The sequence below is a fragment of the Cajanus cajan genome, chromosome 6 (genome assembly GCF_000230855.2).
Source record: "Cajanus cajan strain Asha chromosome 6, NIPB_CcT2T_4, whole genome shotgun sequence".
Taxonomy (NCBI): Eukaryota; Viridiplantae; Streptophyta; class Magnoliopsida; order Fabales; family Fabaceae; genus Cajanus; species Cajanus cajan.
In genome coordinates this window covers 38,165,314-38,237,231 of record NC_138522.1, presented here as the reverse complement: position 1 = coordinate 38,237,231, position 71,918 = coordinate 38,165,314, and the positions used below count along the sequence as shown (strand labels likewise).

At 32.7% G+C, this 71,918-nt stretch overlaps 6 protein-coding genes and 1 pseudogene across 7 annotated transcripts; 5 read left to right on the top strand and 2 right to left on the bottom strand.

Moving 5' to 3' along the window:
- The first annotated feature begins 7,889 nt into the window (after window positions 1-7,889).
- Window positions 7,890-10,675, top strand: LOC145958684 (wall-associated receptor kinase 2-like; annotated as a pseudogene). The gene is made up of 4 exons (XR_014434361.1): window positions 7,890-7,899; window positions 8,019-8,246; window positions 8,950-9,118; window positions 9,472-10,675. The product of XR_014434361.1 is annotated as a wall-associated receptor kinase 2-like (transcript).
- A 14,393-nt stretch (window positions 10,676-25,068) lies between these two features.
- Window positions 25,069-27,624, top strand: LOC145958683 (uncharacterized). Its single transcript, XM_083076196.1, has 4 exons — window positions 25,069-25,291; window positions 25,384-25,455; window positions 25,511-25,821; window positions 27,562-27,624. Exons 1-4 carry the CDS (start codon window positions 25,069-25,071, stop codon window positions 27,622-27,624), a joined length of 669 nt encoding a protein of 222 aa, XP_082932322.1.
- A 112-nt stretch (window positions 27,625-27,736) lies between these two features.
- On the top strand, window positions 27,737-29,755 carry LOC109813221 (wall-associated receptor kinase 2). The gene is made up of 3 exons (XM_083076195.1): window positions 27,737-28,286; window positions 28,663-28,830; window positions 29,187-29,755. The coding sequence occupies exons 1-3, from the start codon at window positions 27,737-27,739 to the stop codon at window positions 29,753-29,755; spliced, it is 1,287 nt and encodes a 428-aa protein (XP_082932321.1).
- Window positions 29,756-35,713: 5,958 nt separating this feature from the next.
- On the top strand, window positions 35,714-37,197 carry LOC145958682 (Protein kinase superfamily protein). Its single transcript, XM_083076194.1, has 2 exons — window positions 35,714-35,731; window positions 36,281-37,197. Exons 1-2 carry the CDS (start codon window positions 35,714-35,716, stop codon window positions 37,007-37,009), a joined length of 747 nt encoding a protein of 248 aa, XP_082932320.1. The 3' UTR covers window positions 37,010-37,197.
- Window positions 37,198-43,697: 6,500 nt separating this feature from the next.
- On the bottom strand, window positions 43,698-50,353 carry LOC109795531 (putative methyltransferase PMT24). Its single transcript, XM_020355064.3, has 9 exons — window positions 50,106-50,353; window positions 48,069-49,162; window positions 47,840-47,989; window positions 46,702-46,972; window positions 46,487-46,597; window positions 46,230-46,404; window positions 45,026-45,295; window positions 44,145-44,345; window positions 43,698-44,053 (listed from the first exon to the last, which is right to left on the bottom strand). The coding sequence occupies exons 2-9, from the start codon at window positions 49,125-49,127 to the stop codon at window positions 43,825-43,827; spliced, it is 2,466 nt and encodes an 821-aa protein (XP_020210653.1). The 5' UTR covers window positions 49,128-49,162; window positions 50,106-50,353; the 3' UTR covers window positions 43,698-43,824.
- A 2,479-nt stretch (window positions 50,354-52,832) lies between these two features.
- Window positions 52,833-58,817, top strand: LOC109804690 (STAY-GREEN-like protein). The gene is made up of 5 exons (XM_020366521.3): window positions 52,833-53,188; window positions 54,805-54,981; window positions 55,300-55,458; window positions 55,960-56,106; window positions 56,424-58,817. Exons 1-5 carry the CDS (start codon window positions 53,033-53,035, stop codon window positions 56,526-56,528), a joined length of 744 nt encoding a protein of 247 aa, XP_020222110.1. The 5' UTR covers window positions 52,833-53,032; the 3' UTR covers window positions 56,529-58,817.
- A 931-nt stretch (window positions 58,818-59,748) lies between these two features.
- LOC109815416 (TOM1-like protein 3) lies at window positions 59,749-66,594 on the bottom strand. Its single transcript, XM_020380138.3, has 10 exons — window positions 66,436-66,594; window positions 65,819-65,958; window positions 64,850-64,928; window positions 64,459-64,557; window positions 64,232-64,345; window positions 63,605-63,750; window positions 62,100-62,181; window positions 61,117-61,202; window positions 60,848-61,039; window positions 59,749-60,599 (listed from the first exon to the last, which is right to left on the bottom strand). Exons 2-10 carry the CDS (start codon window positions 65,926-65,928, stop codon window positions 59,960-59,962), a joined length of 1,548 nt encoding a protein of 515 aa, XP_020235727.1. The 5' UTR covers window positions 65,929-65,958; window positions 66,436-66,594; the 3' UTR covers window positions 59,749-59,959.
- Between the last annotated feature and the right edge of the window lie 5,324 nt (window positions 66,595-71,918).

The following is a 71,918-nucleotide window of genomic DNA, read 5'->3' as shown; positions in this document are numbered from 1 at the left end:
AAAAGTGAAGCCAAGGCAAAGGAAAATTGCCAAAGAAATTATTGAGTCTCTCTGTTGCGATACAAGCAAAGTCTAACATGTGTATATGTGTGATAATAACCCACAATAATGTCATGGTTCCCTTCCCATTTGGCATGAGTGAAGAGTGTAGCTTCAACACCTCGTTTGTCCTCACCTGCAACCCAACCCTTTCACCACAAACCCTTTTCCTCAAAGAATATAATTCATCGGTGCGTGTGCTAAACATCTCACTCGATGGCCAACTCAACATTTCATTGCCAATAGCCATAAATTGCCTCCAAAATGAGAGTAGCCAGTCAGTGAATGAAAGCAATCAGCACCGGCGCTTCGAGTTTGACCTGGCGCCTTTTCACTTGTCTTCCAAGAAAAACAAGTTAACTGTGGTGGGAAGTGACGCAGCTGGGTTACTATGGCCTTCGATTGAAAACGCTTTTACTGTAGCATGCGTGTCTTTGTACGATGTGGAGGAGCCAGCATCTAATGAAAGCTCATGCTCCAGCACTTTTTGTTGTGAGACTCTCATACAAAAGACCCTATCCAATTTCGTCTATTTATCTTATACAAATATCTTCAGCAATCTGCTTTTCGACAGCTGCGGTTATGCATTTCTGGTTAAGGACGGAGCTGTTGGCATATACATCATTTTGAAAAACCGTTTTTGCAACAATAACACGTTTGTAACAGCCACGTAAAAGGAAACAACGTGCTTCCGATTTTCACATTGTTTTCCTGATTCTTCTACTTGCTGTGGTTAACATATCATGAATGTGGTCCATTTTTCAACCTATTATTAAATAACTTGCGGATATGGTACCGTGATTCCCGCATGTTTTCTCCAACGTTCAAAGATGCTCTACGATGGATTAGAGTTTTATAAAAATTGAACGCGTATCTCTGTTTGGGTCCTTGAGCCTACTCTCCTCTTCAGTATACTACACCATTGCGTATTGAGAGCAAGGGTTCAGAAACCTGAAGGAGCAAGCGAACAACAATGGCTGGAGGTTGGTACTTTAATTTCCGCAATTATGAGAATGATCTGAACGTGTTTGCTTTTGATTTTTCCATGTTTAGATCTTTAGAATATTAGTTCTTTCATTTGGTATCAGAACATGTTAATCCTCTGCCTTGTTTTGTATCGGGTATTTTCGGTATCTCTTTTCAACCCCATAATTGTTTCTAAAACTGGAGAGCGAGTAGAGGATGATTTTTCTACCGTTTCTGTAATTAAAATGGTGTTTTTCGATGTTCAAAACGTGGAGAAATGGTCAGGTTTTCATTTCGGGTCCACGGGTCATAAATGGTTTGAACTGACCCATCTCAAGGTTGAAGATGAGTGAAACGCAATGTGTTTTCGCGTTTTGTTTATTTGTTTGCTATTGACATGCATATGTTTTATTTTTAAATTGTATCATACTTCTGAGATAAAGCACTTGGTGCAGTGGTTTGTTCACTTGTGGGAAATTTCTTACATTTGTATGATTGATTAGGATAAAATATTATATTATATTTCTTAATTTACCCACAGGAATTAAGAAAGAGAACATAATTTGATAGTTTTATCATAAGGTTACATGAGTCTAATTGAGTATGACTTTAGCCCACAGGTAAGTTTTATGTCACTAGATTCGTTAAAAGAGACATGTTTGCATTGGTAAAACATGACATTTATTTTAGTCTCAAGTTATGATGATGAACATGTTTTTGACATTTGCAGTTTCTCAATCTATGAATATTTCTGATATCAAGTGTGGCATTCCCGAATTAAAGGGTGACAATTATAAGGTTTGGAAGGAGAAAGTTCTTCTTCATTTAGGCTGGATGGACATTGACTATGCTATTAGAAAACCAGCACCACCAGGTATTACTCAGACCAGCACTCCAGATGCAGTTGATCTTCATGAAAAATGGGAGAGGTCAAATCGTCTCTCTATGACGTTCTTAAAGACCAACATTTCTGCTGGAATTCGGGGTTCTGTTGACCATCATGACAATGTCAAGGATTTACTAAAGGCTATTGATGAACAATTTACCACATCTGATAAATCTCTTGCCAGCACCCTTATAATGCAGTTTTCATCCTTAAAGCTCACTGGGATTAAAGGAGTGCGTGATCATATCATGCACATAAGGGATATTGTGGCTCAACTGAAAGCTTTAGAGGTTACCATGTCTGATTCTTTCCTAGTGCACTATATTTTGTGCACCTTGCCTCACCATTATGCCCCCTTTAAAATCTCTTACAACACACATAAGGATAAGTGGTCTATTAATGAATTGTTGACCATGTGTGTTCAAGAAGAGGAAAGGTTAATGATGGAAGAAGGACAGCAAGTGCTCTTAACTGGTTCTTTTAAGAAAAAGAAGAATCAAGATAATAAGAAGGGAAAGATTCCAACTCAACCAATTATTAAGAAAGAATCCAAGTGCTTCTTTTGTAAAAAGAAAGGACACATGAAGAAGGATTGTTTGAAGTTTAAGAATTGGCTAGAAAAGAAAGGTAATTTATTTGCTTTTGTTTGTTATGAATCTAATATGACTAGTACTAATCATAACACATGGTGGATTGATTCTAGATCTACAATCCATGTTTCTAATACCTTACAGGGTATGCAAAACCTAAGGAAACCGATGGGAAGTGAGCAATGCATCTATTCAGGAAGCAAGATGAGTTCACATGTGGAGGCCATTGGGACATGCAATTTAGTTTTGAGCAGTGGTTTTATTTTAAATTTAGAAAAGACTTTTTATGTTCCTAGTTTTAGTAAAAACTTTATTTCAATTTCGTAACTCGCACCTTTGGATTTTTCTTTTAAATTTATGGATTCTGGTTTTACTTTGTTGAATAAATCCAAAGTTATTGGTTTTGGTGAATTACGTGATGGTATTTACTCTATTAATTTGCAAAATAATGACGCTGCTTATAATTCTATGCATGTTTCTTCTGGGTTAAAACGTTGTGTTATGAATGAGGATTCTTCTATGTTGTGGCATCGGAGATTAGGACATATCTCCATTGATAGAATAAAACGATTAGTAAATGATGGAGTACTTAGTACTTTAGATTTTGCTGATTTTAAGACTTGTGTGGATTGCATCAAGGGTAAGCAAACTAACAAGTCCAAGAAGGGTGCCGCGCCAAGAGGAGTTCAAACATACTAGAAATCATTCATACAGATATTTGTTGTCCGGATATGGATGCAGATAGTCCAAGATACTTCATCACCTTTATTGATGATTACTCACGATATATGTACCTTTACTTACTTCGTTCTAAGGATGAAGCCTTGGATGCCTTTAAAGTTTTTAAGGCTGAAGTAGAGCTACAATGCGGAAAGAAAATTAAGATTGTGAGATCAGATAGAGGTGGAGAGTACTATGGTAAATACACAGAGAATGGACAAGCACCTGGTCCATTTGCCAGATTTCTTCAAGAACATGGGATTGTTGCCCAATACACTATGCCTGGTTCTCCAGATCAAAATGGTGTGGCAGAAAGAAGAAATCGAACATTAATGGATATGGTGAGAAGTATGAGGAGTAATGCAAAACTTCCTCAATTCTTGTGGGCTGAAGCACTTAAAACGGCTGTGTATATAGTAAATCGAGTTCCAACCAAGGCTATTTCAAAGACACCTTTTGAGTTATTCAAAGGTTGGAAACCCAGTTTACGACATGTACGCATTTGGGGATGTCCGTCTTAAGTAAGGATTTATAACCCACAAGAGAAGAAACTAGACCCGAGGACTATTAGTCGGTATTTCATTGGATATGCTGAAAAGTCCAAAGGGTATAGATTCTATTGCCCATCTCATAACACTAGAATTGTGGAATCAAGAAATGCAAAGTTTCTTGAAAATGACTTGATTAGTGGGAGTGATTTAATTCAAGATATTAATTTTGAAAAGGATCACTATGAAGTTCAACCCTCTCAATCAAATGACAGACTGTTAGTCAATCACGCTCCTTCAGTTCAAAAATGTGTTAGACAACCAGTGATTCAAGATCCACAAGTTACTGAAGATTATAATGTAGATCAAGTTGTTGACCAAGAGCAACTAGTAAATGTTGAACAACCTATTAAGCAATCGGTTGAACAACAAGTTCCTGACCAAAGTGATGAGACAACATTAAGAAAATCTACTAGAATCAAAAGATCCACAATTTCTAGTGATTATGTAGTGTATTTACAAGAATCAGATTATAACATTGGAGCCGAAAATGATCCTGAAACGTTTTCACAAGCCATGAATTCTAAGGGATCAAATTTGTGGTATAATGCTATGAAAGAAGAGATGAATTTTATGACGTCTAAATCAAGTCTGGGATCTTGTTGAGTTGCCTCATGGTGTAAAATCCATTGGATGTAGATGGGTCTTTAAAACTGTTCCGGCCAAAGGGTGGACTAGGGTTTTTTCCTAGATCGTGCCTTAGAGCCAGAGCATTCAAAAGTGTAATCTGTCCTCTCAACTCTAGGGTTTTGGGTTTTATAGTTTCTTGTTCACGAGCCTTATGGGCCCAGAGAATATAGGGATCTCTTTAGCCGTTCCAATCTGGAAAATACTTGGTGAGTGAAGGTGGGACTTCGCCATTACTGAGTGTCCAATCGGATAATGACCGAGTAAGCCTTTATGGGTGGGAGTCAATCGGTATCTGACTCTGAGAGGGTGAGTCGGCCAAGGTTACAGTCGAGTGAGTCGGCCAAGGTTACAGTCGGATGAGTCGGCCAAGGTTACAGTCGGGTGATCGCAAGAGGGGATATCAGGTCGTGAATTGACCTGGGCAGTGCACGGGTTTATAGTCGGCCTCACACATGTAAGAGATATCAATCGGCCAACGACTGAGACGGTCCACTTGCCTTACAGCCTTGAGCCTATAAGGCAAAAAGGCTTAAGGTGTAGTCCTTATGGTCCGAGATACCAATCGGCCTACGACCGAAACGGTCCACTTGCCTTCCAGCCTTGAACCTATAAGGCGAAAAGGCTTAAGGTGTAGTCTTTGGGCTAAAATGAATCGTCAAAATTCCGGCCAAAATGACCAAGTTATAAACTATCCAGTACTGTATATTTTTCCTTTCCTATTAACTATGCAAGTTTTAGTCAAATCATATCATATTTTTGAAAAATGAATGAAAAACCTTTAAGCTAAAGCATCATGAAAATGAAAACAAGATAAATAGATTCATCTCGTTCGAACTCCGATTCTTATGAAAGTAAAGTTTTAAGAATAGTTTGGAAAAGTACTGAGGCGCCGACTTTCCGGTGCATAAGGCGACAAAAAGGAATAAGTTAAAAAAGATTAAATTTTAAGAGTCATTAACTCTTCCAAATCCCGATTAACGTAGCTATAAAAATATACTAAGTTGAAAAGGAATCTATTTTAAGCAGAAACCAAAAGAAGTCGGTCAAATTCCGATCCCAGCAGTGAATGAAGCAATATTTTAAGACTTGAAGTTATGAACGAGGTGTAGTCGGCCGAATTCCTATCTTTAATGATGAGTAAAAATACTTAAGTTAAAACGTAAAGCATTGAACCAACAAGAAGTCACCTATGTGCTGATTTCACATAATCAGTGAAATATGCTAAGTTAAAAACTCCACAGCCTTAAGCAATATGATCGCCCAAATGCCGATCTCACCTTGGAAGAATAATTAGGTTGAAGATTTATGTTCGGCTAGAGTTGTCGGCTGAATGCTGATTCAAATAAACGCTAGTTTAATGAATTTAAAACGTTTGACACCAGTTTAAGGCGAAAAGGCTTAAGGTGTAATCCTTATGGTCCGAGATACCAATCGTTCTACGACCGCGACGGTCCAAAAACTAAAAAGGACTCACAAGGTAACATTGAAAGACATAAAGCAAGACTTGTTGCCAAAGGATTCACTCAGAGAGAAGGAATTGATTATAGTGAGACATTTTCTCCTGTATCTAAGAAGGATTCTCTACGAATAATCATGGCATTAGTAGCTCATTTTGATTTTGAACTACATCAAATGGATGTGAAAACAGCATTCCTTAATGGTAATCTAGAGGAAGAGGTTTACATGAAACAACCTGAAGGATTTTTCTCTAGTGATGGTGAGCACTTAGTATGTAAGCTTAACAAATCCATCTATGGATTAAAACAAGCCTCACGCCAATGGTATTTAAAATTTCATGAAGTTGTATCTTCATTTGGTTTTGAAGAAAACATCACGGATCAATGTGTATACCAGAAGGTTAGTGGGAGCAAGATTTGCTTTCTTGTTTTATATGTGGATGACATTTTGCTTGCAACTAATGACAAGGGTATGTTGTACGAGGTGAAACAATTTCTCTCAAAGAACTTTGATATGAAGGATATGGGTGAGGCATCTTATGTTATAGGCATTAAGATCCATAGAGAAAGATCTCGAGGTATTTTGGGTTTATCTCAAGAAACCTATATCAACAAGGTTTTAGAGAGGTTTAACATGAAAGATTGTTCACCAAGTGTAGCTCCCATTGTGAAGGGTGACAAACTTGAGTTGAGTCAGTGCCCGAAAAATAATCTTGAGCAGGAACACATGAAAAATATTCCATATGCTTCAGCTGTTGGAAGTCTTATGTATGCTCAGGTTTGTACTAGACCTGACATTGCATTTGCAGTTAGAGTTTTAGGAAGATATCAGAGTAATCCTGGTGTTGACCATTAGAAAGTTGCAAAGAAGGTAATAAGATACCTTCAAGGAACAAAAGATTTCATGCTCATATATAGATGGACTGATAGTTTGGAGGTGATAGGCTACTCTGATTCAGACTTCGCTGGTTGCATTGATACCAGAAAATCTACATCTGGCTATGTTTTTATGCTGGCTTGTGGAGCTGTATCTTGGAGCAGCAGAAAGCAGACCTTGACTGCTACTTCTACTATGGAGGCTGAGTTCGTTTCTTGTTTTGAGGCTACCTCACATGGTGTATGGTTGAAGAGTTTTATATCTGGGCTTAGAGTTGTGGACTCAATTGCTAAGCCATTGAAGTTGTATTGTGATAACTCCGCTGCTGTTTTCATGGCTAAGAATAATAAAAGTGGAAGTTGAAGTTAGCATATCGACATTAAATATCTAGTCATAAGAGAACGTGTTAAGGAAAAGAAAGTTGTCATTGAGCACGTTAGCACTGAGTTAATGATTGCTGATCCTTTAACTAAAGGCATGCCACCAAAGAATTTTAAGGATCATGTAACTCGAATGGGACTTGGTTCCATGATGTGACAATCATTGTAATTACTTGTTAAAAACTCTTATTTAGTTTGATGTTTTCTCATTTATCTTGTGCACATACCTATTTGCTTTGAGAAAAATCATTAATTGCGACCTGGAATAAACGTATGGTTTATTCATTAGAGCTAAGAGATTAGAATGAGAGACTTAATATATTGTGATACATGGGAGATAATACTCATTATCAAGAGGACCTATCACCATGATTCATATATTTGGTTTCCTATTTGATTGATAATTGGATAAATGGACCAAGTGGGAGAATGTTGGCATATACGTCATTTTGAAAAACCGTTTTTGCAACAGTAACACGTTTGCAACAGCCACGTAAAAGGAAACAACGTGCTTTCGATTTTCACGTTGTTTTCCTGATTCTTCTACTTGCTGTGGTTAACATATCATGAATATGGTCCATTTTTCAACCCATTATCAAATAACTTGCGGATATGGTACCGTGATTCCCGCACGTTTTCTCCAACGTTCAAAGACGCTCTACGATGGATTAAAGTTCTATAAAAATTGAACGTGTATCTCTGTTTGGGTCCCTGAGCCTACTCTCCTCTTCAGTATACTACACCATCGCGTATTGAGAGCAAGGGTTCAGAAACCTGAAGGAACAAGCGAACAACAATGACTGAAGGTTGGTCCTTTAATTTTTGCAATTATGAGAATGGTCTGAACGTGTTTGCTTTTGATTTTGCCATGTTTAGATCTTTAGAATATTAGTTCTTTTAGGAGCCTAAAGTTTCTCTAGCAAAGACCTTGTTGACCTCCCTAAAAGCAAAACCATTTTTCCTGTGGTTACGGATTGGGCAGTGGGGAACCGCACGTGCCAACATGCTAAGAAGTACGACAATCATTCAACTTTTTCATGTCGGTCAGACAATAGTTATTGTTACGATGTAAAACCAGGCCCCGCTTACCGTTGTAATTGCTCTAATGGTTTTCGGGGAAACCCTTACCTCCATGGTGATGCTGGTTGCCAAGGTATGTATCGTATATGTTCATCATTTACATTTCAAATTTGTTTATTTTTATTTCAATAGTTAATAATCATAAAATGAAAAATTTTAAAAACTCGGTAATGCAAAAGAAAGTTAAATAAACAAAAAAATATTGCTTTTTTTTTTCCTTCATTATTAAGATTTCATAGATATATTTACCTCTCATGCTAAGTCAAGTCGAGAAATCAAAATTTGGTTTACAGATAAGATAAATTAATTAGTGGGAGCATTTATGTAAAAAAAATAAAATTCATTTAGTGTTATGATGAGAATAACTACAAGAAGTCATTTGGAAATAATGGTGATCAAATTAATATAATATTAATTAATTTTTTAATTATATTTTATTTATTAGAAAAATTTATTTTTTTGTTCTTTGAAGAGTTGTTATACAAATAATATATCTATTTATAAATAGATATAGATTCTAATCCTATTTATTTTAATTTTATAATATATATATATATATATTATTTATATATTAAGTTTATACAGTAACAATTAGATGTCTAACCCAAATTTTAAAATTGGTTTGATCTTTTTATGAAATTCAACCTATAATATTTTAAATATTAGTTTTTACTTTACAAAAATATCCTTGTAAAATAAGCTCAAACTTTATTTCTTTAAAGCTCCCTGTTCATTGTCAAAAAACAAATTATAACTATCTAGTTATGATCTTTTAGACATTGACGAATGCAAGGAATCATCCCACGACTGTTTTGAGGGGGCTAGATGCGAAAACTTACCTCCTAGGAACTACACTTGTCGCTGTCCAGATGGACATAAAGGAGATGGCAGAAAAAAGTGGAACAAAATGCACTCGCAAAAGCAATATAATCATCATTGCTTTGAGTGAGTATATTATTATCCATCTACTAAAATTACAAAAAAAAAAATCTATTCTCGCATCATTCAAATATAACATATAAATATAATCTTGAAAATCAACTTTACTATCATGATATAGGTAATTACTGTTGAAAGAAATCTGATTTCTAAAGAACAAGTATAAATTGCTTCTTGAATTTAAATTCATATCTTCAAGGTGATTTTCGTATGATTCAAGTTGCATTAGAACATAGGTCCTTTAAATTAAGCTTGTGAGGCATTTTGATTTTGATCATGCGACCAACAACTTAAAGTCAACGCATACATTAATAAAAAACAGAGAGAAAATAATTTTGTTTCCACTTGTTTATGTCTAGGTGTGAGTGTGAGCATCTTAACACTTATCGGGGGAACCTTTTATGTGTATTGGACATCAAAGAAAATAAAGCTCATGAAACTTAAAGAACATTTTGTTCAACAAAATGGTGGCCTATTCTTGCAACAAGAATTAGCTAGGTATAGTGGGCCAACTGAAATGATTAAAATCTTAACCATGGAAGAACTAAAGGAGGCCACCAACAATTTTGATGAAGGCACAGTCCTAGGCCAAGGTGGCCAAGGAACAATTTACAAAGGAATATTACCTGACAATAGAATTGTGGCAATAAAAGTGTCCAAAATTAGCAATTCAAACCAAATTGAGCAATTCATCAATGAGGTGATCTTGCTTTCTCGAATCAACCATAGGAATGTGGTGAAGCTCTTGGGATGTTGTTTAGAGGAAAAAGTTCCCTTGCTCGTTTATGAATTCATCCCCAACGGTACTGTTTATGAGCATCTTCACGATCAAAGCCAATCTTTAAGACTTACATGGAAAACACGATTGCAAATAGCAACAGGAAGTGATGGGGCCCTAGCATACTTGCATTCTGCTACCACTACACCAATCATACATAGAGATGTGAAAACTGCAAACATTTTACTTGATCACAATCTCACTGCAAAAGTTGTTGATTTTGGAGCTTCAAGGATTATTCCTCTAGATCAAACTCAACTTACCACATTGGTGCAGGGAACACTGGGTTATCTTGACCCAGAATACTTCCATACAAGTCAATTAACAGGGAAAAGTGATGTATATAGTTTCAGAGTAGTTCTAGTTGAACTACTAACAGGTAAGAAAGCACTCTCTTTTGATAGGCCAGAGACTCATAACAACCTTGCAATGCACTTCCATTCTTCAATCAATGAGGGTGGATTGCTAAACATTGTTGATAGCCAAATAATAGATGAGACAAATGTTGAGCAACTAATGGATGTTGCCAACATTGCAAAACATTGTTTAAGGTTGAAGGGGAGGAAAGGCCCACCATGAAAGAAGTTGCGACGGAACTTGAGGCAATAAGCATTGTGGAAAAGCACCGATGGGAAAAAGTCAACTTGTCTTTGGAGGAGACCGAAAATCTTCTCAAAGCAACACCATCATATTCTTTCAGTGAGGTTGATGGTGCTGAAAAAAGAAGTTTACAATCTGGATCTGATAGTTTTAGTCAAATTTCCTTATCCTTAAATGGGAGATGATTTGTTGATATTAGTTAATTGTAATGTTATCATAATTCACATGTTTGTTGTTATTTAAGACTAGATGCTAATTATAATGATTATGTAGTGTGTTTTATATTCCCCTATTGCATTGTACCATAATATGACATTATAATTGTCATGAAATTTTGTGTGCTATGAGATATACCTTTTTATCATTACTAGTTAATTAATTTATGTAGGATTTAGTGAGTGTCATTTTAATACTTCTATATAAATTTATACTTTACCGTTGAACAATGATCACATTTAAGAAAGTTAGAATCAAAGTCCCATGTATACTACTACAACTCTAATCTATTATGTCGGCCTAGTCATTTTAGGAAATTTTATTTTTAAAAAAGAAAGGGGTATATATTTATTAATGAAAGAGGAGTAAATATAATTTTGCTAGACATGAAAAGGAATATTAAACTATAAATTACATCAAATAATGTTTGGAGAAAATATTATGATATAATAAAATAAACAACAATAAATAATTTTTTTATACAATTAAAATTTTAAAAATTTTAAATACATAAATTATATTGTAATTAAAAATTTTAATAAATAAATATATTTAAATATTAAAATTAAAAAAACTAAGGAAATATAATTCAGAAATAGAAATAAAATAATAAGGGTAGATTAAAATGAATAAGTGATTAAGGAGAATAAGTATACATTTCTTTTTAAGTAGTCGTTTGGAGTTTTTATACACAAATCAAGAAATAGAATAAAAATTTTCTGTTTTCTATGAAATTGTTTTGAAATTTTATATTATACTTTTCTTTACTCTATAATAAGTACATATTGTTTATAAATGTATAAACTAGTTAAGAGTTAAGTAATAAATAAGGATATAATTGAAAAAAGAAAGTAATTAATATTGTCTTAAATTTTTTAAAATAAAAAATAAATTAAAAAAAATCTCTCCTAAAAACTGGATAATTAAAAAAGAAACAGATAGGTCTACAGACAAAATAGAAAGTAAGAAAAATTATTTGAGATAATTAAGAAAAAGGAAAAGAAAAACTAGTTATGAGAATAATACATGAAAATGCACATGTAAATGAGAATAAAAGACAAAACATTAAGGAAGTCATAAACTTTATTTTATTATGTATATTCTAATTTAAAATATAATAGTATTCTATATAAAAAATTAAAAATAAAAAAATTGTAAGGAAAAGAATACTTGTGACCAGTTTCAGTTCTTATTAAAATATTTTGAGGCATCAAAATATTTAAATACATATACTCCAAATTATTTATAATACAAAAAAAAATTATATACTTTTTTAAACGAAAAAGGAAAAAATTAGGGGCCATGGCTTGGTCTGTCCCATACCCATTTAGGCTCCACCACTGATTATGACTATGGAAAAAGGTTGGAATATATATTCCTTTCCTATTGAAAAATCTGTTAGATTGTCCAATTTAATAAATAAATATGAACCGTAGATTGAAATCAACGTTCGAGATCTTGCCAAGTCATGGATGACTTCCAAGTCAAGCGTGAAGGTGATATGGAATGGAATATGGTTGGACAGCTCTGAATTAGACGTTTGGAAAATTATATTAAAAAATATTGTTGGACACTTCAACAATCTAATAGACACTTATGAAAGGGAAAAATAAAAAAATAAAAAAAAATAAAAAATTTTAAATAAATTTTTAGTCTAGAGATTTTTTATTTGAATCTCTTTATTTTTTTTAAAAAAAAAAATTTCTTGTAAAAAAAAGTATTTCATTTTCATACTTATTGTCAAAATGACCATTAAATAAAACAAAAAATTATAAGAATGAAAATAGAAAAATAAAAAAAATTATAAAGACTAAAATAAAAAATGACTAAAATGAAAACAACAAAAAAACTTAAGAAGATCAAAATAAAAAATGATTATAATTAAAAGGATTGTAGCAACCTCGGTCGCGACGGGACGGCGAAAAATAAATTGAAAAGGAGGAGTCGCCACCAATGTTATTTTTTACGGAAAAACATTGGAAAAACCATAAAATAGAAAATAGTCTGCGAAAACCAATTTTTTGAGTTCGGGAGTCGATTACATATGAGGAAGGTATTAGCACCTCACAACGTTCGTCCTAAGACGATTACCTTTAATTAACTAAACTAATTATTTATAATTTATAAAAATATTTATCTCACTAAAATAATCAAATATATTTTATTTAACTAATTTAAATTATGCATTGAAAAAAAGGTTAAAATTATTATTGTTATATAAAAAGGAGGATAATATTTTTTTTATTTTTTGGCTCGACAAGATTTAGTTCTTGCTCCTACGTATCTTCATGTGTAATGAAGAATCAGAGTTACGTAGTTCTTTGTAGAAAATATTTGTATGTTGATATTTTTTAATTAGATTTTATTTTTGTTAAATATAAGATTCTTGAACTGTCTCAGCTCATTCATCTTAAAAATATAAAATTAACTAAGGTGTACACCAAAGTCAATTCAATAAAATTTTAATTATAATTATTGCTAGCGATGTTATGATGTTAAAAATTCTTAGTCGGACATTTTTGTTTTTGGAGGAAAAATTTAAAGATAAGCTGTCACAACTTGTACTTTAAATTCAAAGGTTAAAAAGATGTCACATCTAATTAACCATTCCTCCAATAAAATTTTTAATACAATAATTTCATATATTTATATTAAATATTTTAAAACTATATTATGATATTTAATCAAATTTTGAATTTAAATAAGGACTAAAGATATTACTAATATAAAAATAATAAAATAAAAAAAAAAAGAAAAAGAAATGAGTTTAATATACTCACAATTCTTCGCTACAGAAGTGGGTCTCCTTCTCTAGGTTCCCTCTGGTCCAAGGTGGAGATGTGTGTGGGAAGGGTATCCTTTGGGAAGGCCAAGGGGGGAGAGATGTGTGTGTTGGTGCCTTTGGGAAGGGGAAGGGCGCTATTTATAGACTTTCTGGAGGGACCGGTACGGCCCGTTCTGAATCCGGAACGGCCCGTTCCGGGGCTGCAATTTTACTCACAACGGCCAACTTCGGAACGGGCTGTTCCAATTTCGGAACGGCCCGTTCTGGACTAAAATTTTTAGGTATTTTGGTAGTTTGAGAACGGCCCGTTCTGGACTAAAAAATATAGGTCTTTTTGAAGGTTGGAACGGCCCGTTCCAGTTTGGGAACGGGCCGTTCCAATTTTTGGGAACAGCCCGTTTTGGGCAAGAAATATTAGGCTTTTTGGAAGGCTAGAACGGCCCGTTCCAGTTTTGGAACGGCCCGTTCCGGGCTAGAATTTATAGGTGTTTTTCGAAGGTTGGAACGGCCCGTTCTGAATTCAGAACGGCCCGTTCCGGGCTAGAAATTTTAGGGCTTTTTTGAAAGGTTGGAACGGCCCGTTCCAGCTTTTGGAACGGCCCGTTCTGGGATATAAATTTTAAGACTTTTTGGAAAGTTAGAACGGCCCGTTCCAGATTGAGAACGGCCCGTTCTGGGCTAGAAATTTTATAAAAAATAGTAAATTACCCTCCATAAAAGTATAAACAATGAGGTGTTACATTTGACTTACGTATTTTTGTCTTTTTTATTCTTTTTTGAATATACCTTTTTTCTATTTTTTTTTAAACAAAAATTGACATTTCCCGGACGAAATTGGGTTACTACAGTTGCCCCTCTTTACTTAATTTTACTAGATAATATAAACAACTCTTGTTTCCATATTATCATAGTAAAATATAAGTAAAGAAAACACAAATTTCGTCCTTGAGCTTGAAACATTAAGGAACATGAGCACGAGGGACACGAAACATTAAAAAACATGAGCGCGAGAGCTCGAAACATTAAAAGACATGGGTGCGGGGGCTCAAAACATTAAAAAGGTGAGCGCGAGAGCTCAAAACATTGAAAAAAGTGAGCGCGAGGGCTCGAAAGATTGATAGAGTGAGCATGAAGGCGCGAAACATTAAACAACATGGGTGCGGGGGCTCAAAACATTAAAAAGGTGAGCGCGAGGGCTCGAAAGATTGATAGAGTGAGCATAGAGGCTTGAAAATTAAAAGAATGAGCACGAGACTCAAAAGATCGATAGAGTGAGCATAGAGGTTTGAAAATTAAAAGAGTGAGCACGGGGGCTCGAAAGATTGATATGTGAGCATAGAGGCTTGAAAATTAAAAGAGTGAGCATAGAAGCTTGAAAATTAATAGAGGCATGAAACATTAAAAGAGTGAGCACGGGGACTCGAAAGATTGATAGAGGCTTGAAAATTAAAAGAGTGAGCGCTGGGGCTCGAAAGATTGATAGAGGCTTGAAGATTAAAAGAGTGAGCACGGGGCTCGAAAGATTGATAGAGGCTTGAAAATTAAAAGAGTGAGCACAGGGGCTCAAAATTAAAAGAGTGAACATAGAGCCTTGAAAATTAAAAGAGTGGACATAGAGGCTTGAAAAGTAAAAGAGTGAGCATAGAGGCTTGAAAATTAATAGAGGCATGAAACATTAAAAGAGTGAGCACAGGGGCTCGACAGATTGATAGAGGCTTGAAAATTAAAAGAGTGAGCGCGGCGGCTCGAAAGATTGATAGAGGCTTGAAAATTAAAAGAGTGAGCACATGGAGGCTTCAAAGATTGATAGAGACTTGAAAATTAAAAGAGTGAGCACATGGACTCGAAAATTAAAAGAGTGGACATAGAGGCTTGAAAATTAAAAGAGTGGACATAGAGGCTTGAAAATTAAAAGAGTGAACATAGAGGCTTGAAAAGTAAAAGAGTGGTCATAGAGGCTTGAAAAATTAAAAGAGTGGACATAGAGGCTTGAAAATTAATAGAGGCATGAAACATTAAAAGAGTGAGCACATGGAGGCTTGAAAGATTTATAGAGGCTTGAAATTAAAAGAGTGAGCACATGGACTCGAAAATTAAAAGAGTGGACATAGAGGCTTGAAAATTAAAAGAGTGGACATAGAGGCTTGAAAATTAAAAGAGTGAACATAGAGGCTTGAAAAGTAAAAGAGTGGTCATAGAGGCTTGAAAAATTAAAAGAGTGGACATAGAGGCTTGAAAATTAAAAGAGTGAACATAGAGGCTTGAAAAGTAAAAGAGTGAACATAGAGGCTTGAAAATTAAAAGAGTGAACATAGAGACTTGAAAATTAAAAGAGTGAACATAGAGGCTTGAAAATTAAAAGAGTGGACACAGAGGCTTGAAAATTAAAACAGTGAGCAAAGAGGCTTGAAAATTAATAGAGGCATGAAACATTAAAAGAGTGAGCACGGGGGCTCGAAAGATTGATAGAGGCTTGAAAATTAAAAGAGTGAGCACGGGGGCTCGAAAGATTGATAACATGGGCGTAGGGACCCAAAATATTAAAAATATGGGCGCGGGGACCCGAAACATAAAAGTGTGAATTTTGATGGAAACAATGTTAATACCAAGTAGATATTAAACTTCATTGAATGTGTTATGCAAGTACATTACTTGATTACATGTGCATGATAAGTACCAAACTTTGGTACAACTATTGTGGATGCTAAGCATGTATTGTACTTGAATGCATGAGTTAGGGATGATCCAAACTTTTGGTGATGCAAATGACAAGTATGCATTGGGCTTGAATGAATGTGTTAAACAAAGTATTAGACATTAATGTGAACAATGTGGGTGTTGGACAAGTATTGGATTTGAATGGATGTATCAAACTATGATGTAATGAATGTCAAACATGTGCCAAACTCAAACGTAGATGATATAGATGTCGGACAAGTGCGAGACTTTATATGCAAATGATGAATTTGAATGCATGTATTAGGAAAGTACCAAACTTTGATGCAAACAAAGTGGATGCCAAGTGAGAATTTGAATGCACGAACACTTCAAACATATTAATACAAATGATGTAATGCTTGATTCGGTGTTAGGATGTTTATGAGGTGTCATTGACAAATTTCATTTTGTTTCTTTTTTCTTTTCAAAGAAAATCATAAAATGATTATTTTCTTTAGAAAAAGCAAATCTATGCAAAGCCCTTTCACCCTTTTTTTTATCCTTTTCAAATTCATGAAATTCTGTTATTTCCTATTTTGTCAATCGTCGAAAAATGATCTCACAATTTATCTTTTCAAACTTATCCCACCTAGAATCAAGTGAGACTCATTTGGCCTAACTTATCAATTAAGTGATTATCACCATCTTGTTATTCCCTTTGAAACATCATTTAATCAACATGCATAACAATGACACATGATTTTTTTTGGAAGACTATTCAAAAAGGATATTTGAACGTGACTTTATTTTGATATAGATAAAATAGAGCAAACTACCCCAAGATATGACAAAAATTGAGAACCTGGTGGGAATAAGAGATTGAGCAATTGCCCCAGTTTGATGTCAAATTAATGGAGTGAAAGGTGGAAGAATGTAGACTAACTTGGACTTGAACAAGTGAGGCAAATGATTTACATCACTTTAGACTCGAGTGGATAGAATCAAACAGTGACACATATGGGAAGGATAAACTGTATTTAGAATGGCGGAATATGGATGATACAGGCATTGACTTGATTAAACTTGAGACACATGATTTATATGGTTGAAATGAAAATGTGATGATAGTTGAGAACTTGTCCCGGTATAAAAGGAGTACTTTGAGTTGCCCTAGTTTATGAAGAAATAGGGAACAAAGTTGGATTAGACAATTATTCCAATTGAAAGTTAAGGTGATGAGATGGCAATGAGATGCTTTGCCCCAGTGTGAAGTGGTTGTCCCAATTTAGTCTTGAAAAGCAGGGGTAGAATAAGAGACAATGATGAATGTGATTGCTTTGTTTTTTGACTCAGGGAAACGACATTGATATATGAATTGATGGAGGAATCAGACATGAAACAAATGTCTCATTTAATTGGGTAGGGGGAATCAAAGGAAGGCATGAATTGTGATTTGTTCCCAATCTAATCTTTTGAATGATTCTCATAATTATTGAGCATAGTAATCAATGAACATTGATGAATAGAAGATTTTGCACTACATGTTTGTTTCTCTCCATGATGTAATGGATGTGCAAGTCTTATGAGCATTTGTTTTTTTGTGTTTTTTTTAGCAATCGTGTTAACGATGATAGATGAGTTCAATTGTTTTGTCTTAAGACTAAACTTAAAAAAAGGAGCAACCAATTTTTGATCTGTATGGACTTTATCAGATTGTAACACTGGTCGGTGAGATGGATATGAAAGAAAAGATACAAAGGCCCAAATGTGTGTTTGGAGGTTATTCGAAACAAGGATCTTTGCTATAGTGTTGGCTTCAATGCTTTTTCGGTTTCTTTTCTTCGCCCCTCTTTTTTTTTTTTCACCACAGCTTTTGCCTAGGTTTTTCTTTTGGAGTTTGCAGCCTACCAGGTTGCTCTAACTTTTGCCTAGGCCGCCTTTTTGAGGTTTTCAGCCTAGCGAGCTCTTGTTTCTTTTATTTATTTTCATTTTTTTTAGACCTTAACTTTTGACTAGACTGCTCTTTTCGAGTTTTTAACCTAGCAGGTCACTCTAAATTTTGCCTAAGTTGCCTTTTCAGGTTTTCAGCATAGCGAGCTTTTTACTTTTGTTATTATTTTGCATAGAAAAACTCTAAACCCTAAACCCTAAACCCTAAACCCTAAACCCTAAACCCTAAACGTTCAATAGATCTTCCCGTCCACTTCCCTTTATGATCTTTTTGAGGTGGTAAGATCTTCTTCAATACCAAATCTCTTTCTTGAAACTCTTGTGGGTGGACCTTTCTGGCAAAAGCTCCCTTGATCCTTTTTTTGATATAATTGACCATGACACAAGGCATTCAATCCCTTCTCTTCAATTAGGTTCACCTGAGCATAGCGAGCCTGAACCCATTATGCTTCCCCCAAGTTTGGTTTCGGCCAATACTCTTAGAGAAGGTATCTCAAACTCAATGGGAATGACTGCTTCCACACCATAAACCAGAGAACACAGAGTTGCCCCAGTAGAAGTGCAAAAAAAAAATGTGATATCCATGTAAAGCAATAAAGATCATTTCATGTTAATCCCTGTAGGCGACCACCATCTTCTGAATAATCTTCTTTATATTCTTATTTTCCGCTTCTACTGCCCCATTCATCTTAGGACAATATGGTGAGGGATTGTGATGTTGAATTTTGAATTCTTCACACAACTCTTTCATCATCTTGTTACTCAGATTGATCTTATTATCAATAACAAAATGAATTGATAGACCAGAATAACAAATTAAATCTCTTTTGATGAACTTGACCACCACATTGCTTGTCACACTAGCATAAGAAGCTACCTCAAGGATAAAACAATGGCCTTTTTGATGCCTTTGGTTCATTTCTCTTCTTTTTTCATCTTCATTATTTTGATGGTATCATAAACAAGCTGAATTAAATTGTGTTGCCCCTATTTTGAGGGTGAGTCTTGTTTGAGGTGATTGAAGAAAATTTTCACTTTTAGGCTCAAATTTGGGTGACAAGTGATGGTCATACATCATTTCAAATCTTGACTACTTATTTTTTAAAGGTTAATCCTAAGACAAAACTTAATGAACTCCATGTTAGTCTTTTTCTTTTTTCTTTTTTTCTTTTTTTGTTTGTCATAACTTTTGCTTAGACTGCCCTTTTGAGTTTTCAGTCTAACGGACTTTACATTTTTCACTCTTTTTTTTGCTCATAAGACTTGTCTCCATTAAATGTGGTAGTTGGTGAGCCAGATACTCATAAAAATGATAAATTTGTCCCGATAAGAAATCTTCAAATTTTGCCAAACTTGCTAATTGAGAATCATCTAATAGACTTGACTTTTTATGAGGACAAATTCTTTATTTTTGAAAGAATAATGAGGAAACTATGAGATGTAATGGGACAAAGACAATTTATGACAATGAAGATAACAACACAACTTGTTATGCAAGTTAATGAAATAAATACTTCAAAAGGTTAACAATGGTTTTAAAATCATGTCAATTGACAAGTTAAATTGTCAAAGAACTCATCTTCTCGGTTGAGAATTAAATGTAAGTGAGACCAATAATTTCATGTTATTCTCCATTTTTCTTTGTTTCTTGTTTTTTTTTTCTTTTGAGACATTGCATAAATTTGTTGCTTGGCATCTTCTTTAAAATAAAATAATCAAATTAGAAGAGTATATTTTTTTTGTAAATAATTAGACCTTTATTTTACTATGAAATGCATGTATAAAAGAATAATATTGGAGTGAAGAATTTGAAATGAAAAAAATATTTTTTTTGTTTTTTTGTTTTTTTGTTTTTTTTGGTTTTTAGAGAAACAAATGCATTTGATTCGCGATGATGAAGTGAGAATTAATGCAATTATGGAGAATGATAAGAAAAGACGATGGATATGTTGATGAATATACCTAACATGATTACTTAATCTAAATAACGCTTATGCGTGAATGTCATGAGAGATTATGAAAATATTGAATGTTATGGGATGCATTTTAGACTAAATGCTCAAATGGAATAATGATCTTACTTTGAATTATGCAAGAGAGAACTTTATTTATTTTCTTTAAGAAACAAGTGTCAATGATGATGACAATTGCAATTTTTTAAAGTTATATGAATGATTTTATAGGATATTATTTTTTATGCAAAGATGTAAAATGCATATTATGAATGAATTATGAAATGTAGATGAATGCATGCATGAATAGTTTTTTTATGAGTGTTATATTGAAAGGCTTGAGATATGATAAAAGTTAAAAAAATGTATGATGTGTATTATGAAATGGAATAAATTTTTTTTTTTTTTTTGCGTCATTTGAACGTAAAGGTAGAATATTGCTCCTGTGATACTTAATAAGGGCATCCTTAAGTTGAAAACTCTATGGACTACTAACACGTGTTCCTCTCAAAAGGGTGGGACTATAGTTCTAAAATAGGTTCCTAGAGCCAATAACCCTTCTTAGGATATTAGTCACAATAATAGGTAAACTATTAGAGGTGATAATACCCTTGAAAGGATCAAACTCTAAGTGAGGCCTTCATAATAACCAAACAAGATGTTCATCAAGAAGGTTACTACTACTCAACCTCTTACTACCCTAAGTTGCACTCAAGTCCGGGCATAGGACCCCACTCATAAACGTGTGTGAAATTGTGTAAGTGAAGTGTGTGAAGGGAGCAATCCTACACTATCCAATCTACAAAACACAACACATATGATATAGAAAATAAAATTCTTCTATCCTAAAGTTCAAATTCCACAACACATATTTATATAATTCATGCATATAAGACAAACAACAAATAAGGAACATAAACAAAAAATAAAATAAAATAAAAAGTGAGATAAACATTTAAAAAAAATTATTAATTAGTTTAACTAATTATTATAGGCTTGACTCTCAAAAATAGTCCCCAGCAGAGTCGCCATCTGTAGCAACCTCGGTCGCGACGGGACGGCGAAAAATAAATTGAAAAGGAGGAGTCGCCACCAATGTTATTTTTTACGGAAAAACATTGGAAAAACCATAAAATAGAAAATAGTCTGCGAAAACCAATTTTTTGAGTTCGGGAGTCGATTACATATGAGGAAGGTATTAGCACCTCACAACGTTCGTCCTAAGACGATTACCTTTAATTAACTAAACTAATTATTTATAATTTATAAAAATATTTATCTCACTAAAATAATCAAATATATTTTATTTAACTAATTTAAATTATGCATTGAAAAAAAGGTTAAAATTATTATTGTTATATAAAAAGGAGGATAATATTTTTTTTATTTTTTGGCTCGACAAGATTTAGTTCTTGCTCCTACGTATCTTCATGTGTAATGAAGAATCAGAGTCACGTAGTTCTTTGTAGAAAATATTTGTATGTTGATATTTTTTAATTAGATTTTATTTTTGTTAAATATAAGATTCTTGAACTGTCTCAGCTCATTCATCTTAAAAATATAAAATTAACTAAGGTGTACACCAAAGTCAATTCAATAAAATTTTAATTATAATTATTGCTAGCGATGTTATGATGTTAAAAATTCTTAGTCGGACATTTTTGTTTTTGGAGGAAAAATTTAAAGATAAGCTGTCACAACTTGTACTTTAAATTCAAAGGTTAAAAAGATGTCACATCTAATTAACCATTCCTCCAATAAAATTTTTAATACAATAATTTCATATATTTATATTAAATATTTTAAAACTATATTATGATATTTAATCAAATTTTGAATTTAAATAAGGACTAAAGATATTACTAATATAAAAATAATAAAATAAAAAAAAAGAAAAAGAAATGAGTTTAATATACTCACAATTCTTCGCTACAGAAGTGGGTCTCCTTCTCTAGGTTCCCTCTGGTCCAAGGTGGAGATGTGTGTGGGAAGGGTATCCTTTGGGAAGGCCAAGGGGGGAGAGATGTGTGTGTTGGTGCCTTTGGGAAGGGGAAGGGCGCTATTTATAGACTTTCTGGAGGGACCGGTACGGCCCGTTCTGAATCCGGAACGGCCCGTTCCGGGGCTGCAATTTTACTCACAACGGCCAACTTCGGAACGGGCTGTTCCAATTTCGGAACGGCCCGTTCTGGACTAAATTTTTTAGGTATTTTGGTAGTTTGAGAACGGCCCGTTCTGGACTAAAAAATATAGGTCTTTTTGAAGGTTGGAACGGCCCGTTCCAGTTTGGGAACGGGCCGTTCCAATTTTTGGGAACAGCCCGTTTTGGGCAAGAAATATTAGGCTTTTTGGAAGGCTAGAACGGCTCGTTCCAGTTTTGGAACGGCCCGTTCCGGGCTAGAATTTATAGGTGTTTTTCGAAGGTTGGAACGGCCCGTTCTGAATTCAGAACGGCCCGTTCCGGGCTAGAAATTTTAGGGCTTTTTTGAAAGGTTGGAACGGCCCGTTCCAGCTTTTGGAACGGCCCGTTCCAGCTTCTGGAACGGCCCGTTCTGGGATATAAATTTTAAGACTTTTTGGAAAGTTAGAACGGCCCGTTCCAGATTGAGAACGGCCCGTTCTGGGCTAGAAATTTTATAAAAAATAGTAAATTACCCTCCATAAAAGTATAAACAATGAGGTGTTACATTTGACTTACGTATTTTTGTCTTTTTTATTCTTTTTTGAATATACCTTTTTTCTATTTTTTTTTAAACAAAAATTGACATTTCCCGGACGAAATTGGGTTACTACAAGGATTAAAATGAAATGAACCTTATTTTATATTGATTAAATATTTATTTGATTCTAACTTATAAAATTTAAATCATTAAATACAATAACACATAATGAAAAAAAAAACTATAATAAATGCATTGATGACTAAATTTTTTCCTTTCTAAAAATTAAATGTAGAACTTCATAAAAGTCATGGTGTCCAAAATACAATTCATAAAAGTTATATAATGACAATCACTCTTACAAATGTATAAAAAGTAAATATAATAAATAAGAAAGAAAAAAAACTAAACATTAAATGAAGTAAAGATAGCAAAATAAATTGTAATATGTGAGCACGAAATAATAAAGAAATCAAGATAAAAAATGGAAAAAATTACATTATAGCATTCTTTCTACATCACTTCCATATATTTTTACAAATTACATTAAACACAAAACAAATCTCATTTTATTATTTCATGCCACTACTCATTAATTGACATCCTTGACATATTTGTTTTTTTTTTTTGTTTTTATTGCTTTTCATTTATTATATTTCTTTCATAACTTACAAATTATATGCATGAGAGCAAATCTTCTCTCTCAATATGTTGTGGTTTAGGGACGAACCAAGCAGAAGTTAGTGAGCTTGTAACAATTTGGACACTCCAAAATAAGAGGGACCTAGAGATTTATACATGTGTGAGAATAAGAAGTTGAGAATGACTTAAAGAAATTAACTAGTGTTTCTTATGATAACAAATATTTATCTTAGATGCAGTCAGTCATCCCAAAAAGGGTTACACATGGAGGATTCTGATCAACGAGAAATTATGTGTTGTATAAGTGTTGTAGAGTGAAATTATTGAAATGTCAAATAACTTTATTGACAACTTTTATGAAATTTTATCTTATATAAGTGTAAATTAAAATTAAAATTTTATAAATTTAACTTAGATAGAAATTTAGTCCATTTAAAATAAGATTATTTTAATTGTAACCCTCTTAATTCAAATTATTTTAATTTTAATTTTCTTGATTTTAGTTATTTTCATTTCAGTCCTCCCAAATTTTGGTTATTTTTATTTGTCTTTTTCTATTTTGGTCTCTATAATTTTTTCACTTTTCTATTTTTTGTCCTTGTAATTTTATTGCCTTTTTTTACGTTAAATTTTAACAGTTAATTTGAAAATAAGAAATAAAAAATGAAACAAATTTTTTTTACAAAAACAAAAATTTTTAAAAATTAAAAGACTGATCAAAAACTCCTTTTTTTTTAGGTGGACTAAAGAGTTATTTAAGACAAAATCAAAATATAAATATAATATAGTTTGTAATGTGGTAGAAAAAGAGAAATTGAAAGAAATAATGAGTATATAATAGAGGAGTTTATAAACATATTAAGTGTTGAAATATAATTTCTCAATATAATTGAATGGTGACCGCCGAATTCAAAAGACTTCACTTTTTTTTTAAGAAGAAAAAAAAAAGAGGAATCCGATTAAAACGTCATGTGATTAATAAGTCAATTGACTAAGGCTTTTATTATTTATATATATATCACTATATACTAAGTACATTTTTATTATTATTAAATATATTTTTATAAATTCTTTCTTTTATTTTATATTCAGTATATTCCCTCTCATCTCTATTATAAGAAGAAAACAAAATTATGAAAGGAGTATAGTGTTGTAAAGGAGTGAAATTATGAAATAAACGGATTCATAATCTCTAATCTCTTACACTGCTCCTAGTTTAGGTCTCTGTTCTCTCATCTCTCTTGTTTATTATTGGATTCATGATTTTTATTTTTACTGATTAAGAGGTTTGGGCTTGCTGGTGGATGGTGACAGGTTATTATGACATATTTTCTTGTTATAGCCAACTCGACATTTCATTGCCAATAGCCATAGATTGCCAAAATCAGAGTAGCCAATCAGTGAATAGAAGCAATCAGAACCAGAGAGCTTCATGTTTGACCTGGCGCCTTTTCACTTGTCTTCCAAGAAAAACAAGTTAACTTATTTATTAGGTAGAATTATACACTTTTTACTATTTTTTACTCTAGAATAATATCTGAATGCGTTCCAACTTTGACGGAGAATATCCAGTTTAACTGGATACGAGTACGGGTACAAGTTAAACTTGATATGTTAAACCGGATATGGATATATACATACCCGTCCTGTATCTATCCCCGATTGAATTATGTTAAAAAATTTTAATATTTTATTATGTGTAATTATTTATTATAATGTTCTCCTTTGCCTTAGACCCATTGTCAGTGGTGGCAGATAATGGAACTTGGGAGGGATCTACATGGGTGTGGCAGGTTAAGTGGAGAAGAGAACCTTTTGTCCATGAAGGTAGGAGTGTGAATATCTTGTTGGATATGCTTAAGGGCTTGCAAGTTATCTCGTCAAGGCAAGATTATTGGAGATGGATTTATGACAAGGACGGTGTATTCTCGGTGAAAAGTGCGTACCTTTGGCTACAAAGATCGGTAGGTGGAGAACTCAGAAACTCTTCGGATTTTCAACTAGTTATAAAAAGACTTTGGAAATGTAAGGCTCCGATCAAGTGTTTGGTCTTTTGTTGGCAAGTGCTATTGAATGCGTTCCCGTGCAAATCATTGTTACAAGTACGTGGTGTGGAGTTGGAAAATAATCTCTGTTCTTTTTGCTCTCTGTTTGTAGAAAATCCTCTTCATCTCTTTCTAATGTGTCCGATGGCTTTCAACACTTGGTTAGCTGTTGCTAAGTGGTTGGAGGTTACGGTGGTGTTCCCCAATTCTATAACTTCTCATTATTTATATTGGACGAATCTTGGCATATATGAAAAACATTCTCAATTATTGCGAGTAGTCTGGGTTTCTGTCATTTGGTCCCTATGGCTTCATCGAAATGTTATTATCTTTCAGCAAGGTACTATAGATGCCAAGGAAGTGTTGGATAATATTAAATTGCGTTCATGGAAGTGGATAAATTGTTCTATCCCTGTTTGTTCTGTTAGTTACTCAACTTGGTATAATAACCCAACATTGTATTTCTTATAGTTTCTATTTTAGATTTTAGACTAATCTTGTATCTCTATCTCTTGTAACGGGTTGGAGTACCCCTTGTACTCCTTTTAATATTAATCTCTTTTGCTTATCAAAAAAAAATTTATAGTTGTTTAATTATTAAAAAATCTCTTGATTAAAATATGAGTTAGAGAAATAATTTCATTATAATTATAATATAATAAAAAATAATTTAAAAATATTGTGTATTTTTTTTATAAAAAAATAATAAATAATTTTTTATAGGTACAGGTACGGATATATTTGATATCTAATGGAGACGGAAATTACATAGTCGATGGGTACAAGTACGGGTACAGGGATGGATTTGAGTCGCAGAAACAGGGACGAGTATCATGAAACTGGTACCTTACCCGCCCCGTTGCCATCCCTACTCTAAAACTTAATTTAGATATTCTTAATTTATTTTTACTGACCGTCATTTTTATACTTTTATATAAATTTATACTTTACCGTTGAACAATGATCACATTTAAGAAAGTTAGAATTAATCAAAGTCCCATGTATACTACTACAACTCTAATCCGTTATGTCGGCCTAGTCATTTTAGGAAATTTTATTTTTAAAAAAGAAAAGGGTATATATTTATTAAGGAAAGAGGAGTAAATATAATTTTGCTAGATATGAAAAGGAATATTAAACTATAAATTACATCAAATAATGTTTGGAGAAAATATTATGATATAATAAAATAAACAACAATAAATAATTTTTTTATACAATTAAAATTTTAAAAATTTTAAATACATAAATTATATTGTAATTAAAATTTTTAATAAATAAATATATTTAAATATTAAAATTAAAAAAAACTATGGAAATATAATTCAGAAATAGAAATAAAATAATAAGGCTAGATTAAAATGAATAAGTGATTAACGATCGAGAATAAGTATACATTTCTTTTTAAGCAGTCGTTTGGAGTTTTTATACACAAATCAAGAAATAGAATAAAAATTTCTTGTTTTCTTTGAAATAGTTTTGAAACTTTCTATTATACTTTTCTAATTACTCTATAATAAGTACATATTGTTTGTAAATGTATAAACTAGTTAAAAGTTAGGTAATAAGGATGTAATTGAAAAAAAAAAATTAATATTGTCTTAAATTTTGAAAATAAATAAATAAAAAGATCTCTCCTAAAAAACCAAATAATTAAAAAAGAAACAGATAGATCAACAGACAAAAAGAAAAAAAGAAAAAAAGATTATTTAAGATGATTAAGAGAAAAAAAAACTAATTATGAGAATAATACATGAAAATGCTCATTTAAATGAGAATAAAAGACAAAACATTAAAAAAGTCATAAACTTATTTTTATTATGTATATTCAATTTAAAATATACTAGTATTCTATATAAAAAAAATTAAAAATTAAAAATTCTAAAGAAAAGAATACTTGTGACCCGTTGCAGTTCTTATTAAAATATTTTGAGGCATCAAAATATTTAAATACATATACTCCAAATTATTTATAATACAAAAAAAAATACATACTTTTTTAAAAGAAAAAGGAAAAAAATTAGTGGCCATGGCTTGGCCTGTCCCATACCCATTTAGGCTCCACCACTGATTATGACTATGGAAAAAGGTTGGAATAAATAATCCTTTCCTATTGAAAAATCTGTCAGAGTGTCTAATTTAATAAATAAATATGAACTGTAGATTGAAATGAACGTTAGAGAACTTGCTACGTGGGTTATTGAAGTGAAGTGGATTGAGGGATAGTTTGAATTGTCATGGATGACTTCCAAGTCAAGTGTGGAGGTGATATGGAATGGAATACAAACTCACAAATATGGTCGGACAACTAGACGGTTGGAAAATTAAATACAAAAATATGGTTGGACACTTTAATAATCTAATACACACTTTTGAATTTGTCCTCACTTGCAACCAAACCCTTTCACCACAAACCCTTTTCCTCAAAAACTATAATTCATTGGTGCGTGTGCTAAACATCTCACTCGATGGCCAACTCGACATTTCATTGCCAATAGCCATAAATTGCAATGAAATTAGCCAGTCAGTGAATGAAAGCAATCAGCACCGGCGCTTCGAGTTTGACCTGGCGCCTTTTCACTTGTCTTCCAAGAAAAACAAGCTAACTGTGGTGGGAAGTGACGCCGCTGGGTTACTATGGCCTTCGATTGAAAACTCTTTTACTGTAGCATGCGTGTCTTTGTACGACGATGTGGTGGATGAGCCAGCATCTAATGAAAGCTCATGCTCCGGCACTTTTTGTTGTGAGACTCTCATACAAAACACCCTATCCAATTTCGTCTATTTATCTTCTACAAATATCTTCAGCAATCGGCCTTCCGACACCTGCGGTTATGCATTTCTGGTTAAGGACGGAGCCTACAGTTTCTCTAGCAAAGACCTTGTCGGTAATTAATTTTTTAATTATATTTTATTTATTAGATAAATCTTTTTTTTTTCTTTGACGAGTTGTTATGTAAATAATATTATTTTTTTTGTAGTGAATATATCTATGTATAAATAGATATAGATTCTAATCCTATTTATTTTAATTTTATAATATATATATTATTTATATAATAAGTTTATACAGTAACGAATAGATGTCTAACCCAAATTTAATTGGTTTGATCTTTTTATGAAATTCAACCTATTATATTTTAAATATTAGTTTTTTTTTTACTTTACAAAAATATCCTTGTAAAATGTGCTCAAACTTTATTTCTTTAAAGCTCCCTATTCATTGTCAAAAAAACAAATTATAACTATCTAGTTATCTTTCAGACATTGACGAATGCAAGGAACTATCCCATGACTGTTTTGAGGGGGCTACATGCAAAAACTTTCCTCCTGGGAACTACACTTGTCGCTGTCCACATGGGCATAGAGGAGATGGCAGAAAAAGTGGAGCAAAATGCACTCGCAAAAGCAATATAATCATAATTGCTTTGAGTGAGTATATTATTATCCATCTACTAAAATTACAAAAAAAAAAAAATCTATTCTCGACTCATTCATAACATATAAATATAATCTTGAAAATCAACTTTACTATCGTGATATAGATAAATATTGTTGAAAGAAATCTCATTTCCAAAGAACAAGTATGAATTGCTTCTTGAATTTAAATTCATTTCTTCAAGATGATTTTCATATGATTCAAGTTGCATTAGAACATATATATGTCCTTTAATAAGTTAAGCTTGCCAGGCATTTTGATTTTAATCATGTGACCAACAACCTAAAGTCAACGCATACATTAATAAAAAACAGAGAGAATAATTTTGTTTCCACTTGTTTATGTCTAGGTGTGAGTGTGAGCATCTTAACCCTTATCGGGGGAACCTTTTATGTGTATTGGACATCAAAGAAAAGCAAGCTCATGAAACTTAAAGAACATTTTTTTCAAAAAAATGGTGGTCTGCTCTTGCAACAAGAATTAGTTAGGTATAGTGGGTCAGCTGAAATGACTAAAATCTTTACCATGGAGGAACTAAAGGAGGCCACCAACAATTTCGATGAAGGCACAGTCCTAGGCCAAGGTGGCCAAGGAACAGTTTACAAAGGAATATTACCTGACAATAGAATTGTGGCAATAAAAATGTCCAAAATTAGCAATCCAAACCAAATTGAGCAATTCATCAATGAGGTGATCTTGCTTTCTCGAATCAACCATAGGAATGTGGTGAAGATCTTGGGATGTTGTTTAGAGGCAGAAGTTCCCTTGCTCGTTTATGAATTCATCCCCAACGGTACTGTTTATGAGCATCTTCACAATCAAAGCCAATCTTTAAGACTTACATGGAAAACACGATTGCAAATAGCAACAGGAAGTGCTGGGGCCCTAGCATACTTGCATTCTGCTACCACTGCATGATGAGGACATGGGCAAGGATTTAGGAGCACTCAAAGGACTTGGAGGACCAATGACTAGGGCGAGGACTAAAAAGGCCAAAGATGCTTTGCAACAAGTTACGGCCCTCATTCTTGAAGAAATGCCTAAAGATGAAAACAAGGCCAAGATGGTGAATTGTATCAAGGATTATGAAGCCTAATTACTCTATGGTGTTCTTAGTAATTGTAATTAGTAAATAAAGGCCTAAAACTCTTGTTAAAGTGGCTGCCAACTCTTTTTGGGCTGCACCACTTATTGGGCTAGTTTTTTAAGCAAGTTATTTTTATCAAATAAGGCCCAAAACCTTTGGGATGAGTCAGCCATGAGGCATACCAGAGGGGTGCACGAATTTAGCATGTGTTTTATTTAATGTTTTAGTGGTCATAATTGTTAGGCTTAGTGGAAGTTCAATAATTGCCCACTAAAGTGTTTTTTTTATAATATTTTGTCATTAGTGGTCATAATTCAGGCTTAGTGGAGTCCATTATTTGTCCACTAATGTAAGTGAAGGTTGTTGATTGTAAGCTATATAAGCTGCCCATGGGGATGAACAAAATCATATCAGAATTTGAGTTTTAATTACTGAGAGTAATTCTCTAATTGTTCTTGAGTGATTCAAGAGTTTGGGCATATCAAAGGATAAACCACAATTCTTTGTGTGAAGCCTTTTCCTTGGAAGAGTGATTCTTCCTTCATTCATTTTTTTTACTGTATCCTTTTACCTTCATTTCTAGCATTCTAATTCCAGAAAATTAAGTTCCAGATTTTTGAACCCAAAAGATCCTTCTTCATTCCTTGTGCAAATTAGGAATCCTATCATTTGGTATCAAGAGCTCCGGTTTTTTTGGGTCATCCACATCATTTGCTGGAATTTCTTTGGGTAACATCTTTCCTTATTATTTCTCATTACCATTGATATTACCTTAGTGTTCTTTCTTTATTTCTGAACCATTGCAAAAATTAGGCCTGAATAGTATTAAAAAAAAAAATTCGTGAATATATAAAAAAAAAAAAAAAAGTTGTGGCTGAATGGTTCATGCGTTTAGAACACTTAAGACTCAAAATTTAAGGTAATATTTCGGTTGGGTTGAAGGGTGTTACTAACTTATCTAAAATTCCAGTTTTTGATTCCTAAGTTTCCTTGTTTTCTTTTTGAATTTTAGGTGACTGTTTTGCATTCCTTTCTTTTTTTTTAAGCCTACCCTGAACCTTGCTTTTAACACAAAATATCAAATTTGTGGTTTTTTCTTTGTGTTGTCTATTTTTGAATTGCTTTAAAAAATAAAAAAAAAAAAAAAAAAAAAGAGTGATCTTTTTACGAGTGTAAACACGTGAGAAGAGTGGTGAGGTCCTATTTTCTTTGTGTTTGTTAGTACTCTTGTTTTTTTTTGAAGATGGCAGATGGAGATCATTTGGATGGAACACAAAGACTCTTGTTCGACGCTATTAATGCTCAAATGCAAAGATTATTGAGAGAAAACAATGAGGAGTTGTATGGAAGAATTGAACGATTAGAGAATTATGAACATCATGAAGAAGAAAGGAGAGGAAGAATTGGTGGTGCTCCTAGGCAAAACAGAATTGAAGGTATTAAACTTAATGTTCCTCCATTTAAGGGGAAGAGTGATCCGGAAGCCTATGTGGAATGGGAACTCAAAATAGAACATATTTTCACTTGTAACAATTATGATGAAGAGCAAAAGGTGAAACTTGCAGCAGCTGAGTTCTCAGACTATGCACTTGTGTGGTGGAATAAGTTGAAAAGAGAAAGGTTGAGAAATGAAGAGCCTTTGGTGGAGACTTGGGCTGAAATGAAAAAGCTCATGAGGAAACGTTATGTGCCAGCTAGCTATGCTAGAGATGTGAAATTTAAACTTCAAAAATTGTCACAAGGCACCAAGGGAGTTGAAGAGTATTACAAAGAATTGGACTTGCTCATGATGCAAGCCAATGTTGAAGAAGATCCGGAACTAACCATGGCTCGTTTTATTAATGGTTTGAATAATGATATTCGTGATGTTGTTGAATTGCAGGAATTTGTTGATATAGAAGATTTGCTGCACAAATCCATTCAAGTGGAACAACAACTCAAAAGAAAAAGTGTGACCAAGAAGAGTTCTTCTAATTATAATTCCTTTAGTTGGAAGGACAAAAATAAGAAGGAGGTGACTGCCACTTCAAGCAATCCAGCATCTACTTCTCATGTAAAATCATCCTCTAAGACCTTAGAACAGCCTCAAAAGAAGAGTAAAGACATAAAATGTTTTAAGTGTCAAGGCATGGGTCATTATGCCTATGAGTGTCCTACCAAAAGGACCATGGTTCTCAAGGAGAATGGGGATTACACTAGCCAATCTGATGTTAGTGAAGAAGAGGAAGGTGACATTGAGGAGGAGGAGGAGGCCCTTGAGGGAGATTTATTGATGATAAGGAGAATGATGGGTAGTCAAATGAGTCCTTTAGAAATAAGCCAAAGGGAGAATATTTTCCACACAAGGTGTTCCATCAATGGAAAGGTTTGCATGGTGATTATTGATGGAGGGAGTTGCGCTAATGTGGCTAGTGCTAGATTAGTGTCAAAGCTAAATTTAGACACTAAACCACATCCTAGACCATATAAACTTCAGTGGCTTAGTGAGGATGGAGAGGTGCAAGTGAGGCAGCAAGTAGAAGTGGAGATTTCCATTGGAAAATACAAAGATAAGGTGCTATGTGATGTAGTTCCAATGGAGGCCAGCCACATACTTTTAGGAAGGCCTTGGCAATTTGACACTAAAGCCATCCATGATGGCTATTCCAATAAGATTTCTTTTGTGCACCAAAATAAAAAGATTGTCCTCAAGCCTTTGAGTCCTAAAGAGGTGTGTGAGGATCAATTGAGGATGAGAGAAAAGATTTCTTTGGAGAGAAAAGAAAGTGATCTTGAGAAAAAGAGTGAACAAAAATTTAAAAAAAAGAAAAGGAGTGAAACACTTGAGAGAAGAGAGAGTCTTTTGGCAACAAAGAGTGAGGTGAAGAGGTTGTTCCTTGCTAAACAGCCCCTTTATCTAATGTATTGCAAAAATCAGATTTTAAACACTAACACTTTTGATGAATTGGAAATACCTTCTAGTGTTAAATCTCTTTTGCAGGAATTTCGTGATGTTTTTCCATCAAGCATACCAAGTGGACTACCACCTTTGAGGGGAATTGAACACCAAATTGATCTCATTCCAGGAGCTTCTTTACCCAATAAGCCAGCTTATAGAAGCAATCCACAAGAAACGCAAGAAATACAAAAGCAAGTGGATGAACTCATGGCCAAAGGATGGGTAAGAAATAGCACGAGTCCTTATGCTGTTCCAGTAATTTTGGTCCCTAAAAAAGATGGTACATGGAGAATGTGTTCTGATTGTAGGGCTCTAAATAACATCACCATAAAATATAGGCACCCAATTCCTAGACTTGATGATTTGCTTGATGAATTGCATGGTGCAAGTTTTTTCTCTAAAATTGATTTCAAAAGTGGGTATAATCAAATTAGAATTAGAGAGGGTGATGAATGGAAAACTGCTTTTAAAACAAAATATGGTTTGTATGAGTGGTTGGTTATGCCTTTTGGCTTAACTAATGCACCCAGTACTTTCATGAGATTGATGAACCATGTTTTGAGGGAATTTATTGGCAAATTTGTTGTAGTATATTTTGATGATATTCTTGTCTATAGCACTTCTCTTGAATTGCATGTGGAACATTTGAAATCTGTTTTGAATGTGCTTAAGGAAGAACATTTGTTTGCCAATCTTGAAAAATGTGTGTTTTGTACTGATCATGTTGTATTCCTTGGTTTTGTTGTAAGTTCTAAAGGAGTACAAGTAGATGAGGAAAAGGTTAAGGCCATCCAAGAATGGCCCACACCTAATTCCGTGAGTGAAGTGAGAAGTTTCCATGGTTTGGCAAGTTTTTATAGGAGGTTTGTTAAGGACTTTAGCACCTTGGCAGCACCTCTTAATGAAGTAGTAAAGAAACATGTGGGTTTTAAGTGGGGAGAGAAACAAGAGGAAGCCTTTGTTGCTCTTAAGCAAAGGTTAACCAATGCGCCTATTCTTGCTTTACCAAACTTTGCTAAATCTTTTGAAATTGAATGTGATGCTTCCAATGTTGGTATTGGGGCTGTGTTGTTACAAGAAGGCCATCCAATTGCTTATTTTAGTGAAAAATTACGTGGGGCTGCCCTTAACTTTTCCACTTATGATAAGGAATTGTATGCCTTGGTAAGAGCTTTGAAAACATGGCAACACTATCTTTTTCCCAAAGAATTTGTAATACATAGTGATCATGAGTCCCTAAGGTATTTGAAGGGACAAGGCAAGCTTAACAAGAGGCATGCCAAGTGGGTGGAGTTTTTGGAACAATTTCCCTATGTCATAAAACATAAAAGGGGCAAAGGGAACATTGTGGCTGATGCTTTATCAAGGAGACATACATTACTTTCCACTCTTGAAACTAAATTGCTTGGATTTGAATCTTTGAAAGAAATGTATGCTTCTGATGAAACTTTTGGTGAAATATATGCTGCATGTGAGAAATTATCTCAAAATGGGTATTTTAAGCACAATGGGTTTTTATTTAAAGAAAACAAATTGTGTGTGCCTGCATGTTCCATTAGAGAATTGCTTGTTAATGAATCACATGGTGGTGGTTTGATGGGGCACTTTGGGATTAAAAAGACTTTGGAAATTTTACAAGAACATTTCTTTTGGCCTCATATGAAACGTGATGTGCAAAAATTTTGTGAACATTGTGTTGTGTGCAAAATGGCTAAATCTAAATCATTACCGCAAGGATTGTATACTCCTTTGCCAACTCCTGAATATCCTTGGATTGACATATCTATGGACTTTGTGTTAGGACTGCCTAGAACAAAGAATGGCAAAGATTCTATTTTTGTGGTTGTTGACAGGTTCTCAAAAATGGCACATTTCATACCTTGCAAAAAGGTAGATGATGCGTGTCATGTGGCTGATTTGTTTTTCAAAGAAGTTGTGAGACTTCATGGTGTGCCAAGGAGTATTGTAAGTGATAGGGATGCTAAATTCCTTAGTCATTTTTGGAGGACTTTGTGGGGAAAGATAGGTACTAAATTATTATTTTCAACAACTTGTCACCCACAAACTGATGGACAAACTGAGGTAGTCAATAGAACTTTGGGAACCTTGCTTAGGACTGTTTTAAAAAAAAATATTAAGTATTGGGAAGCAAGTTTGCCTCACGTTGAATTTGCATATAATAGGGCTGTCCATAGCACCACAAATTGTTCACCTTTTGAGGTTGTGTATGGTTTTAACCCATTGACTCCTCTTGATTTATTGCCTATGCCTAACATTTCTGTTTTTAAACATAAAGAAGGGCAGGCCAAAGCAGACTATGTGAAGAAGTTACACGAACGTGTGAAGGCTCAAATTGAGAAGAAAAATGAGAGCTACGCAAAACATGCTAACAAAGGGCGAAAGAAAGTTGTGTTTCAACCTGGTGATTGGGTTTGGGTACACATGAGAAAGGAAAGATTTCCGGAACAAAGGAAATCAAAGCTTTTGCCAAGAGGGGATGGTCCATTTCAAGTACTTGAAAGAATAAATGACAATGCTTACAAGATTGAATTGCCCGGTGAGTACAATGTTAGTTCCACTTTTAATGTTTCTGATTTATCTCTCTTTGATGTAGAAGATGGAGACTTTGATTTGAGGACAAATTCTTCTCAAGAGGGAGGGAATGATGAGGACATGGGCAAGGATTTAGGAGCACTCAAAGGACTTGGAGGACCAATGACTAGGGCGAGGACTAAAAAGGCCAAAGATGCTTTGCAACAAGTTACGGCCCTCATTCTTGAAGAAATGCCTAAAGATGAAAACAAGGCCAAGATGGTGAATTGTATCAAGGATTATGAAGCCTAATTACTCTATGGTGTTCTTAGTAATTGTAATTAGTAAATAAAGGCCTAAAACTCTTGTTAAAGTGGCTGCCAACTCTTTTTGGGCTGCACCACTTATTGGGCTAGTTTTTTAAGCAAGTTATTTTTATCAAATAAGGCCCAAAACCTTTGGGATGAGTCAGCCATGAGGCATACCAGAGGGGTGCACGAATTTAGCATGTGTTTTATTTAATGTTTTAGTGGTCATAATTGTTAGGCTTAGTGGAAGTTCAATAATTGCCCACTAAAGTGTTTTTTTTATAATATTTTGTCATTAGTGGTCATAATTCAGGCTTAGTGGAGTCCATTATTTGTCCACTAATGTAAGTGAAGGTTGTTGATTGTAAGCTATATAAGTTGCCCATGGGGATGAACAAAATCATATCAGAATTTGAGTTTTAATTACTGAGAGTAATTCTCTAATTGTTCTTGAGTGATTCAAGAGTTTGGGCATATCAAAGGATAAACCACAATTCTTTGTGTGAAGCCTTTTCCTTGGAAGAGTGATTCTTCCTTCATTCATTTTTTTTACTGTATCCTTTTACCTTCATTTCTAGCATTCTAATTCCAGAAAATTAAGTTCCAGATTTTTGAACCCAAAAGATCCTTCTTCATTCCTTGTGCAAATTAGGAATCCTATCACTGCACCAATCATACATAGAGATGTGAAAACTGCAAACATTTTACTTGATCACAATCTCACTGCAAAAGTAGCTGATTTTGGAGCTTCAAGGATTATTCCTCTAGATCAAGTTCAACTTACCACATTGGTGCAAGGAACACTGGGGTATCTTGACCCAGAATACTTCCATACAAGCCAATTAACAGAGAAAAGTGATGTCTATAGTTTTGGAGTAGTTCTAGTTGAACTACTAACAGGTAAGAAAGCACTCTCTTTTGATAGGCCAGAGACTCATAGAAACCTTGCAGTGCACTTCCATTCTTCCATGAATGAGGGTGGATTGCTCAACATTGTTGATAACCAAATAATAGATGAGGCAAATGTTGAGCAACTAATGGATTTTGCCAATATTGCAAAACATTGTTTACGGTTGAAGGGGGAGGAAAGGCCCACCATGAAAGAAGTTGCAACGGAACTTGAGGCAATAAGCATTGTGGAAAAGCACCGATGGGAAAAAGTCAACTTCTCTTCAGAGGAAACTGAAAATCTTCTCAAAGCAACACCATCATATTCTTTTAGTGTTGTAGATGATGCTGACAAAAGAAGCTTGCATTCTGGATCTGAAAGTTTAAGTCGGATTTCCTTGCCCTTAAATGGGAGATGATTTGTTGATATTAATTAATTGTAATATTATCATAATTCACAAGTTTGTTGTTACTCAAGACTAGATGCTAATCTATCTTCAAAATAATGGTAGTGTAGTGTGTTGTATATTCCCTTATTGCATTGTACCATAATGTGACATCATGTTTGTGATGAAGTTTTGTATGCTATGTGAGAAGCTTTTTATCATTACTAGTTAATTAATTTATCTAGGATTTAATTTGTGGGGAGATGATGAATAGTTTCTCAAGTTATATTGGTTTTGCAGTTAATGTTCATGTGGAAAGTGTGTTTTATTCGACTTGGTTGGTAATCTTAGAAGATAGGGTTTGTCAAAAGTTTGCTTGTCTACCTTTTTAGATTCTAAGAGGCTTGTTCATGAAAATCAAAATTATTTCAATCTGTATAGGACTGTTAGGGGGATATTTTTTCTAAAGCCTAAATTCAGAAAATGTTGTCCCCCTTGTTCTTCTAACAAGGGTGCCACAATTTCTAATGATGAACTTCCTGATATTCTCCTCAATTTCCTTTCTATGCAACTTATTTCTACTTTTTAGTATAGATCTCTTCAGGAGTTACTATATATTAGTATTTTTTTTTACACAACAATAAATTTATCTACATTGTGATATCAATTTTTTTATATATTAATTCACATATAATTCAATTACTTTAACAATAGGACAAAGTAAAAAAACCGAAAAGCAGACACATTATCAACTAGCAAAGGAAAGCACTTAAGCTTTTAGTCACAATAAACATTCATCTTTTATGTCACTCCAAGTTCTTTTATAGAGTGTTCCTTGCAGCACATGTGTTGAAGACAAATACTTTGGGCCTTTTGGCAAGAATAAATTAAAAAAATTAATTTTTTTTGAAATAAATGATTTAAAAAATAATTATCAAAATAAATTATTTTGGCAACATATGAACACTCAAAATACGTCACAAGGTTCGATGTTTTGTATGTAAGGGTAAAAAAAATGAAGAAAACGTCAATACAAGTGGCGTTTTATGCATGCAGAAAACACAGAACCCAACCGGAAAACGTCACATGCATTGGCGTTTTCCACGCAAGCAAAACGAAATCGAAAAACATGAAAAACGTCACACATATTGACTTCTTTAGTGGGCATTTGGTGAACCGAGAAAAGTCATTTATATTGATGTTTTTCTTGCAACTGTAGTGAACCAGAAAATATCATACACATTGATGTTTTTGAAGCAACAAAATGCGTCACAGTTGGTGATGTTTTGCAGCATGCCCAATTGTCAAGTATCCCTTGTTTATGGGTTAGCTTACTCCTAACCCAAACCACCATAATGATGTACCATTTGAAATGAAAATAGAAGGAAATAAAAGAAAATAATTATTTTTTTAGTTTTAATGGAAATAAAATGGAAAAAAAATTAATGAACATCATATTTTACTTCTTTACAATTTGAAAAGTAAGGAAACAAAAATAAAAGAGAGGGGTCAATTGACGGTGGGTGTCAATTTTTTTTACATATGTTTAGGGTTTAGGGTTTAGTGTTTAGGGTTTAGGGTTTAGGATTTAGGATTTTTAGGGTTTAGGGTTGTCTACTTTTTTATTTTCACTCTTTACCAAAAAAAGACATCGTACGTGTGACGTTTTCCATGTTTTCCAGTTTCGCTTTTGTTGCATAGAAAATGTCAATACATGTGACATTTTTTGGTTGGATTCTGCATTTTTTACATGTATAAAACGTCATTTGTATTAACGTTTTCTTCATTTTTGTACCCTTATATGTAAAATATCGAACCTTGTAACGTTTTTTTAGTATCCATGTGACCAAAATAATTTATTTCAATAAATTATATTTTAAATAATTTATTTCAAAAAAAATTAATCTTTTTAATTTATTCTGGCCAAAAGGCCGATACTTTGGCTTATAGCACTTTTTAGTCAAAATTTTGTAAGCTGAACACTCAAGTTTCCCATAATATTTTGCCACATTAGTTGTTGCCCCTTGAGATATAGACATAAAATATTCTGCCAAGTGTGTTTAAAAAAAACAACATTAAAAATATAGAAGTTATTAAACTACCCTAAAGTGTTATTTCACACCCCATATAGGAATAATATATTCAACCTTTTGTACAGGCACACAAAACCCAAGCCATAGACTCTGAATTGGGAGTTCATGCACATGAAACTATATGGAGGTTATAATATGGAAATCATATGTAATCCAAGATGGGGAATTATGTATGGGCATATTATTTTATTTTGAAGGGAATTAACAGCTGGAAAAATATAAAATTCTTTTAGTGATAGAGGCGCTGATGCTTATGTTTCCCTTAGTGGGAAATTGTTGGTTCTGAAGTTGTGTATTGCAAAGAATAAACACGCATTTTCTCATCGTTTCATTGCATCTCCCCATTTTAAGGGTAAGCACTCGCATGCTTGTGGTGTGTGCATATACAGTTATATTTCTTTTAATCATCTAGCCATTGCGATGAGTAGAAGAAGCATATCTCATAAGAGACTGTAGATAAATTTGTTTACTTTTCTTTAAATTTACCTTGATTTAGCTGTTGGTTCAATTTCTTGCACTAAAGTAAAGGAAAATCACAACTCAGGATATATTTAAAGTACATTGTGGAGAGAATTTATTTAGTGAAAAATTTCATGTTCCATATATTCCTACGATGTCCAAAAACCAGGTAGGACAAAAAAGTAATTAACTACTTCTATATAACACATGTCTAATTCAATCAAAGAATGATGAAAAACTGGAACTGCACCACCCAGAAAAAAAAAAAAAAAAAAAAAAAAAAAAAAAAAAAAAACAAAGTTTATGACTATGAATATATTCGTAGAACGAGTGTTGTTTGAGAATAGTACGTGAAGGATAAATAGCCCCATGCAGCCTACCATAAATGTTCATATTAAATACTGACACGTTTAATATTGTGTTGGTCATGTTAGAAATGTACTGATCTCTAAAAGAACATCTTCGTTTACTTAAATTTGAGTTTGTCAGTATTATTGATGGACTGCGTGATAAAAAGTTGTTCTGTGTGATAAAAAAATGTTCCCTAACACGAATTACTTTGATAGTACCTACTTACCAAGATTGAAAAGTATTATATATTAATGAAAACAAAACCAATAACAAAATACAGCAACCTAGCTAGACTTTAGAGTTGAATGACTTCTCAAGAGATTTCACAAGTTATTATTACTGCTAGCTATTCATGCTAAATTATTCTCATCATAACTTATCATGTCCACTAAGGAGTTGTCACTTAATTGTTTTCACAAGAGACTATCTTCAGACCCAGATCAATAAATCTACGTGAATGTAATTCTCTGTAAAGACTGCACTCTTTCACAGTTAAGACAGACTATAATTTTAATCAACATTAGACCTTTCCATCTGATGAGCCAAGACTAACAGTTTTGGAGGCTGTGGAAGACTTGGCAAACACTGAGTTTGTGCCTCCAGAGGGAGAAGATGAAGGAGAATGTAGCTTTTTGGGAAGCATCTGCTCCCAAAAATCCTTGGGAAATCTTGACCCTTCTGATAGAACAACGAAAGCAAGCAGAAAGAAGAACAATAACTGGTGCCTCCAAAAACCTGACATCATGATGATGATTAATACTATTACTACTACTCAGGAACTGCACAGAGCCTTCCTTTGACTTTAAATAGAGAAGCTTTAGAGGGATTTTGGCAGCAGACATGTTCAGTAATGTACGGAGGCTGCCAACTTGGTTGGTTGGGGAAGGATGTGAAAATGGCAGACAATAAATATGCTATTTGATAATTCTATGCTGTTAAGCAATCCATGTTGTTGCTCTCTGTGTGTAATAAACTAGTTAAATCAGAGTATGCATGTGTCACTAATTTTATTAATAAATAAATAATCACTTTGATCTTCATTAGTTGGATGCTAATATATAGTTAATTCACTATGTCTTTGTTAATATTTCTCTTTCTAATTCAAGTATTATGAACCTGGTACATAAGAAACTTAGCCCTCATCCCACATTTATCTTTTTTTTTATAATGGTATATCTTTGTTATCAGGGCTTTTTTATTAGTTTATGATGCACCGATCCAGGCCAACATTGAAACCACAATCTTTTTTTGTCACGAGTATAAGAGTTTTCAGTGAAGTCCTAATACTAGTTTAACTTGAGACAAAACCTAAAACCTAGCTAGTTTTATTATCCTTAAATTTTGATCATGCAGCTGCAAAACATGAGGGAGAGTGTTCCTTTTCAGTAGTTTTTTTTTTTCTTTTTTATTTCTCTCTTTTGGGGACAAACTTTTTAGCAGCTTCGTATAGATTAAAAACTAAACTGATTTATGTGCCTAAAAAGTTGTCACGTATGAATGAGTGTCCACAGAAAGAAAAGTAACTTAACACTTTATATGCTGTTTTCCCGACAGAATGGTATTTTAAATATATAGGAAGATAATAATAGCATTGGTGGTGTCAGCGAAATCTGGGTTTTTTATGATTATGTCAGATTATTGCATTGCATCCATTTGATTAGTTAATAGTTAAAGCCTTCTAGGCCACGTACTTATTCAAAGGGTTATACATTTAAAAATCTTCTACAAATGCATAAAAGAATGCAGGTGATATATTAGGGTGGTTCAAGTCTAATTAGTGGCTACTAGCTATATCTTCGTAGCTTCTAGTTAGCTTCTTTTCGTTTGCTTCCACTGCCTCAACCTCAACATACTAAAAAGACGAAAGTTTTACGAGGAATAACTGTTAACAATCGAGATTTTTTCATTGTCATAATTAAATATTTTAAAGTCTTTCTAATTTTTTATTTTACTTATAAGTTTGATTAAAGATTATTTATATTTTAAAAAAAGTAAATTATATAGATAAGTAATGTTTGCTTGTTAGTTTAATTATATTTTGTTGTTTGTTTTATTCAATTAAGTTAAGCACTTACGATAAACATTTTCAAAAGTGTACAAAATTGAGTTCATAACTAATATATTATATTAGTTTTTACCCCTTTTATATATATATATGATGTTGCAAATTTTTTAATCTCAACCTATTATATATGTTTTTAGTTAAACATTAAACAATTTTTAGCTCAAAATTATTAAGTGTTTGTTTAGGTACAAACTTATAAATGTTTTTAAGAACTTCTCTACTAGAAATAACTCTTTATTTTCATTAAAAAAAAACTCTCAAAAACGTCTTTAACTCTAAGCTCTAAGTTAATTTCTTTAATTAGTATGTGTCCGGCAAGATTGTTAGAATGCAAGTAAAGTCTTACATTGTTCAAATAAGAGGATGAACATGAGTTTATATACATAAAGTTATCTCTATTGATCAGATACCTTTTGGGTTATGTCTAAAAGCAAAATTGTGAAAGCTTAATCCCAAAGCAAACAATATCTTACATATGTTTGTGTGTGAGTAACTTCTTGTGCATAACAAGTGATATCAAAGTTGTTGTTCGACCAGGTGATCAACTCGGCAAGCATGATAGAGTTGGCAGGTGGATGAGTATAAGATCCCTTCCTAATAATGGTCCATGAGTGGAAGAGAGTCTTCTCGGTAACATGGAGGTTGAGTTCTCACGATTTTGCTTTTGAACATTACCTAAAAGACTTTTAACTAATAGAGATAATTGTATATAGATGAACCCGTATTCATCTTCTTGTTTGAATGATGGGGTAAGTGTGATGGAGTTCATAAGTAGATCTTATATACAAGATTTCTTGTATAGAAAGTCTTCCTAATAGTGAGTCCATCCTTAAGAGGCATGTGCCACAATCATGAGTTAACACGATGGATTTGGTGATGTCCAAAAGAAAAATCATGAGAACTTCGATTCAAAGTGACCAATATTTTATCATCGTAGAGACATATGTGTATGAAACCCCCAGTGCAAATAAAGTCCTACATTATTCAAACAAGAAGATGAACATGAATTTATATACATACGATTATTTCTATTGATTAGAAATTTTTTAAATGATGTCCAAAAGTAAAATTATAAGAACTTATGCTCAAAGTAGATAATATCCATTGTGAAAAAGATGCACAACAAAGACAAATGTTTATATAAATGTAAAGTGTTAAAATTTAATAAGTTATTGAACTAATTGATACATGTACAATGATATGTTTATATGATTTTTAATAAAAAAAATTAATTTTTATTAAAGTTGATTTTGAAGGGATGTGATTTATGTTTGGAAATTTTATTATAAAATCAAGTTATTAATAAAACTCGGTATAAAATGTTTAATTAAACATTAAAATTACTAAATTATTTCAACACAGCCAGTTTTGAATAGCTCAACATTAATTCCAACAAAACTCGTGAAAACTTACCTTAAATTAGGTTAGATATGTTGCAAAGTTATTCTAGAGAAATCAATTGTGAAACTGAACGTCAATACGTTAGCGTGGTACAATTATCATTTAGACCCACCTGTAACCTGGGATCGAATCCAACTGAAGCTGAATTTTGTATGAATTTCCATTAACAGTGGTGTAGCACATGTGTCGGTACTGGAAGGTGGCAACGCACTTAGTGTTCCAAAAAGAAAATTATATATTCTTCAATAATATTCCTTGACCATTTAACTGTAGGATTATTGTATTTGTGCGTGTGGTTTAGGGACATAAGAATTAATAAAATTAAATTAAATTAATAGGGATGTGAGAAGAATAAACCACAACTTCACAATTTTTTTAATAATAAATAAATAAATATATTACATACAGAAGTAAATGTGTTACTCTTCAATAATACAAGCATAGAAGTAAAAAAGAATACGTATTCTGTGGCAGCCTAATCATGCAATGGCTGATACAACAGTTTCAACCTTTGTTGGACGCCAGAATGTTTTCTGAATGCAAAGTAATCCCTCCCCATTTTTAAAATATGTCAACCGAATATCCCAGTGTAGAGATTTAGCCATGCTCTCTATCTCACCAATGGTTTCAACATTGTCTCTTATGATCAAATATCCTTCTGGTCTCAGGATCCTGTCAACTTCTGCAATCACCGTTACTATGTTGCACCTGAATCCAAAAATGTGTCACATAAATCAGAAGGATATAAGTGGACTAAGGAGATTTCTTTGTTGACAACTTCTAAAATTACTGGACATACTTTTTCTTGAGTGTTGACAATATAGAATCGGCATGGAGAAGATCATAAGATCTGGGGTAAGTACTGAAGGATTCACACCAATCATGATAAATACCGAATAGTCCACGTTCATATATTATTGGCAGTGTGTCTGGAGAATCAATTGGAACCACATTCATTACCCAAACATTCACTTTCAGGGTTCTGAGTGCTGCAGCAAACCTGAAGACACGAGAGAAAGCAAAAGATATTACTAAAGAAGGTTAATTATTTGATGATAAAGTCTCTAAGCATTCACACAAATAGAAAGTTTTACTGGTTAGGACAAGGAATTATTCACAAGTTTATATTGCAAAAAGGATATTTATAGAAGAAAATATTGAAAACAATAAACACTTTCAAATTTCAAAAGGGTTAAAACTTAGAAGGACAAAAAAAAGTAATAGAGAGAAATGCTAAAAGTGTACTTGAAAAAGCTAATAATCAGTCTGCACAAATGAAACGCCATTTTGGTCTATAAAAAATTTAGGGACACATTAGTTCTCAAAAAATGGAAATCACCATTTTTACCCTAAAAGATGAAAATGTCCAAAGGGTTAAATTAATCCCACGTTTTCGTCTTCAAGGGACTCGTGTGACCACCCTCGAATCTTTCGAGGATCAATATGATGTTTTATTCTTTGGTAGAAACCACATGAAATTATTGGGTACTGGAGTAAATATCTACTCATTTTCCTCTTACTAATGCTAGTAGAAACTTTTTTAGGGGAGAAAAGAAAGAGATGTAGTATAAAAGGTAATGATTTACCATCAGACTACATTTAATACAAAGAACAAAAGTAATTAATTTCCATTTCAAAGAAGAACCAGGAATATGCACAAGTACAAATATAATATCTTACCCTCCATAAACAGCTCTCATGTCCATGACATTTCTTACTGAAGACCAATTGATACCCATTCCATTCAAATAAGAGTGGACAAGAACGTTTTTCCAATGCTTGTAATCAGCAGTGAATTCGACGGAAGCAGCCCTTCCATAAACACCAGCCTGAGAGTCTATCCAGTAAGGTGGTTTTTCCAACCTCAGTGGCCATTGCTCTGGCCAGATTGATCCACGCTCTGATGCTTCAACGGGCACTTTGTGCATACAAGCCTGAAGTGATACATTCCTGAAGACATGAAAGTTGGATCATATCATAAAAGTTAGTAAAGCAACTTTGTCAAAATGGAAAAATCTCCAACTAAGTAATGCACTATCAACACTCTTGAATGTTAGCAAACAAGGCAATTTCAACCTGAGCAATTAATTTTGAGATGTTTAATTTCATTTTTTTCTAAATGAAACAAGGAAAAATAAGTAGTTCATTTTGAGATGTTCATATTTTCCAAGGACACCGGTTATTGGGTTTATATGTGTTTAAGAGGGATATATTTATGAAGAGGAGTATTAATTATATATTATATATTGTTTTTGTATTGTATTAGGTATTGGATATTCACACACATCTCTATATTGGTATGATATTATCCACTTTGGACTTAAACCCACATAGATTTGTTTTTGGTCATCACTTAAAAGGTTTCTTACCAATGAAGTATAATGTACTTTTTATAAATTCTTATTTTTCCTCTTGTTCTAAAAATATGGGACTTTGATTGTGTCCCAACACTAGTTACCCAAGTCTAGAATAAAAGGATGTCAAGGATTTGAACAAAATAATACATAAATTTTAGTATTAACTATTAAGAATCTCAATATTTTTCTAAAGCTTAACACACAAGTTGCTAGGTGATTGATGTTGCATAACAGTAATCTCCAGATACCAACAAATTACTGTTGCATAACTTCTAAAGAAAAAGTTATCTATCTCCAAACAAAAGAAGGCTTGCAAAATTTGACAAGGAAAAAACAGATTTCACTTATATTCAATAAACAATTATAAATGCATAAAGACTCTAGAATCCAAATCTTTCGCATTAGCATTGATATTTTTAAAAAAATGAAGTAAAATGCATTCTTATTAGGAATTTTTCAAACAGTATTTATCCTTATTTGAAAAAGCTATTTATGCCTATTGCCCAAAAAATCTAAAATAGAAGTACCAGGCTGTATTTGGATCATCAGATTCGTTGCACATTGGTGGCTCATTTTTTATTCTTTTGTTATAGCATTCATTGTCAGTTGGTTTTCTATATATTGCTGCTGCCACTCCATTCAACTTGTCTTTTGCAATTACCACCAGATCCCAGCACATTGACTTTGTAATTTCACCCATGGCTGCAACAAATTGGTTTTGAGTGAAATCAACCCAAAAGTTCATTTTTTTGGAGCATAATGAGTTTGGGTTTAATGGTTGTACCTTTCCAAATCTCAACATCTTCTGGATCCTTTTGGTACACTGGAGTAGCAGACCATACAAAGTGTCCTCCAGGTCGCAAGACCCGATTAAGCTCTAAGAGTAACTTGCCACCTGTATTGTGTACAACCAATATAGAGTATTACTAGAAGAGTCAAGCATTGGTGAGAAAATAAAAGTATAGATAAAAGAAAAATTTTGTCAAGATTTTACCACACCTTCTATGTGCCAAGGAACTCTACAACGAGCACAGTGGACAAGATCAAAGACAGAACCAGGATAGGGTAATCTTATGGTGCCCATGACTCCTAATGTAGCAGGAATTCCCCGTTCCAGTGCAAATTGCACTTGTGCCTCATGCACATCTTTTGGAGCAAATGACATGGTTAGAACATCTTTTTCAAACAGATAGCCTCCAAAACTGGCTACCCCACACCCAACATCCAATATCACACGAGTTCTCTTCCCCCATGCAATTTTAGGAAGAGACTGCATCATCAAACAAGCGACCATTTAGGGGGGAAATAACAGATAGGATAGCTAAGACACTGATTAATTTTTAAGACAAAGAATTGACAAGTTTGTTAAACGCACTGCGTCAAGGAATTATAGGTCAAGAAAACATATTCATCAAAAAGAAGAATGGGCTGAGCTGACTTGTTAAAAATAAAAGACGAAAGCACAAACCAATTCATTTTGCAATGTAGACCATACACTTAAAAAGGTTTGTAAATCAAATAAGCAGAATAACAAGTAACAACAACAAATGCTTTATACTACTAGGAGAGGAATGACAAAGAAGAACAAGAAAAGTAAAATGAAGTAGGTAACAAGGAAAGGTTGCATAACTACTTGGAAGGTCAGTTCAAATTCAGGAAAACTATTACTATATCTTAAGGTGATAAAATAAACAAGAAACATATGTGCCTTATATTACAAGAGTGTAAATACAGCAAACGAGAAAGGAAAAACAACAACCGGCTCTCAAAGAAATAAGATAGATTTAATGCACTTCACATTTTTAGAATGTTCAAACCAGAACCATAATTATGAATAATAAAAGAGAAATTCTAGCAATACTTTCCATTCAGTTACTTCTGTAGATATTACATAGAGACTTGATTCCAATTAAAAGAAATAAACAGTTTTTAACGAAAGCAGGAAAATATAAACAACGTAATTTCCTCCAAAAAATAAATGTCAATATATTATGTGCTACGCATGTTACTTAAGTAAGAGGTTTCTGTTTCTGTATCACTAAGAATCAGGTTCTAAGAGAAATTGGCTATGCAAAACAACAGATTAGCAAGATAATGACAGCATTGCATTTGCAACACAGAAACCTGAGAGGCTTACTTTCTGAATGAATTCAATGTAATGAAGAGCGCCATGTTTAAACTGAGTTCCACCACCTGGAAAAGTAAGGTATCCACCAGTAACTTTGACCCAGTTTTGATGACCCTTAAATTCCACAAGCTTTGTGTGAGGAGCATTGTTGTACCATATCTGCAATAGGCACCAAAACATTGAATTTCAAATTGTAAGTATCAACATGTGGCTTTCATCCAGTTTATGTATTGCATACCATTTCCCTGCTTTTGGGCCACTTGATTGGGCTTCTATAGCCCTCAGGCAGAGAAACAAGACAAGTGGTAGCTTCATCAGGACAGTGCCTCTCACGATGTTCATAGTGCTTTATGCTTTTAAGCTTTCTAATTGCTTTCCAATTGTCAAGACAAGGAATGTACTCAGATCCTGTAGTTGTGTTGCAAAGTTTCCAGTCATATCTGCTTTCAAAAGAAATCAAAGACTTCTGTGATTCCTTCTCATGCTGTGATTCTGCAGCTTGAGTTGACCATGTTCCACTTTCTGTGCTAGTTTCAATCAAAGATTCAGATGGTGTACCACTTTCTTTTGAAGCTGGACTATTTTCATGGATTTCTGTGTTACTCTCTCCAGTAGTACTATGTGTTGTCTCTGAATGCAGACTTTTCTTGATTTTCTCCTCCTCAGTCTCACGAACCATCTCATCCATTGTCCCTAATTTGTTATCATTTGCACTCTTGTCAGATCCTTTTTCATCTAAAGTTTCCATTGATCCTCTGAGTTCATCATCATGAATTTGACCATTCAAAGTTTTTGTTTCTGCAGATTCAGAATTTAAGGTTCCATCTGATTCTTTCCCCTTCTCGTCAGTGTTTGGCTCCACATGTTTCATTTGATCATTCTCCTCAATAGTATTCCCAGGACCCTTCTCCAAATCATTATTTTCATCCAAGTTGTCCCTAACAACGTCCTGGTTTTCTTCAGCCATATTATCAAATACTTTTTCAATTCTCTTTTGGTCATCCTGGTTTTCTGGATGGCTGTCACTCTGAGATTTATGAGTCTGGCTATCTCGCCCTGTTGATTCTTCTAGCATATCACCAGATTTGTCTTCAAATTGCTTTGAATCACTTGCTACATTCTTAACATCATTAATGGTCTCAGATACCTGAATGACTGAATTCTGAATTGGAACAATGGATGACATTATAATCCATACACCAACTAAACAACATGCAACAAACACAGCTATAGAAACCGTTGAACAGTAGTTTGACAACTTCCTCCCCTCGCCTCGTGAATTCTTCCCCAGCACCATCTTTGTTAATTACTGTTATTTTAAGATAAACGCACCTGGAAAAGGGAACAATGATGTATTACTAAATCTATTAAAAAATATACTGTAACTCGGCTAAATGCTGATGCTTTCTTTATTTAAAAAAAAAAATCATGGAAAATAACTTGCCAGAAGAACATAAATTGAAAGGAAAATCATGTAACTTTACTATATTATTCAAATAAATAAAGACAACAATAGTATGAAACCCAAACGCCTAACCCTACAGGGCAACAAATGTTCTTCTGAATTTCCTATTTGAAGGTTGAAGAAGGGAGAAAAAACATAGATCAACAGTTTTAGCGTCTCCAGCACTCAAAAAAGGTAGAAATAAGGCATTATCAAAAATCAGAGTAGCAAAGTTTCAAACAATGAGGATAAAGAACATGAAATAAGACAGAAAGAGAGAAATTGACAAGTAGCTACTTAATATTAGCAACCAAACATGATAGAGCTTTACAGAAGCGTAATGTTCCATACTCTCTTTTTTTTCAAAAAGAAAAAAAAAATCAAACTTTCATGAATAAAGGATAAACTTTCATCAAGAAAAATCAAAATTTTCTCCCACCCAGTGAAGGAATATTTCACACGAGGATGCGAGCAAATGGAGGGGAAAAAAAAAATCTAGTGCAAAGTCCAATAATCGCTTAACCCAGAACACCCGTCATGGGAAAATCCAATTGAAATTGAAAATGCCAAAAAAAAAAACCCAAAACGTCATTGAGATGAGGTCCCCTAATGAGGAAAATGAAGGTCACAGTTCAAGAGAAAAGCAGTTAAGATAAAGCATCAGCTTTTAACTCAATTTCCCCAAAAAAACACACACCCACATAAGCACGTTTTTAGCATATGCTTCAGAAAAAGCAATATCATGAAAACACAGATACAAGGTCATGAGATCCTACCATGGAAGGAAAGGAAGCAAAATGCAAAACAAAGGAAAGAGTGGGAAGTATATACCTAAGTAGAGCACATTTACAGTTATGCTATTGCTGGAGACACAACTGAGGTGAAAGAGAGTGATGTTTTTGTGAAAGGAGGAGCTTGATTTTGAAGAGGAAGAGAGGGAAGCTCCTAAACGATGTCACTGTGTGTGCTAATGAGTAAGAAAATGAGGTTTGATAGAACACAGTGAACGTGTGTGCTAACTAAAATGTCGAGCTGGCTGTTTGTCGGTCAGTATTTGACTATGAAGAACACAGTTGACCTGTAAATCATTCATCGCTGATGGTTATGTGACTTGTTGGTTCTAATTCAACTTGATGCCAATTCCAACAACTTAGGTGTAAATTAAGGAAAAAATTTTGTCATGGTCATTTTCTCTTGTTTGGGACAAAATTAGTTAAATAATCAGTTCCCTTAAAGGCTTAAACACAACCTTCCAAATATCCCTTTTCTTTTAAAACAAGACTAAGAATACGCTAAATTATTGGTATGGGTGGTTTATGATAGACCAAATTATTTATTATAGATTGATGAAATTCTCATAATTATATGATACAATTTTCATGCTAGATTTTATCTTCTCAATTTCTCCCACAGTCACGACCTTCCCATTCAATAAGAGGAAATAATTTTTTTTTGAAGTTCAAACATGATAGACAATTTTTTCAAATATAGAAATGCTAAAATGGTGATATTAAAAATTGAAACCATGTAATTAAAGAACTTGAGGCCCTTTTGCTCAAAATAATACATGTTACTGATCTGTAAATTAGCTACTCTCCAAACTCAAAGGTCAAAGGAAGTAAAATGTTTATTTAGTAATGTTTTTTTTTTTTTTCGTTTTAAATTGGACTATTGGCCTAATGTGGTGGGCTATTTTAGCTCAAAGTATTGATAGTTTAAATTGGAGGTGTTGATCACAGCCAATGTTTATTTCTAAGATACATTTATAGTGAGTAGATTATATATTAGACAAGAATAAAGTTATTGTATTATTATACTAAGACAGAAAATGACAAGAAGTTTAACTCATTTTAAAGTCTTATAAATATAATTAAAAGTCATTATAACAAGTAAGAATTTATTATATATTATCAGTAAATATTTATGCTTTATTCATAATATACTCATTCTTTGTTCACAATTTCTTCGGCTAAGGAATAGGCAACAAATGATAAAGGATAAGATTTAAGAGATAATTCTATAAAAAAAAATTATGGGATAATAGTAGTTATTTGAAGTTGTAACAAACTTTTGTGTCTATCTATTAGGTGTATCATGTTAGGTTGTAATCCTTTGCCTTATCTGATTCCTTGACTTTATCTTTTGTAATCATAAGTTGTTATTGTAAATTGTATTTAAATCGACCACCATCAATGAGAATGCATCTCTATCACATTTTCATCTTGGTATTAGAACCTTATATTTTTCTTTCCACCATGGAAAACATAGACTCAACCCCTCACAAAAATTCCCTTCCTACATTTTGTTCTGCCAATTTGAAAAGAGACGATTACAAATTGTGGAGGTCCTTGGTGCTACCATTGCTTAAAGGGAAAAAATTTGCTTATTACATCCTTGAAATCAAGAAATATCATGAAGAATTTATCACCAATGAAGACAATGAGATATCTAACTCAGGTTTGGACTAGATAACAACCGGTCAACAATTACTTATTTCTTAACTAATTCTATTAGCATAAAAAAAAATCTTAGACATTGGTTCCTGTGAAAGCATGCCTTGATTAATGTCAACAAGAATTTAGTCAAAGTCAACAATTTCATTTTGTATATACTATTTTCAAAATCATATCAATAAAAATATTAGTTTACTAATCATTCATTCAATCATGACTATATTTTAATCAAAATGTAATAATCAGATACATATTTAATAATAAAATATTTTAAATTATACTTTAAAAGATAAGACATAAATGTAATTCCTTAAGTAATTTTAACGTAATTCTACTATTAGAATCGGGGTTTCAGTTTAATAATTATGTAATAATGATTTATATTAAAAGTTAACATAAATTATTAAGGTAAATTCAAATTTTGATAATAAAACAACACCAAAAATACATATGATACTACATTTAAGTTTTGTCCTAAAGTAATACATATTATGTTTTATAAAGACAAAAGAATAGAATTAATAATATAGGCTGAGACAATGTAACTCAAAACTAATATAACATATTGTTCTATTTTATTCTCATTGATTTTGATCCTTTTAAGGAATTAAAATATATTATTTTTTTAAAATAGTAGTCATACTCAGAAGAACAATCTTTTCAAGGAATTAAACTATATTATTTTTTTAAAATAGTTGTCATACTCAAATTAAACAAGATTATTTGTTGGTTACGAGAAATAATTATACTTCCTATTTATAGAAAAAGAAAATAATAAACCCAATTTGTTATCACCTCCTATTAGATTTTGGAGGTTTTTTTTTTTTAATAAGCTGGATTATTAAATTGAGTTGTCAACTACAAATTTGGACCTTAATAATAAGAGTAACTTAAAGGCCTCAAGCATATACGGATTGCTGAACACCGAACTGATGACCCATGTAATGCCACGTCACTACATTATCCACATGTTATCGAAAATTTGAGCTGTATGATGGCGTGGCACAACGTTCAATTCCATTCTCAAATCATGTATTTGTCTGTGTTTAAATTATATTATAAATTTCGGTTTTAATTTTCTATAATTCATTAAAAAAAATCGTGTGGAAGGAATGGAGTGAAGGAGATTTTCGAGTGTGGGGTCTGAATCACAGTCCACACGAACCTCCAAAGCAAGAACACCAATTTTCCCACATCACTTTACTCTCTCTTTCCTTCTCCAACGCTGTTTTTCTCACAAGGCTTGAGAAGGAGAGAATGGTGGCCTGTGAAACATGAAGAGGAGCACTGTGTTATGCATCTCCAATGGCATGTCATTGTGCTTACAATGCCTTTTCATTTTCACCAATAAGAGAATTCTTCACCTCCAACCACGTCATGTCAAAGCCATCCACTAGATGCAGACCCTTTATCTTGTCCATCACTAATGCCACACCATCCTACAACACCCTTGTTTCTGAGGTGCCACTCTCATGTATTCAGTGTTATCTGCTTGCATTTTTTATTTAATGGTAGCATAAGGGTAATTTTTTGTTTTTTTTTTTTTTTTGCTATGGATATTTACATGTTTAATGTGACTAGTTTTGTAGGCTTTTAAAGTCGTGAATTTACATGTTTAATGTCCTGTCTATATGCTGTTGTTGTTGTATACTTGTATCTCATGACATCAGGGGTATTTTTATTGTTTCTTCTTCTGGTCTCTTAGTGATATTTCAGCATACAATGTACCATTGAAGTTTTAATTGTTCATAATGTCATGTAACAAGCGTATACAGGTCATAGAATATACTTATCCATCAATTGCATGTTTCAAGAATATATTGAAAGAAATATGTAGTTCAAATGATGCAGAAACATTGGCCTTGTAGTTCAAATGAAGTCCAAGCTTTTACATTCAATGAGACATAGCCTTGTTCTTATGTCAGATTTATAGCATGAATTGTGTAAGGTGAACTTTGGATATGGCAGATGTAGATCTATCTCTTTCTCTGAAAAAATTCCAGCCCCAAACTGTAATGATTTGTCCTGTTTCCAAAAGGTGAAAAGAATTGCGAGTACCACATTGACTTCTAGATAATAACCCTGCTGGATCTTGAAGCTATCATAAATATATAATAGTCACCTTGAGATTATGAACAAGATTTCGAGGAATAACTTCATTTGACTATATACTCTATCATCCCTTTAATGCTCTCATTCCACTTCTTGGTTTTCTAGAAGGACAAAATTTATCTACTCAGAATTTGGGTTTTATCTCAGTAATCTATGTTAATATTTAATTTAATCCTTTGTTATGTAGATTATTGAAAGTAAAACTCTAATTCCAATTGAAGAAAATACCAAAAGTATTTAAGAAACTACATCTAAGTTTGTCCTTTCTAAAATGACAAATAATTTGAAATAAACTAATACTTCAAAAGCAACAATTACTTTGAAACTAGGGGAGTATGCAAACCTGAACTCAACTCCCAAGACCCATCATTGTGTTTTGCCCATCTTAATGATAAAGTAGGAAATTGAAATTCTTAGCCCAGATACAAGAGAAAGTCCTCATTTCCTATGATTCATTTATTTGAATTCCTTATTACTCAATACTCATGTGAAAATGGAATTTTACTTCCTGTATCTCACTTCCTGATCTGAAGACATATTAAGATTATACCCATAAAAGATTTTGACTTTTGTTAGCATATTGCAATTGCATTCTTTATCTTGAATTCTTGGTTCTGCTATCACTAAATTATGGATAAACCTCTTCAATGTGTGTTCTAGCTTCCAGTTCCAATTTACACAATTAAAATTCGTTATCTTGATTCATGCACAAACCCAATATGCTTATGAGATAACTATTTGCGATTTGAGATCCATCCAAATGATTGCTCACAGTAGTCAATGATTGTTATCTGGAATGTAGAGAACACCATATACCTTCCCTCTCTTTCTTGAATTCAGTTGAAGCTTACAACTTTGGATATCTTTGTCTCGTATGGAAGTATAAAAAAATTATTATTTGATGTGTAATAAGTATCACTGATATTCCTTGTATAAGAGGGTTTTTTTATTTATAATTTATTTAGGCTGTTAGGCTCTTGGTTCCTTCAGCAAGATTTGAAGCTTCAAAACTGAAGGTTGTTCTATTGGAAGATCAGATAAACAAACATGCAAGTATTATTCCAAGAACCTACATTCTATCCCATTGTGACTTTACAGCAAATCTAACTTTAGCTGTCTCCAATGTGATCAACCTAGAGCAGGTTTGTGTCCTTATTTTGAGTTTAATGGTCATGCACTGATCGTACAAAATAGTTTTATACTGTCAGCTAATCAAATATCACAATTGGTATGACATTTTACTTATTTATTATAAAAGTCAACAACTTACTATAAATGATGACTTGTGATTGAATAACAGTGTAAAATTACTTAACATTGTCAATGCATCATCTATTTTCCCCATAATTTTTGCATTCTTAGGTTAGAAACTAGTGCCTAAAGCTTATTTTGAAAGAAAAAAAAAACATTAGTTTTATTTATGCATATTTTATGTATATTATTCCTTCTGTGACTGGCAGTTGAGAGGGTGGTACCAGAAGGATGATGTTGTAGCTGAATGGAAGAAAGTGCAAAATGATATGTGCCTACATGTTCATTGCTTTGTTAGTGGTCCCAATTCCTTCCTCGATCTGGCTGCTGAATTGAGATATCACATATTCTCCAAGGAAATGCCTTTGGTATGCTTGCATTTAACTTATCAAACACAAAATTCTGAATTCTAGGGCTGGTCTAAGTATTATGCATGACAATCTCCTAAAAAACTTTACATACGAGTATTTTGTGAGGGGGTGTGGTGGGTGAACTTTTCCTTGCCAAAGTTTGTCGTTGTTCAAAATGGATATAAAAGCTTATGAAGAAGGTTTACAATGAAATGATATGGGAAAATAAAAATGATAGGTTGTCTCCAAAACTTCCACTTCAAGTTCAACCTTGTGCAGCTTGTGTTCTATCTGATATAATTCGCAAATTGTTGCTCCAATTGAAAATAAGTAGTGAATTCTTGTGGAGCTTTTGTTTCCTGAATATCATGTCTATATCCTTGTTTTAAAATTCTCATCTCGTTTGTTGCTATGTTATTGTATTATTAATTGACAAGGATGAGTCTCTCATTGTCCTAAGGTGTATTTCTATGCCTTTTTATATGACGCGTGGTTTGATTGTTGACTTGAGTATGCCAGGTACTGAAAGCAATTCATTGTGGAGATTCTGCACTTTTCCGTGAGCATCCTGAGTTGCTGGATTCTACAGTTAGAGTATATTTTCATTCTAGCTCACCAAAATATAACAGAATGGAATGTTGGGGACCTCTCAAGGATGCAATGGAGGTAAAATTAAGAAATGAACAAACAATGATTTGGATTAGTAATTTTACTTGTTTGCTTAGAAGTTAGAACACAATTTCTATCATCAAGATTTCTATAGATTCTAAACAAAATAAACTCTACTCATACAAAAGAAAGAAAAAAAAATTGTTATTTGTTACCAACATCACACAGCAAATGTAAATAGAAAGCCAAGAATTCAAAATATAAATGAATAACAGATATAAACATTATAATGCTATGAACATTTGTCACCTTTTCCGTTTCATGAAAACACATTCATAACATTTGTGATTTTTCTTTTCTAATATTGTCTTCAGGGAAAACAACAGGATCAGTTCCAAGGGTCAATAAGCAGAGATTGTCCTGAAAAGTGGCGTAGCCCAAAGTCCATCTTCCAAGCTCTTTTTGCTTTTCTTCTTTGAAATATATGAATAAATTAGATTATTTGTTTCTATCCCAATTCCTCCCACAGCTCAGAATTTCAGGTGATTCAGACAAAGAAAAATTCAGCTTGCAAAAATGAACTAATCCCGAAAAGAAACTAAAAAAGTTTGGGAAGACCCAGAACCAAAAGAAAAATGTGAAGTTGCACAAAAGCATATTCTTGTGCCTCCAAGGCAATTTGCTTTTATGATTTCTGTGACTAATTGACATGAATGTGTTGCCTCTCTCTAACTCTCTTGTCAGGTGCCCAACAAACTATCTTCGTCATTAAATTTTAAAATTAAATAATTATTCGCGGGTAATTTTTAACATTGAATATATCTCATTAAAGTATGATTAAATTGTATATGCTTTGTGATATATGGTAAATTTATTGACTTATAGTAATTATCTTTAAGGTTAAACTAATTTTTTGTTGTTGATAGTATTATGTAATTTACACCGACAATGTATAGAAATTAAAATTTTGAAATATTTTGTCATAAGTGAAAAAAATTATCTATCATTATGATTTGTGAATTTGGCAACAGTATAAAAAAAATTCATGTTGTCTTTAATAATTTAGAACATACATTCATGAGACCACAGGAATTCTAAGAATCCCACCCAAAAAAAAAAAAAAAAAGGAAACAAGAAGAAAACTTCTTTATTTTTGTTGAATTAAGGTTTTCCTTCTGATAGATAATAAAATGTTAAGAAGATTTAAGATATGACTAATTTTGTCATAAATCATCTAATAACTTTTATATATTTACTTTTTGGAGAATGAATTCTCAAGAAAGATTTTTACTTGGATTCTTTCCATTGAAAATCTCTTCATTAAAACTTTATACTTTCTTTTTTATTACTCAAATCTTCTCTCTCTTATTTTTATTAAAGGTTGAAATTTCACCGGACAGAATTATTGATTAAGACTTATATAAGTACAAAAAGAGCAAGAGCTCCCAAGCCAGAGAATATCCTCTAGGCTCCCAAGTTCCAACAACTAACACTCGTAAATGTGACCCCCTATTCCTCACTTATACTAAGGGGCTAAGGGTCCCAATTTCTGGGGCCTTCGAGTGTAGACCCGTAATGGCTTTTCTAATGAAGCTTGTTGTTGGTTCCTAACAAATATCATATAAAAGGATTCAAATCTATACTTTTTGAAACGGGTAAGGGTTGATTGCAAAGGTTATTGCGGAATTTTTTAAATATAAGAATGGCATACTTTATAGCTAAGTTATAAGATACTTTCATAAGATATCCTAAAAAATTTATTGAAATAGGTTTAAAAGAGGGTGGATAAGTAAATTATTTTGTAAGTTCTTCTAAACACTTATACAAGTGTTTATCATAATATAATTTCAAATAAATTGTAAATAAGTTTTTCCTAACTAATGGTATGTTTGGATTACCATTCCTTAACTGCTAAACGTGCTTTTAAATAAGGCTATTTTTGCATTTTTTGCTCCAAAACTACTTTACTGTATAAACTGTAAACTGTAAATCCAATCTTATGCAGAATTTACAAGTACCCCCCCACCCCCCCCTCGCGAAATTGAAATTCTGTAGTGATGGTGACAGTACATTACTCTTAACTCACACTAACTTTCTTGAAAGTAGACGATATAAACAAGGTCCAAGAATGAAATGCATTGTGAACTATATATACTATACACGTTTTGTGCTTGGGAAAAAGCCCTCACAATAATAAATTAAGTTAGTACGAAAATAGGTGCGCTTGCATGAACCTAGCTATTATCGGCAGTTTATAAGCACAAATAGAAAATTGTTATGAATGGCACGGACCACGAAAGTTCCTATTCTAACTTTATAGTTAACACAGCACATCTTATATTCATATATATGCATTAACACTTAACCTCTCTTGCAAACCCACTCTCACTCTCATTATCTAATAACTCATTCTCATGGAAAAGAAAATGGGAATGAGATCAGTGTATCGAAGTAGGCCAGCACCATACAAGATCAACAGAAAAGGCTCATCCCCTGCTAGTCGTAGAGGAAGCATCAAGAGGAAAATATTCATCTTCATGTGTGAAAAGATTAAGCAACGCATCCTTGGTTACCTGGTCAGCTAAACTTAGCGAGCCATTCTCTTTGTTTATGAATTTTTATAAACAAATACTACGTATGTGTCATAAATCATAATCCAGTAGCCATCATGTATCAAAATACGTCACATTACATATTTAATTAACTGCGTCATGTGTGTGTAATGAAACATGTAATATTTCTTACTCAATAAATGGAGTTGTTTCGTATTTTCATGCATTTCAAATTAACGTAGATGTGTCATGTACTAGCCTTTCTTTGGGAAATTGATGAAAGGGAAATGGAAATAGGACATTGGCCTTAACGTTGTGTGTCGGGGCTGGATATAGGCCCAGGTATGTGTGCACTAAAACGGACAAATTAGTAGCGCACTAAAACATTATGTGAATGCTATTGCGATACGAAGGTTCGTCCAGTACCAACTGCAAGAAAGTGTTATATTGAAAAAGTATTCTGTTGTTATAAAATTGGTGATTGGCCATGGAAATGTATAAGAAACGAATTTTTAACTTGACTTAGTGGGTGTTTGAGTATGCGTTTCTGATCAACTGATCCACCTTTAAAGCAGAAAAACTATTTGACTTCTTTCATTTCAATTACGCATATAGTGTGTAAGGTGCCACTCGACTCAAACCAAACACGCTATTAAACAAATAAAACATTTTGTCAAAAAATAATCATCCTCCAATAATTCTTTTTTCTTTTAATTTTGTGGCTTCCTCAATAACGAATTAGTTCATTGATGAATCAAATTTACGGTGTCTAGTCCGTAGGTTGCACCCTAGGCCCTACTCCGTATCAAAAGGTTTGCAGGATCTAGCGGCTTTTTCAGTGACCACTTCTGACCAAGGATAATTCTATAATTTCTATGCAACTTTTCTCGATTCTCTGGGCAAGGAAGCAGACACTGATAAAAGCATCATCCTGGTCTGGTTTGACAGTCACGTCACCGGCTACAACTGTTTACTATATATAATGTCCATGCTATCTTACAATCTTTTGGGCTACATTCCTTCTGATTTGTCGATCATCAACTAGGGTCAGAGCAGTTCGACCTCGACCTGTGCAAGAGCATAGAATTGCCCATGCAATAACTACCAACTCCCCTTTTGCGACCCGCAAATTTTAAGAGACTGATGGTTAAAAGAATCTGATATTATTGAAAACATAAGCCAACAATATAAACAATATACATGAATATACGCAATATATGTAAGTACACGCATGGCCAATTCAAATCCGAAGGGTTCTACACAACCACAAAACGGTCGTCTCAGTGATCTGAAGAAAAACGTGACAAACGACATTCATAATCTGTACCGGTATATATAAGCAAAACAAACACAATATATTAATATGACCTATTGGGTTTGGAAGAAGATGAGGTTTTGGATTTTGCAAAATCAACAAGATCTTTGAAAAGGGCATCTTCTGGCTTCTGTTGTTTGGTTGGGGTGGATGAATTCAGGGAGAGATTTTGAGTTTGTCCCACCAAGCTGTCATAAGAGGAACTGGATCCACTACTTGAATGAGATGTACCTTGTTGCTCAAAAAACTGTTGTCTTTGATTATACTTTGAAGGTGGGGGTGGAATGATGCCAGGACCAGGAGATTGCGAGTCCCAGGGAGCTGGAGGCAGATGCTCTGAAGATTTGTCCACGGAAGATGGCTGTTCATCATACACAGGCTGGCTGCTAAAAATTGGTGATGAAGTATTCACAGCAGGAGGACGAGATGAAGACTGTGATGGAACAGTTGATGAGGTTGGATTAGGGCTGGAATGAAGGGGACCGGCAAATGAAGGGGGTTCTGAGTTTTCGGAAGATCCTTCTGCCTTGTATGCATCACCACTGAGATAGTCAACCATGCCGGTCCCAGAGTAGACTGGCTTCCTTGATGCTGGTGGTGGGGGAATAAGTGGGTTTATCCTCCCTGGTTCTGCCTTGTCATAGGCTGGTTTCCGATTTTGTGCAAGAGTATCACGTGATGACCTGAAATCATGGTATTTAAATGTTTATTAAACTGAAAAGAAAGAGAAAAAGGCAAGGGGGAATAGAGGATCTCTTCTCATATTAGGGGAAATAATGAACATGTATAAACTAAAGAGCATCAATGATTAAATGAAAATATGTCAAGCCTTTAACTCCCCCAACCCCCACACAATCATGCTCAATTAGAGAGATGAAGTAACTATCATCAGGATTCAACGTTATGTTACACAGGAACTTTTGGGGTTCACCTGTGGGCTAGTTGAGCAAAATCATCTTCTGATTCATCATCTTCAGGGTTTACATTTACAAGTGGAAGAACTGGAGTTTCTGCTTCTCTAGCACCTGAATCAGAATTTCCTTTTACAATATCATCATGTCGACTGAGTACTCGCTGAAGGCTGTCATTCAATGTCAATCCCTGACCTAAAAGCTGCTCATCCCTGAAAGTGAAGTAACCATTGGTCATTCTTTGTAATTGCACAAAGAGACATAGTAATTAAAGAAAAAAAAAGCTTACGTAGTATTGTTCACAAGAAGCATGACCCGCTTTTGGTATGAACGGCACTGGTCAACAAGGTCAACAATCACTTCCTCCTTCACACCCTGACATATTTTGCCAGAATATTAAGAAACAAATGAATAATGACAACTTGCCATGATAGTTTTACACCGAACTAACAAGTTAATATCACAGCCACCAAAGGCACCGAATTTTAATTATATCATAGTTTTGCATTTGGAAGGAACATTTTCAAATTTTCATTCACCCAATCATGTTCGGACTCTAATGCCCCAAACATTTGGTTAGCTATTCTTGAACCTCAACTAAATACAATGTGTATTCAGAACATTAGAGTAAGCAACAGCTAATATATTATGACTTGAAATAAGAAAAGGGGGAGGGTTTAACAATCAGGGATCTATTCCAAGCTATGAATGTAACGCAAAAGTCTTTTCATTCTTCTGGATGATGAGAAGAGCTGTGCTTGATCTTTACACAATGACTAGATTACTATAACTTATAAGCAACTTGATATTAGGCCCACAAAGAATTTTGTAAATCATGAATGATCTTTGATGTTGGGGCAGGAAATTTGATATCCGTGGCCAAAGATTGAATAGAAAGAAGGAAAAATAACTAGAAAACGCTGTAGTCACACAAAAAACATATAGGAGTCTCACCTAAAAATGACAAATTTCAGCAGTGTCAAGGTAGGGGGAAAAGCATACTTCTTAAAGTCTTAATCAGAATATTACCAATTCTCATAACCTGATTACTTCAATTTGTTAAATGGGATGAAATCCAATCCAGTATTCCATAACACAACACTACACAACCAACCAAACATCGAAAGATGGACATAGAAATACAACAATTTCAAACTCAAACCTATACTTTCATAAACAAGAAAAACTGAAAATAGGTTCCAGAATGAAGCCAGCAGAAAAGGAACGAGATGATGATGATGATGATAATAATAATAATAATAATAATATCACCTCAGGGTCTTTCGGATTCAAGGCACTAAGCATTTCCATCAATACATCAGCTAGGCCTTGAGCATTTTGAATCTCTAGCAAACTGCTTATAAACAAAAATATAGTTAGAGGGGGATAAAGCAAACACCAACATTTTTTTCAAGGAAGAAGGACTTACTAAAAGAGAGGTACAAAAAAGACAGAAAAAAACTCCTAGAACAACCAAAAATAGAACAAAGAGAAAACTAGTTCATAAGAGCTTCAAAATCCCCCTTGTAAATATGTAAGAAAGGGTTCCCTAAATTGTTAAATTTCAACTTATAACCAATTAACATTAAATGGCGTCTGCTCCACAGATATATAAGTTACACTAACATGAATAAATTAACATGACGGCTAGCATATCTTATCCTAGGGAATTTAATACTCCTAAATGCATCATGCCGATGTGAAGAAGCACCCCTTAAGATTTCCCATAAAGGAACTTAAATACCATTATAGTTCAACCCATGAACCAAAAAAAAAAAATCACACTTGAGAATTAAACCAGTGAACCTTCTTGTGGTTAGATCCTACTTTGCATTGATTGAATAAAGCTTTGCTCTAAGATATCATTCTATGATTAGACAGAAGTCTTCAAGGGGAGAATCTCATAATTATGGACGAAATGACATGTTGACACCATAATCCATCAAATATACGACAAAAGTATGCGTGTACAAAATTATGAGAGTCCAACTTTTCAATGTTTTTAAACCAAAACTATGCTCCGGATTTAAATGGGTAGGAAAACTTAAATACAGAAATAAGAAATTCAAGTATTGGCATATAATTGTAAACAATGTTTGATAAAATTCAACAGACACGATTAACTTCTTTGTGTTTACAGCAGATAGGTATGATAACAAGTAACCTCTAAGCCATCTGTAACAATTTACAATAAACTCATTGTTATCATTAAAATAGAATTATACATGGAATATTTACAAGCAAAGTTATGAATTGCAGAGATGGTCAAATGAAAAAAACAATGTTGAGATGGAACAATTTCCAAAAGGGATAACAAGGTAAATAAAATTTATAACTTTTACCATAATATAGAATAGCAATTGCAGCGTATCTGCTGGTCACACATCATCATTATTCGCAGTGTTAGTGTGTGACATAGGGCAGCTATGAACAAATTTGCAAAGAACCGCCAACTTTTTATTTTTTACCAGTTTTTTCCAACTTTGAAGTTTGTTGGAATAGGAATTGAGCAGATTTGTTACAAATGGTGAACCACCTTAAAATCTACATCCAAGTTATAGAAATCTAAAAACTACTATTAGAAACCAGGAAACTTATGCAAAAATGCATAAATTGAAAAATAAGAAACCAACAATTTACAAGACTCGTTATTATGATAAATACCCAGTTAATTTCTTTACTCAATGTGAAATATATAAGTTAATAAAACTGTTAGTCACAAAACAACAAAAAATAAGGATTAGAAAATTTAGAATGTGATTAAGTTCGAAGACAACCTAAGGTCAGATGCATCTGACTGAAGAGAAGCCTGAATGGTAGCATCTTCAAATTCGGCAGCAGAATGAACAATTGGCTGAGTTTGAGGAGGAGTGAAGAATGGCACGCTATTCTCATCTCGTGGTGGAAATTCAACACCAGCAGACTGTTAATAAACAAAATGTCATGTTTTAGCTCTAAGTCAAAAAGCAACAACTTAATGATATATTAGTTTAGAACAATAAGTTTGATATATTATTGTGTATAATGATATATTACATTCGAACAGTAAGTTTTGATATATTATTAATAGTCTATGTGCATGTGTTCAAGGGGGTGGGAATTCCAGAGAGTAAATAATACAAGCACACAGTTGGATGCAGCTAGTTTATCAATATAACCCACTTAATAAAAATACCAGAAAAAATAATGATGATCTCTGGTGTCCTGGGTAAATGCAACAACTATAATAATATGTTGCGGACAGGCAGAAAAAATTAACAGGGCTCTAGTAGGAAAGCATTTCACATTTATCACATTACAAAAGTACAGTAACAGAAATGTTCAGGAATATCATTTTAAAGTGCAATCATTGGCAAAGCATAAATTAGTTTCAGAAGGTAATATCCAGGTGCACACAAGCTCACCTTCAATTCATTATAGGCAGAATAGTATTGAGGATATACTCCAGTTGGGCCCCCAAAAGCTTCTTGCCATGTATCAATTAAAATCAGTATCTTTTCCCTCACATTTAAGTCCGGCTATACAATTAGATTAAAAGAAGGAAGCAAGGATAAGAAAATCTTCTACTTCCAAAATACAGTTGCATAAGGAACATTAAAAAAGAAATACAGTGTCAAAAAACAATAAATACCTTCTTCTTAACTATCTTAACCATTTCATGCAAGATATCCCGCTCAACAATCTGCTGAAATACACTCTCACCACAATTTTTACTAAGGGTCTCCAGTACCTATATCAAATACAAAGCAAACCATGTCAGGTAATCATTGCTTTTTCTTAGCACCTACACATATCTATGGATAAGAATGTTTAAGCATTTGACACCTAATATCTTTTAATCATGGCAAAATAAAATGTTATTAGTTATGCCCATGAGGAATTGAGAACTTTTGCATAACCTGCCTAAATAAATGTAAAAATATAGTAATAACTGATCACACCTATTTAACATATTATATACAATAGTAACAATACATAAAATATTCAACAATTATCCAAAAGTAAAAGAACAGAATACTGACAAACAGAGCCAGAAGCTGTATTTTAGGATTTTTACTGCCCAAACGCTTCTTAAGTATCTTTAATGCATCCTTTGCTTGCCTGAAAATTTAATTAGTTATAACACAAAAGATCAGGAACAATTTAATTAAGGAATACCCATGAGAAAAATCAAAATAAGGAAATTGAATCAATTCAAAAGTGGCTTAATTTCACTTGTGGACCACCTATGTTCATCAAACTTTGGTTTTAGTCCCCCTAGTTTTGAATGAAACAACTCAATGTCTATAGTAATCAAATTGATACGATTGAAGTCCTCATCTACTGTTGACATGGCCTTAACTGTAATCAAGTGCACTTTTTTGCGGACTGTGATAATGAGGCACAATATCATGTCAGCAAAAGAGTGTCCACATCAATGGAAAAATGATAAAAGGTGACTCAATTGCATTAATTTGAAAACTAGGGAGGCAACATTATTCAATGAAAAATAAACAGGCTGAAATCAACACTGGTGAAACTAAAGGTACCAAAGAAGTGTAATTAAGCCAACAAGGCATCAACAGGCATAAACAGGCAATTTTTTTTTTGTTCAAACTATCTAAAAAACACAACTCTTTCTAGCAAGAGAAGACTGCTAGATAAAACTTACCCTCCCAGCTTTTACCAACATATAAGAGGGTAAAAAAGAAGTTCCAGAGCAGTTTTTATTTTCAAAACCAAAAACTTAAAATTCAAACATCTTTGGGATGCAAGATTACCGATTACCAATGAACTTACTGAACCAAGGTACAAGCAGTTTTTGGATAGTATAACACTGGCCAACAAAGAAACCAGTTTAGTGTGATTGGAACAATAAAATTATTGTCATGATTATGAATGATTGTACTCATACATCATACACTAACCCTCCAAACAAAACACAGGTAGAGTTAGAGGCTTCTACAGCAATTGGTGATTACAAGAAACTACACAGGAGAAGAGAACAATACCCGGGATCCATATTAATGATATCACACAACTCTATGTTGATTGCCCAGTCCGGACCAATGAGCATGTCACTAGTTGCTCTCTCAGCACAGGCAGCTGCGTTGTTAGCCATATCTCTCCACCTCCACTGAGTCAAGTCCCTCTGCAAACCAAATGTAACAATATCAATAAAGCCCTCTCAAAATCGTAATCATACCAAACATTAACACTCATCTGATCAGCAATCTAATATTAAAAATATCCACGTTCATGCCGTCAATTTAATATGTGGTTCAAAAAAAAAAAAATGCAACACAATCAGCATCGCAATTGACACCAGAGAAATTCAATCCAGTAGTTGATCGAAACCCAGAAATGTCAAATAAACCCTATCATATGAGTAAAAGGCCGAATCATTTGATAGTGGCGAAAGTGCATAAGCAGATCAGAATCACGCGAAATCAAGCAACTAAGTTCAAAGGAGCGCACAATATAACGGAAATCGAAAGAAATAGAATAAGGATTGAAGAGAGATCGAAGGACCTAAAACCTCAGAGTGGAGAGTTGACAAAAATAAAATAAATAAAAGTAAAGTGAGCGATGGATTAAAGATAGAGAGTGGGAAGAAAAGAAACGTTACCTGTGGTGTGTTTGTATGAGAAGAATTGAGAATGGGAAACTGAAATGAGAATGAGAATGGATAGCACTCAATTTGGGATTCTAACACACAACCTACGCTTTTTCTAATTTTCTTTGTCACCGGCCGCTCCTATTAATTTATTAACTATTATTTTCAATGTCCACAACAAAGCTTATGGATGTCGTATATAATAATCAAACCACATATTCATTACAAAATCAATATTATTTTTTATTACAAATTATCTATAACATAGATAAATTTAATAATTTAATTTCTTCTACGTATTTTTTAAATTATTTTATTTTAAATTTTTAAATAATAAAAATTAATATTTAAAATTAATTTTTTTTATAAACACAAATTTTCAATTTAAAATTTTAAAATTTGATGACTAAATGTAACATCAATTCAATTGATCTAATAAATGTTTGTAATTTTTAAATATTTTTATTAAATATAATATAAAACTAATGTAAAATAATACTTTTTTTTTCATAAGAACTAAATTAAAATTTTGACCTCTCGTTTTTTTTTTATAATAATCGATAACAAATATGTTTCTAGTATTAATTATTTTTTATAAAAATATCTTAACTATTAATCGTTTCTCTCTAAATAGTAGGTATAATACATTTGTGTTTTATAACTTTATTTTATATTGAAAGAATTTTGAAAAAATTGCTTTGTCGTTTCACATTAACAACCAATAAAATTCAAGAAAATAAATATATTAGTGATGAAAGATTAAAAAATATGTATTATTAATGTTTAAGTATAAATTTTGAATGATATGTAAATTATTCTTCTCATAAACATAATTTCTATAGTATTTTAAAGTTAATTAATGACTAATTTACGTTTTTTAGACATGATTTTCATTGATTAAACATTAATAAATGTATAGATTTGATTTTAGTGATTAATTTTGTGTATCTAATGAATCAAATAATAGAATCTTATAAGAATCTATATAATAGGAAGAAATTAGACCTCTTTGTAGAAATTAATTAATATTTATATTTTAAATATGATTAAAATATTTAATATATGTTTTAACATGTGTCCTGAAAATATGAATTATTTATGGCATAATAAATAATTTTGAATAAAATTAAGAAAATTACAAAACGATTGCTACAAGGGTTGGGAAAATAAAATTGGTTGTGCTTTATCCTTAAAAAGAATATTAATATTTTGTTGATTAAAATATGAAGGAAAGTAATTGTTTATATGGTATGTTGGCGAGGTTTCCTATTTTGACTTTGGTTAAGAATGGAAGAAACGCATATAAGTCGTAAGCGCGTTTTTCTTTCTTTGTCTCTGTTTGATTGGCGATTCCCGTTGGAATTTGGAATTAGGTCAATGAAACTCGTACTTGTGCATGCAAGAATAAACCCTATTGTCAATGGTGGGGAAGGGGATTCACAAATCAACCATCCAGTCAAATGTTTCTTTTCAAAGCTACTTGCATCATTATTATAAATAAATAAATGAATATTTCAGATTTTTTAAGGATTAAAATTTAAAACCTATTACTTTATTAAATAAAAACACATTTTTAATAGACATTTGCTGCATTTTATTAAATTTATTTTTTTATTTTTTTTATACAGACCACCTATATTATGTATTATCTATTAAAAATAGAATATATTTAGCCAAACATTTGAATAATTTATAAGTTCTTTTTATTAGTTTAAAAGTTTTTTTTACAAATAAAATTAATTCATTTCATATAAAATCTGTTGTAAGATACATGGATGTATATAAGTAAAGATCTTAAGGCCATTAGAAAATTATGAAGCCTTTACCAATTTGAAGACAATAGAATTAATTGGTCTTTGAATTAAGTTATTGTAACCTTACAACTATGTTGACTATTAAGAAATATTTTACATTTTCTTATGATATCTCCATATTCAAAAGATTCTACGGTGTTCTCGGAGATGTTGGTCATGGAACGTGAATTATATGTTTCAAAAAAAAAAATATTGTAGAGATTGAGGTTATTGATTCAACAAAGTGCTTCCATCAAGATGATAGCCTTGCCTTCATGCAGAGTAGGGAAAAGTGGAAAGTTGATGGTTTTAGCTTCCACAAGTGTGCCAAAATGATCTCTGGTGTATATCCTGATACTCATAGATCTAGTTGAGGAAAAAACTTTACACCTTGTGATGGAGGTGGCTTGGAGAAGTGATGAACGTTCTTCGTTTCTTTAATGTATCACTTCTTAATCTTCTTAACCTTAACATAATTTCATTACCTTATTGTACTTGAAAGATTCTTAATGAGGAGGTTTCTATTCGACAAGCTTATAAGTTTTTTTTTTTAAGGTGACAAGCTTATATTATGGTTATAAATAGTTAAAAACTGTTTTAATATACATGATTAATTCTTAAAAGTTAAAACTTTTATTACATACAATAATTACACTGTCTTACTAATATATATACTTAAATAAAAGGATAGAGTCTCTTTTCTCTCTCCCAAATCATTTAGATTAATGATAAGCATAGTACTCCCACTAGACCATATATAAATAAAAATAATTAATTTAACATAGATTAAGAAATTTATTTAATTTTTATAATTTTATATAAAATATATATTATATTTTCTAAAATATTTCTATTTACATAGATAGTATTTTCATTTATTGTCATAGAAATATTTTTAGCTTAAAAATATTAAATAAGGTTGAGTTAATTAAAATTTTATATTTATATTTTAATTAAAAAAATTAAGCATTTTTTCTTATTGATAGTCTAAGTGAGAATTATACATTTCACATCAACTTTATTTATTTTTTTATTGCATCAAGTATTATAATATGGTATTTTTTTTCATTTCTCTTTTTTCTGTACTCCAATTCCACCCGAAGTGGAGGTGAACGAGTATTAAGGTTGCATGGTTATCGTTAAAGATAGCAAAAAAAAAAAAGAAATTATTCGATAAAATAATAAACCTTATTCTTCTCGAACTGTATCCCACGAATCCATTCACGGGTCAAATCAGATGTACTAATTTTCTGTTTGATTTTTTAAGAAACAAAACATCATGTGGATAAAATGGCAATGCCCTTTTTTTCCTCATCGGTGATGTAATGTTTGTTTGACTTTTTTATATATAAATCAAGATATTTCCCGATCAGAAGTTAATAATTAATTTTTAAAATATTATATGTTTGATTTAAGAAAAAGAAAAGGTTATTTAGTAGTGTAAAATCAAAAGAGGATCTCGAATTCTTTGAGAGACTATAAATTTTAATAACAAATAAAAAATTTTAGAAAATTTTTTTCAAATGAACAAAACTTCATCTTTCATCAATAAGACAAAGTATATTAGATGAAGAGGAACACATACTCTAAATTAATGCTCATTACTCATTATGAATTCAAATTATCGTTTAAGAGTATTAAATACTTTATCCCTTAATAAATTGAATGAAAAAACTTTTCTTGAAGACATCAAAAAAGCTGTCAAATATGAAAAAGTCAAATCTTTATGTTAGAAAGAAAGAGAAAGATCTCAAAAATCACAAAAAAACATAAACAAGAACTCTGAACACACCGCATTGCTCTGATTCAATCACTGTTTTCTGCCTTACCTAAATGAAATGATGATAAGTACTTGTCAATATCAGATAAGAGATTGACATTGCAAAGCATTAAATGCTTGCAGCAACGACTAATTTACTTTCTCTCTCTCTAATCTCGAAGAGAAGATAGACAAAACATAGTGGAAGTTTGCTCAATAGTCATTTTATTCCAAGCTACTATATAAGAGATTATTAATCAAGAATAGAGAAGGGGCATAAGAAAAAGATATACAATAAAAAAGTAGCAGCAAGAAAATAAAAGAAGAGACGAAGTGCATACTTTGTAGAAAAACTCTGTCTTGTACAAATTATTTGTGCTTAAGTTTCATAACATCACATTTAAAAGAGACAAAGCTATTCTTTTAACTCTTTTCAAATTTATATTGTAAGGGTTGAACTTGAAGAAACTTGTTTAAAAGAATACTTAATGATTGAGGTTGTAGAGACTTGATTTAAAAGAATACTTAGAATTTGAGTCTAAAGAGGCTTGGTTGAAAAAAATACTTGGTAATTAAGCTTAAAGATACTTGTTGAAAGAATATTTTTATAGTTGCTTGAAAAGGCAAGTCAAAGATTACTTAGGTTGATCTATAAGTGACTTATTAAAAGAAAACTTGTATCTTGAAAAAGATAGTGGAACTCAATCTGGTTGGATTGAGAACTAGACGTAGTCTCTATGTTTGAGATGAATCAGTATAAAAGATCCATGCTCCTTCGTCTATTACTTTCCAGTACTTTATTTGTCAAAGTATATCTTTTTCTCCAACAAATAACAAATTTTGAAAAGTAAAACATTGAATGCATTAGAGTTCAGATCAAGCTTGAAGTGAGTCTTTTCTTGGTTAGAATTAGATATGTTGAATAGTATATAGGTGAAATAAAAATTATCTTACTTAATGTATTTAAAGTTCTAGGTTGTATTATGATGTCAAACTTACTTAGATTTACTCATCTCCTCGTTGAGTGAAGTGTTTTCTATTGTAAAACTCTCCAACAAAATGTTTTTTTTTTCATTATTAAGGATTTTCTTTTGTCAAACACATGGATACTCACTCTCCTTTGAAGGTTTGAAAGACACGAGTTAGTGGACATTCCTTTTTAATTTGAGTTTTCTATATTCATAAAAATTAAGATTCAAATCTTGACCGTTTGATTAAGTAACATGAGTTCTTCGTCACTTGCATCAATTCATGCTGGTGGATTGAATGTATTTTAATCGTATAAAATTAAAATATATATATATATATATATATATGTGTGTGTGTGTATATATATACATATATAATATCTTTGTTAAAGAAAAAATGTAAAAATAATGATAATTTAGTCTTTTTTTGTTGCACAAAGCATTTTCCCCTCTCTTTTCTATCTAAAACCGGTGGAAGGAAGAAAAGAGATATTTGTTTTCTAATATTCTTTTGTCTTTCATCAATTCTAAATAGAATATAATTTTGTGTTCAAAATAATGAAAAGAAAAGAATTTATTATAATAATAATAGAGATAATTTTTCAACAAAATTATTTTTATGGTGTAAGAAAACAAATTTATTTTTAAAATAATAATTATAATTATAATCAATTATAAATAATTAATTATTAAAATAATCTAATATTAAACGCATAGATTACATGATAATTTCTCCTCAACGTGGAAGTGCCATAAATTACTGAAGGCCAATTACTTATAGAGTGGCCCACATGTTGTTTTCGCTATCCACCTTTCATTTTAGGCTGATGATATATACACCTCCATTTTTTTATACATACACCCCCTTTTTAAAAAAAATAATATTAAATTCCTAAATTACCCTTAATATTATTCGGAATAAAAAAAAAATTATCCTGGAAAGTTTTTTTCGGAAGTATATTTGTACATAATTAT

Bases quoted from the DNA above. Each gene is read 5' to 3' on its own strand.
- LOC109815416 (XM_020380138.3), bottom strand. From the start codon at position 65,928: ATGGCTAACAACGCAGCTGCCTGTGCTGAGAGAGCAACTAGTGACATG. The intron at 64,346-64,458 runs GTATTTATTGTT...CTAATTGTATAG, and splicing joins TTAAGATAGTTAAGAAGAAG to CCGGACTTAAATGTGAGGGA. The intron at 61,040-61,116 runs GTAAGCTTTTTT...CTTCACTTTCAG, and splicing joins CTTCTTGTGAACAATACTAC to GGATGAGCAGCTTTTAGGTC.
- LOC109795531 (XM_020355064.3), bottom strand. From the start codon at position 49,127: ATGGTGCTGGGGAAGAATTCACGAGGCGAGGGGAGGAAGTTGTCAAAC. The intron at 47,990-48,068 runs GTATGCAATACA...TGCCTATTGCAG, and splicing joins GGCCCAAAAGCAGGGAAATG to ATATGGTACAACAATGCTCC. The intron at 46,973-47,839 runs GTAAGCCTCTCA...TTGATGATGCAG, and splicing joins ACATTGAATTCATTCAGAAA to TCTCTTCCTAAAATTGCATG.
- LOC109813221 (XM_083076195.1), top strand. From the start codon at position 27,737: ATGGTTGGACACTTTAATAATCTAATACACACTTTTGAATTTGTCCTC. The intron at 28,287-28,662 runs GTAATTAATTTT...GTTATCTTTCAG, and splicing joins CTCTAGCAAAGACCTTGTCG to ACATTGACGAATGCAAGGAA. The intron at 28,831-29,186 runs GTGAGTATATTA...GTTTATGTCTAG, and splicing joins TATAATCATAATTGCTTTGA to GTGTGAGTGTGAGCATCTTA.
- LOC109804690 (XM_020366521.3), top strand. From the start codon at position 53,033: ATGGCATGTCATTGTGCTTACAATGCCTTTTCATTTTCACCAATAAGA. The intron at 53,189-54,804 runs GTGCCACTCTCA...TAATTTATTTAG, and splicing joins ACAACACCCTTGTTTCTGAG to GCTGTTAGGCTCTTGGTTCC. The intron at 56,107-56,423 runs GTAAAATTAAGA...TATTGTCTTCAG, and splicing joins CTCTCAAGGATGCAATGGAG to GGAAAACAACAGGATCAGTT.
- LOC145958683 (XM_083076196.1), top strand. From the start codon at position 25,069: ATGTTCTCCTTTGCCTTAGACCCATTGTCAGTGGTGGCAGATAATGGA. The intron at 25,456-25,510 runs GTACGTGGTGTG...CTCTGTTTGTAG, and splicing joins CGTGCAAATCATTGTTACAA to AAAATCCTCTTCATCTCTTT. The intron at 25,822-27,561 runs GTTAGTTACTCA...TATGAACTGTAG, and splicing joins GTTCTATCCCTGTTTGTTCT to ATTGAAATGAACGTTAGAGA.